The sequence below is a fragment of the Coregonus lavaretus genome (assembly GCF_964263955.1).
Source record: "Coregonus lavaretus genome assembly, chromosome: 14".
NCBI lineage: Eukaryota > Metazoa > Chordata > Actinopteri > Salmoniformes > Salmonidae > Coregonus > Coregonus lavaretus.
This window is the reverse complement of record NC_140001.1, coordinates 9659419-9730164: the sequence shown is the minus strand read 5'-3', so window position 1 is coordinate 9730164 and position 70746 is coordinate 9659419. Positions and strand designations below refer to the sequence as shown.

The following is a 70746-nucleotide window of genomic DNA, read 5'->3' as shown; positions in this document are numbered from 1 at the left end:
TTTCAACAAGCATTTTGCTACGGCTGGCCATGCTTTCCACCTGGATACCACTACCCTGGCCACCAGCTCTGCACCCTCCGCTGCAACTTGCCCATGCCACCAGCTCTGCACCCTCCGATGCAACTCAGCATTCTTTGTCCTCCAAACACGACAAGTTGAGTTTTTACCAAAAAGTTCTATTTTGGTTTCATCTGACCATATGACATTCTCCCAATCCTCTTCTGGATCATCCAAATGCACTCTAGCAAACTTCAGACGGGCCTAGACATGTACTGGCTTAAGCAGGGGGACACGTCTGGCACTGCAGGATTTGAGTCCCTGGCGGCGTAGTGTGTTACTGATGGTAGGCTTTGTTACTTTAGTCCCAGCTCTCTGCAGGTCATTCACTAGGTCCCCCCGTGTGGTTCTGGGATTTTTGCTCACCGTTCTTGTGATCATTTTGACCTCACGGGGTGAGATCTTGCGTGGAGCCCCAGATCGAGGGAGATTATCAGTGGTCTTGTATGTCTTCCATTTCCTAATAATTGCTCCCACAGTTGATTTCTTCAAACCAAGCTGCTTACCTATTGCAGATTCAGTCTTCCCAGCCTGGTGCAGGTCTACCATTTTGTTTCTGGTGTCCTTTGACAGCTCTTTGGTCTTGGCCATAGTGGAGTTTGGAGTGTGACTGTTTGAGGTTGTGGACAGGTGTCCTTTATACTGATAACAAGTTCAAACAGGTGCCATTAATACAGGTAACGAGTGGAGGACAGAGGAGCCTCTTAAAGAAGAAGTTACATGTCTGTGAGAGCCAGAAATCTTGCTTGTTTGTAGGTGACCAAATACTTATTTTCCACCATGATTTGCAAATAAATTCATAAAAATTCCTACAATGTGATTTTCTGGATTTTTTTTCCTCAATTTGTCTGTCATAGTTGACGTGTACCTATGATGAAAATTACAGGCCTCTCTCATCTTTTTAAGTGGGAGAACTTGCACAATTGGTGGCTGTATATCCATCCTGCCCTGCCTTTCGAAAGTATTTGAAAGCCAAGTTAACAAACAGATCACCGACCATTTCGAATCCCACCGTACCTTCTCCGCTATGAAATCGGGTTTCCGAACTGGTCATGGGTGCACCTCAGCCACGCTCAAGGTCCTAAACAATATTATAACCGCGATCGATAAAAGACAGTACTGCGCAGCCGTCTTCATCGACCTGGCCAAGGCTTTCGACTCTGTCAACCACCGCATTCTTTTTGGCAGACTAAATAGCCTTGGTTTCTCTAATGACTGCCTCACCTGGTTCACCAACTACTTCTCAGATAGAGTTCAATGTGTCAAATCGGAGGGCCTGTTGTCTGGACCTCTGGTCGTCTCTATGGGGGTGCCACAGGGTTCAATTCTCGGGCCGACTCTATTCTCTGTGTACATCAATGATGTTGCTCTTGCTGCTGGTGAAGCTCGGATCCACTTCTATGCGGACGACACCATTTTGTATACATCTGGCCCTACATTGGACACTGTGTTAACAAACCTCCAAACGAGCTTCAACGCCATACAACACTCCTTCCGTAGCCGCCAACTGCTCTTAAACACTAGTAAAACTAAATGCATGCTCTTCAACCGAACGCTGCTTGCACCCGCCCATCCGACTAGAATCACTACTCTCGGCGGGTCTGACCTAGAGTATGAGAATACCTAGAGAATACCTAGGTGTCTGTAGACTGTAAACTCTCCTTCCAGACTCACATTAAGCATCTCCAATCAAAAGTTAGATCTAGAATCGTCTTCCTATTTCTGTCCTGGCGTCGTGAGGGAGCTTGTTCCACCATTGGGGTGAGGCGGTTCTATCCAAGCATGTACAATAGGTCTACTTTCTCCTCAATTAAACCTCTGACTTTAACATCAAACCTTAAACAAGAAGGCACTAGTTGGTCTCCTCCCTATAATTAATTTTTTCTAGATGACCAAAACAGGTTTTATGTGACGGACGTGTTGCCATTACAACCAAGTGAATTCTGCTGAATCCAAAGGAACCACAGTAGGCGGAAAACAACTGCCCAAACAGCCTCTGGGTTTTACCACCTAATACAGTTTTTCTGAATTGCTAAAACACTAAACACCATTCCCTGAACCAAATACTCAGTGGCCTAAACCCATTTGTCGAATCAATCAGTCTTTTTGCAAAACTCTAAACACATTCTCACTCACTAAAACACATTTTGCACTGTGATGCACTTGTGTTACAAAATGGTAAACACAGGCAGCAAAAGTTAAACACAACTACAACACATTTGTTTACACACAACATTTTACATTTTAGTCATTTAGCAGACGCTTTTATCCAGAGCAACTTACAGTTAGTGAGTGCATAAATTTTCATACTGGCCCCCACACACGACTCCAAATTGTTCACACTTGTTTCTAATGATGTGATCAAACCAATTGTACAGAATATAAGCCAGTTCAGAGTGCACAGGTGGCACAGGTGCATTGAATGTTGATACCAACAATGGATGGAAACAATCTGAGAGGCAGAGGAGGAAGAGTACGTGTAAGAGGTGGTGGACGAGGAGGAAGAGTACGAGGACGAGGAAGAGCAAGACCAAGAACAGTAATTTCAGAAGAAATTCGAGCAACTGTGATAGACCATGTTGTTGTTCATGGAATGACAATGAGGGAAGCAGGACAAAGACGTGATGCTGAGGCAGAATGAATCTCTCATTGACTTTGATTTTCCCAGTTGCACAACATTTTTGAGTGTTCTGTAATGTGCTTTTCAGTTAGAGTTTTCTTTGTTCTTTGGGCTTTTGCAGTTGGACTACTGTATTTTTATGCAAGTGCTGAATATACAGACATTCAATACTGTATTACTTGCAGTACTTACAGTATACAATATATTTACTATACTAAGTTGTGATTACTATACTTTTTGTTTTAATTGCAAAATGCGTTTACTATATACAATAAAAAATAAAATCTGTAACTACATGCCCTAGATGTTTGTTGGGAGCTTTTGGGAAAGAGCACAGTTAGAAAGATATGGCATATAGATGTAAACCGGATGGACATCATGAAAATGATCGGAGAGGTTGATGGTAGAGGAAGTTCAGGAGTAAAAACAAACAAAATATAATTATTGTAAAATTGTCCATAAAATGTAGATAGTAAGTATAAGCTGGAAGTAGAGGCCTAAGCATTGTTGTTCACTAGTTTACCCCAAGTAGGGAAAGGATGGCGGGGTTGGAAAGTAATAAAGGGGAGTATATATATATAAAACATGGGGGATTGGAAGTGATGCAGACAATGACATTGATGGAAGTTACAATCTATCTGCAATATTAAGCTGATCTACCCCAAAAAATAAAATAAATAAAACATAAAAAATAAACGACATGCCCTGGACGCTGTGTTCTCCATTTTTTGATGTAGTGTCTAATGAACGCTCTGTAGTGTTTATATATTGACTGGCTGTGTGTATGATCTGAAAGCATTGTTTGATTTTGAGCACAGATTAAATAGTTTTGAGGCGATCGTTTAATTTTGCCAGAAGTGTCAGGGGTTTTGTGAATGTAGTTTGAAGATTTGGTTTTGTGTTTAAAGTTTTGAGAAAATGGGTGAAGGTTTCAAGAAATGTGTCTTAGCAATCGAGAAAAACTGTAATACTGATATGACTATAAAGTCAGAGGTATGCAGCCGAGTGAATGCTGGTAATTATAGAAAACACATGCCCACAACAGGCAGTCATGTAGCAGTCAGTTAGTGATAAGCCGGGTTTGGTGGATGTTGCCAGCCACTTGAAGCTGCTCCCAGGGGACACAACAAGAATGGATGAGAACAAATTAAAAATATGAGAGAGAGAGAGAGAGAGAGACTTCCTGAAGTGAACTACTCTACCATCCCCACAGCACTAAGAATGACCATCAATTAATGTGGGGATTTAATATTGAAACTGTTAGTGATCTTGTTAGAGAACAGCTACGAAAACAACTCATTTGTTACATGACTCAGTTCAAATGACAGACTTACAGTAGTGTGGGTGTGTGTGTTTGCTCTGCTCAAACAGCATTACTAGAGGAGTAAACAATTAGCAGGGGAGAAATCAAGTATGAACAGGACTTTGATTTCATTCTTGGACTTGTATTCTAATAATCAGGGAGACATTTCCATAAGGTAGGGGCGAGGGGGGTAAGTTGAGCCGCCCTTGTTTCTAGGAAACCATACACAAAATTAGTAATTTGACCTAATATTTAGGAAGAGGTCATCATTTCATTAAGTGTGTAGGAATAAACCACATGGAAAAATTGATAAGCAAGTTATGTCCCAAAAAATAATGAATTTATTGTGTTAGAGGTTTCATGTTAATTTTAAGATTGTTCTATACATCAGTTGGGGTCTCTATAAGCTTCAATATGAGGTCCTAAACCTAGACTAAATGACCATAAGTATGTGGACACCTGCTCGTCGAACATCTAATTCCAAAATCATGGGCATTAATATGGAGTTGGTCCCCATTTTGCTGCTATAACAGCCTCCACTCTTCTGGGAAGGCTTTCCACTAGATGTTGGAACATTGCTTGCTTCCATTTAGCCATAAGAGCATTAGTGAGGTCCGGCAGTGATGTTGGGCAATTAGGCCTGGCTCGCAGTCGGCGTTCCAATTCTTCCCAAAGGTGTTCGATGGGGTTGTGCAGGCTAGTCAAGTTTTTCCACACCGATCTCGACAAACCATTTCTGTATGGACCTCACTTTGTGCACAGGGGCATTGTCATGCTGAAACAGGAAAGGGCCTTCTTCAAACTTGCCACAAAGTTGAAAGCACAGAATCATCTAGAATACCATTGTATACTGTAGCGTTAAGATTTCCCTTCACTGGAACTAAGGCGCATAGCTCGAACCATGAAAAACCATTATTCCTCCTACACCAAACTTTACAGTTGGCATTATGCATTGGGGCAGGTTACGTTCTCCTGGCATCCGCCAAACCCAGATTCGTCCGTCGGACCACTCCAGAGTCCAATGGCAGCGAGCTTTACACCACTCCAGTCGACGCGTCGCATTGCAGAAGCTCCCGACAAACAGTTATTGTGCTGACGTTGCTTCCAGAGGCAGTTTGGAACTCCGTAGTGAGTGTTGCAACCAAGGACAGACAATTTTTACGAGCTACGCGCTTCAGCACTCGGCGGTCCCGTTCTGTGAGCTTGTGTGGCCTACCACTTTGCAGCTGAGCTGTGTGCTCTATTCTATACAAATTTCAGCAACAGATGTGGCTGAAATAGCCGAATCCACTAATTTGAATGGGTGTCCACATACTTCTGTATACATAGTGTAATGTCTTCCATCCTAGCCACATTTCCTCATCTGCTTGCATGCGTCTCCCCTATCAAGATGTTGTAGTACTTCCCTTATGAACTATGCTTCTCCGCACGCTAAGTATACCATAGGTCAATATAGTCTACCAATCTAAGAGGCCATTCTAATTGATGAACATTTAAGGAGATGCAGCGCAGCGACGTTTCAATTTACATTATATCCTTGTCTTACTTTTCGTTGTGGCAGGCAAAGTGACATTCTTGATCTGCAGCTCCAATTTTACCGTAAATATCAGTATCACAGTAGCCAGTAAGCTTGCAAACTAATCAACAATGCAACCAACCTTTCCTCTAAAGCGTATTAGCTATGTCACGCCCTGGCTCTGGGGACTCTTATATGTTGAGCCAGGGTGTGTAGGTTTCATTGTTTAGTTTTCTAGGTTTGTGTTCTAGTTCGTGTATATCTATGTTGGCCAGGGGGGTTCCCAATCAGAGGCAGCTGTAGCTTGTTGTATACTGTAGGATTTACTGTAGTGTTTTTGCGGACATTAGTAAACCGTAATATTTAATGTAGTGTTTTTGTGGACCTTACTGTAGTATTTACTATTACGTTTTTGTTTTATTATCTTTGACATTTTAAAGAGGAGGGAGGGGTTCGGTAGGGGATACAAACCCGGTTTGGGGTAAGGTTTAGGGGGTAGGATTGGGAATAGGATAAAAAACAGGTTTAGGGTAGCGGTTTGGGTTTGGTTGGGGGAGGGAGGGAGGGATTTAATATCTTTATTAGAAATAAAAAATAGGGGATGCTCTTTAGGATGCTGAGAGGGTGTGGTGCTTTGTGATTGTGAGTAGTTGGTTGAGTGGTTGTGGATGTTGTTGATGTTGATTGTGTTTCCATTGTTCAACAGGATTACACACAGGTCTTCTCCAGAGCAACAATACAGCGGGCACACTGCGGTTTGGATCTCAGGTCAGTATTTGGGTAAGTATTGGGTATAGGTATTCCTGTTAAAGGCTATTCTGGGTAAGTATGCATGTTTTAATATATTTTTATATATATATATAATAACAGGTCATTGCAGGTAGGTATGCATGTTTTAAACAATTATGTTTGAGAATCCACTCTGGGTCGGTATGCATGTATTAGAAGTTCACTCCAGATAATTACACTCTTAGAAAAAAGGGTTCCAAAAGGGTTCTTTGGCTGTCCCCATAGGATAACCCTTTTTGGTTCTAGGTAGAACCCTCTCTGTGGAAAAGGTTCTACATGGAACAGAAAGGGGTTCTACCTGGAATCAAAAGAGTTCTACCTGGAACCTGACAGCTCATGTGAGTATTGAGTATTTGTGTGTCTAGGGAGCCTAGGTTTCTCACTTATGGGTGGTACAAATTGGGATATGGGGGAGGGGAATGGGCAGGGTATATGCAAATTACTACGTAGTGTAATGAAACAGGCAGGGAGAGTGAGCTCGTCCGTGGTGGTTGGCGAACACTCAACCTTCTGGCCCGTAGCCCTGCTTGGCATGGACTGTATCACAAAACCATGCTGAAGAGGCAAAGTCGATATCCATGTTTATAAACACAGGAGCGCTACAGTTATAGTTATTTGTGATTGTAAATGTTTTTGTTGAGTTAATTCAATGAGGGTGTGCCCATCTTTTTTACAGTACAAGGGTGGGGGGTGCATGTGTGTGTGTGTGTGTGTGTGTGTGTGTGTGTGTGTGTGTGTGTGTGTGTGTGTGTGTGTGTGTGTGTGTGTGTGTGTGTGTGTGTGTGTGTGTGTGTGTGTGTGTGTGTGTGTGTGTGTGTGTGTGTGTGTGTGTGTGTGTGTGTGTGTGTGTGTGTGTGTGTGTGTGTGTGTGTGTGTGTGTGTGTGTGTGTGTGTGTGTGTGTAGAAGGAGAAGAGAACAGGACAAGACAAGAAACCTCATATCATGAACCATATTTACACAACCATAAAATAACTTTATTATAATGACAGTAAAAAAATACCAAAGGCCTTAGGGTGCAGGCATCAGAACCATAGCAAAGTGTTACTTACACAAGACACAGATGGCAGTGGTTTTATTGACAGGTTTAAATACTGCAAATATTTACAAGCAAGAAGTGTTGGCAATCAAACCCAATGAACTAAATTAATCAAATCAATGAATCTTCATTTTTTTCATATGGTGAGAAACCCAAGAGGTTTGGCAGATGAAGGAAAGGAACGCAGTAGTTGTCATCACTCCAATGAGAGGTCAGAGAGCTGTGTTGCCATGAAACAATCAAAGGATGCTGCTTGAACACTTCACAGCCAGCTAGTTGTTAACTCTCTGAACAATAAGATATACAGATCGGATTGTTTTCTGGTTGGGATTTTGTTACCTTGCCAGCAGAATGATAGGATACAGCCTGTATTGCACGTAAGGCAGGCACAATGATATAACAAGCATTAATCAAACTACTTATAGAGAGGTGTTCTCTTCCGTCTGACCAGGATAACATCTGGTTAAATTCAACCTACGTTCACTGTTTGAAGGTATTCGTTCAATTTCCGTAACAAGAAAAAGCAGGCATTTTCTTGTGTGAGGAATGTTGACATTGACATTTTAGAAATTCCAGTACACACTAAACATATTTCCCCTGGTCAGGGCACATCAGAGGAGGCTGGTGGGAGTATAAAACATAGATTAGATTTCAAACAGTAGCCCTAAAGATATTAGGATATAAACTTCTACTGCTTCCAAACGTTTTGAATTAATATAATTCTAAGTTTGAGTCATGACATTCACCCCTTTTACTTAAGGACACTATTAAGCTGCAATGTAAGACAAAGGAAGCCTAGCGATAGATATAGTGTAATGATGCTAATTCTATAGAAAAGACTACGGTCCATTGTGCATGTGTGTGTGTGCTGTATTACAGACACACAGCTGTCAGAGTCAAGTATGACGAGGGACCCACCGGCCCTCCAGGAGACCGTACCGCCCACTGGGGCTGGCTTTAGGGGTACAGGATGCTTGTAGGGGTGGGGTTGGTAGTAGTGGTGGTTAGGGTGGTGGTGGTGGGGGTGGTGATGGTGGTGGTGGTGGTAGTAGTGATGGTGGTGGTGGTGGTAGTAGTGATGGTGGTGGTGGGGGTGGTAGTAGTGATGGTGGTGGTGGTGGTGGTAGTAGTGATGGTAGTAGTAGTGATGGTTGTGGTGGTGGTGATGGGGAGTGAAGGCTGCTGGAGAGTGGTAGGTTATGAGATTCATACCATCTCATCCTTTAGGGCGTCCTTTGTGGTGACATTAGTGAGTCTGACTCTGTCCTCCTCTTTCTCCTCCTGCTCCCTCTTCTTCCTGTCGTGAGCCTCTCCCTCTTGATGGAAGCCCACCATCAGCTGGTAGACTATCGTCCCGAAGGTGGCACCTAGAAACGGGGCAAAGATGGGCACCAGGAACCAGCACTGACCGGCACTGTGAGGACCAGAGAGAGAGAGAGAGAGAGAGAGAATGAGTGAGAGATAGAGGGGCAAAGACATGGAGTGCACAAGAGAAAGATATATTCTTAATCTTTGCCTCCTCTGCTTTTATCTGTTTGATCCATCATTAACATCTCCCATTTTGTCTCATCTGCATATCAGTAACATACAAAGCTCTAACCAGGACATGGATAAAGAGGGGTACACGTATAGTGCTAGGATACATGTGAAGAGGTGTGAAGACAAGCAGAGAGATGAGGAGGGAACTAGAATAATGCAGAGAGGTGTAGGGGATTGGGGGAGGACTCACGTGAAGACCTCGGAGCCCCAGCCTGCCAGGGAAGTGAAGAGACGGGGCCCCAGGTCCCTGGCAGGGTTGACGGCATAGCCGGAGTTGAAGCCCATGGACAGGCCAATGACCAGCACCACAAAGCCCACTGTGAAGGCCTCCAGACCCTGGGGGATGGGGTTGTTGTAGGGGTCCACAATGGCCAGGACACACACGACCAACGCTGCCGTGCCAATCATCTGAGATAGAGACACATGGAGAATTCCCAATATACTAGTTATATTTCCTGATCTAACCAGTTTGGGGGTTGTATGCAGAAGGAAGATGCTTACCTGGTCGAAGAAGCCGTTGATTAGGGTGAGATGACCGCCAGGGTAGGTGGCGAAGATGCCAGCGGTGGCGTTGGGCCCAGTAACAATGAGCTTTCCAGCAAAGCCCCACAGAGCATCTGAGAGGAGATTACACACAGACAAACATCATGAGATAACATCAACTATAACAAGGTGTTACACTATACACTGATATGGCTAACTTAATAAGGCCTAATGAAGAGTTGTCTCCAATGGATGCTTCAATTCCATCCGAGGACTCACCATAGTACAGACCAAAGATGACCCCGGAGCCCAGGAAAGCGCCCAGTGTCTGGAAGGCAAAGTACACTGGGAACTTTCTCCAGCGTTCTCTCCCAAGCAGGCAGAGGGCGTAGGTCACTGCCGGGTTGAGATGGCCTCCTGGGAAACACACGTTGACAGATTATTAACATTAAAGCAGGATGCTTTCTCGCCAAAGGGACATACATACCTTTCCAACACTGCAACACATTTATCAGGCAGAGGAATACATGACTATTATAGGTTCAGCCTTAGAACAACTCATTGGAACAAATCTGCTCAAGAACCTCTACGCATTATCATATGATGTGCGTACCTGATACCTGGCCACAGACCAGGATCCCTAGGGTGGCAGCGAAGCCAAAAGCAAAGTTGACGGTGAGGAACATTCCATGAGATCCTCCACTAAGCACCAGCTGAGCCACCGCACCACAACCAAACATCTGTCAAGAGAGGGGAGAGACGAAAAGTATAACATGAGTACCAACATTGAGAGACAACATCGTCTGCAAAAAGAGGATTTTAATGAGTGCATATGAGGAGCACTAGGTGTGTAATGCCAGAGCACAGTCAAACATACACCTTGCAATGTTAACACACTACAAATTGAGTCACTCAAGCTTTGTGTAACAAAAGGCTTTGTAAGTATACACCCTGAAGATCAGTACAGGTCAGAAGGGGTGTGCAATCACTGTAAGTGAAACTGGACGCCTTAAAGATTGAAATGGGCTCCAGTCGCAAGGCCCCCTGGAGTGGATGCATTCCACTCAGACCATAGGGCACATATGTCGAGGAACCACACCTCTCGACAAAGGCCTTGGCATCTAGCGGAGGTTCAACATCACTGAGCCCAGTCTAAACTCCTGACGAGACCAGAGGGCCTCACTCTCTTCCGACTCTGTGGAAAAATACTTCAGAGGTACCATCTTTAGACATGTAGGCAAATGTCAGAGGCATCTGATAACATGTCAGTATGGCGCCAAAAAGCCGACTGAATTAGCCAGATCAAATTACGCCGAAAGGTTACTCTCAGAATCATTTAAGTTTCATGACGCAGTGAGCGATGACTTAAAAGACAGCATCTAACAGAATAATGACCTATATCACAGTTCTCTAAATGGCCTGGTGGTGATAGCGACAGCATGTCATGACAGCATTATGCCATGACATTACATGACATTACATGAAAAATGAATGCACTCACTAACTGTAAGTCGCTCTGGATAAGAGCGTCTGCTAAATGACTAAAATGTAAAAAATTACATGACTACATGACATTACCACATGACATTACATGACTACATGATATTACATGACATTACATGACTACATGACATTACCACATGACATTACATGACCACATGACATTACATGACATTACATGACTACATGACATTACATGACCAGATGACATTACATGACATTACATGACTACATGACATTACATGACCAGATGACATTACATGACATTACATGACCACATGATATTACATGACCACATGACATTACATGACTACATGACATTACATGACTACATGACATTACATGACTACATGACATTACATGACCAGATGACATTACATGACATTACATGACCACATGACATTACATGACATTACATGACATGACCACATGATATTACATGACCACATGACATTACATGACTACATGACATTACATGACTACATAACATTACTACATTACGCAATCACTCACCAGACTGTCAGACAGTTTATGCTGTGTCCTCATTCTAAGTGCACAGCAACATTATGTTTAGAGATAGACCTGGTCACCCAGGCATCCCTTTTAGCCAACAGTAATGGAAGGAGGTAGGTAGGGAGGTAGAGTCAAAGACAGAAAACCTCAGATAGCTAGTCTTTTCCAACATCCCCATACATGAAAACTGTTTATTGGACAAAAGGACAGGTGGAGTGTGAAGAAGTCACCATACTCTTTCCATCACAGAGCCACTCCTACATAGCTGCAGGAAGCAGGGGTGCTGAGGGTGCTGCAGCACGCACTGAAAAATAAAAATATATATGATTTTGTTTTTTATATTTTTAATTTTTTGTGTGTTTTTTTTTTCTCACAAAAGTAGTGCACTGGGCCTTTACTGGTATTAGCGGATCAAAATAGACCTCTGTAGCAAAAAATATTATCAGCATCTCTGCTTTGACAAAAAAGTTGTTGTATAATTAAGAACAGTATCTTGCAGGATTCAATAATTGGAATTGTAAGAGTTGTTGCCCTGTCTGTCCCTTTCTGTGCGATTGTCATTCTAATTGAATCAAGAAAGAACAAAACCCTGTCCTCAAACATTTACATCAAAAGGTGCAAAGTTATGGGTAAAGACGCAAAACATCCACATCAAATTTAATATTTTTCTTGATCAAATAACATGGAAAACAACCACTTTTTGTGCAGTATTAATCTACCATCCTTACAAACCACTTAATGTAAATGTACCTTAAGGTATTGTACATTGGCTGGTCATCTAGGTTTGTACCTGTAGACTTTCCATCACCATGAAGAAAAACACAATACATTAATTGAGTACATTGAGACATCAAGTGGTATGTGATGATGTGGCTCAGTTGGTAGAGCATGGTGCTTGCAATGCTAGAGTTGTGGGTTTGATTCCCACGGGGGGACCAGTACGAAAATGTATGGACTCACTACTGTAAGTTGCTCTGGATAAGAACGTCTGCTAAAAAGGAATGAATAGACCATTTAAGTTTTCACATAGAAAGTTGCATTTGCAACGTATTTCAAGAAACTGGAAAACATACAGTACCAGTCAAAAGTTTGGACACACCTACTCATTGCAGAGTTTCTTTATTTTTACTATTTTCTACATTGTATAATAATAGTGAAGACATCAAAACTATGAAATAGCACATGGAATCATGTAGAAACCAAAAAAGTGATCCAATAATAGTTGGATCTATTTGATTCCATATGTGTTATTTCATAGTTTTGATGTCTTCACTATTATTCTACAACGTAGAAAATAGTTTTTAAAAAATAAAGAAAAACCCTTGAATGAGTAGGTGTGTCCAAACTTTTGACTGATACTGTATATCAAGCAAGTATTTCTATATTCCACAAGTATTATCAGATTAACTGTTTTGTACAGATAATTATCAGACTCAAGTTATAAATGTTTGGTAAACACTCAAATACATTTAGTCATTTATTTATTTTTTCACCAAAGTAGTGCACTGGGCCTTTACTAGTCCTGTATTAGCGGACTGATACAGACGTCTTAAAACACTGCACCCCCACCCCCAAACTACTTCCCGCGGCGATGCACTCCTATGAACATTGTTTGAAGATAGTGATTTGGGGGTGGTCAGCCGTGGTTCTGTGTGGCAGTATGTGGTCTCCCGCCCCTTGGATTTAAGCAAAGCAGAGCACACAAAGACTGTTTCACAGATGGAGCTGAAAATATAAGGAGAACGCTTATTGCTGTTTTTCCCCCTAACTCCTGGGTTTATGTAAGGACTGCATTGTTTCCTGGGTGGTGCACATGCACACCACCTCTGGGGCCTGAAGGACGTGTTCTGTATGTCCAACCACCTGTCACACACAGGTGGCCCTGTAAGAGCTCAGGAAAGACCTGTCTGCTGATAGAGTCACTGTCACCCGCTGACCTTCAGAGACAAAGAGTGCCTGTTGGCTCCTCACTGACCCCCTTCACTCCAGAGACACCACAATCATTCAGTGGTCTAATTGACGACTTTAGTTTAGTTTCGATCTTTCCTATTCCTTCAGTGTAAACTGGAGTCAGATATACCATTGTAAAGAATGCAGAGATCTGTTCTCCATATTTGGCATGAGCTGTGCGCATGCCAAATCTAATGCACACACACACACTGAAAAACACACATACACACACACATAAACAAACCCTGCCCTTCCTTCCTCCACCTCCCTACCTGAGTATCATCAGAGCGCCTACGTGTTCACTCAGACATCACATTACTTAGTCATTAGCACAACTTGAAGACAGATGACATCTACCTATGTCCAGGAGAACACTTGGCGTGTTCACATTTCACCCATTGTGTTGTTGCTGTCACTCCCAATACTGCCACCCATAACATACATTAAGAAACTTTGTTTAAAACGGATGTGAAAGAGCCTGTGATGAAAATGTATATACTCACTACTGTAAGTTAATCTGGATAAGAGTGTCTGCTAAAATGGAAAAGGAATGAATAGACCATTTCAGTTTTCACATAGAAATAAGTTGCATTTGCAAAGTATTTCAAGAAACTGGAAAACATATATCAAGCAAGTATTTTTATATTCCACTAGTATTATCAGATTAACTGTTTTGTACAGATAATTATCAGACTCAAGTTACAAATGATGGTAAATACTAAAATACATTTAGTTAAAAAGGTAAGAATGAATCATCCCTCCAACAACTCTCTGAGCCAAACAGCGAAAGTTAACTGCCTAGAAACCTTTAGGTTGTATACTGGCTAGACTGTCCGGTAGGTGCTTAGTGGCCATTGACTGCTAGAGCCAGATAACAATACAAATAGCAGGGGATGTTTAGTTTGTTTATTTAACATGGCCAAGGGTCTGGATTAATTTATGTCAATGACTGAGGGAAGATTTAATCTGTCAGTTTCATTAAAGCTGGATGTGTCCTTCTAGAAAAAGGCCACTCTAAGAGGGCAACAATCAACAGCGGTCAAAAGTGCAAGCAAGAAGCAACCATCCCTAATATTATTTTTAAAAACAAATTCTTACAATATTATAGTTTGTGCTAAAGTGAAGCTCTCAAATGTTCTACTGCTTGAGGTTCTGCACCTCCTATAGAATATTAGCTCCAAAGTATTGTGGAGTGGCGCAGTGGTCTAAAGCACTGCTGCTAACTGTGCCACTAGAGATCCTGGTTCGAATCCAGGCTCTGTCGTAGCCGGCCGCGACCGGGAGACATGGGGCGGCGCACAATTGGCCCAGCGTCGTCCAAGGTAGGGGAGGGTTTGGCCGGCAGGGATGGCGTTTGCAATGCCAGGGTTGTGGGTTCGATTCCCATGGGGGGCCAGTATGAAAAAAAATTATGTATGCACTCACTAACTGTAAGTTGCTCTGGATAAGAGTGTCTGCTAAATGACTAAAATGTAAATGTAATGTAAATGAGTTCCTACATCTGAATATAAACAGTACCGGCACCCAAAATGAGTACCGGCACATATTTCAGTCCAAGTCAAGCACTGCTTAATCTCCTCAGGGGACATACATTTTACACACAACGTACAGTGTGTTGAATTCTAGACTACCATTATCTCTGTGTTCAATATCAACAAGGCTTGTGGCATGTCACCAAGATGAAGAATAAGGATCAAATATGACAGACACAATATGTGTCAAGTACACAGAGATTTACAAACACACGTGTGTGTGAATGTGTGTTTATGGATATGATTCAAAAACACATATATACAAACATGCAAGTGCACACACACACACACACACACACACACACAAACACAGCAGAAGGGCATGAAGTTGTAGGGTGAGCCTGGGATCCTGGATCGTTATGCTGGGTAAGTATCATGTGTCCATGTTCTTGCCAACAAGAGCAAGCATATTCTAGTACAGACTCAAAGACTGTAATGTACAGCTGCCTATATGAGTCTCACATTCCCGACCCCTATAACTCTGAAGTCAAGGCTAGCACAACCTGTAAACACATGCTGAACTTTTCCACCATTATCCATCGCTCTCACATCTTGGCATTACAACAATGGTCCATACTCAAGTTATTGTTAATTCAGAATTAATACAGCCAAGAATATGAATAGATGAAGGACAGGAATAATGTAACCTGCAATGTCGTATTTCAAGGAGATATACAGGTATGAATACGCTCAAACTAATGTTTATTGTGGCAAAGAATCATGATAGTAAAACATGCAGTCTACTCTTCGAAGGAAAGCTTGATTGAGGATAACCTGACCATAGATGTGGAAAATGAGTGAGGTTAACCTGACCATAGATGTGGAAAATTAGTGAGGATAACCTGACCATAGATGTGGAAAATGAGTGAGGATAACCTGACCATAGATGTGGAAAATGAGTGAGGATAACCTGACCATACATATGATGGATGAGAATGTGAGTAAGGAGGTGACGGATAGAGGGGTCTCTTACCACCAGGATGAGGGTACCCAGACACTCTGCCAGAGCCTGGCGCAGCAGCAGGTTACGGATCTGGAAGTTCTGTGCCAGCTTTTTCAACCATGTCTTCTGTTTTCCCATGGTTCAGTGCTGCTCGGCTAGCCTCCTGAACTGTGACTGGTGGCAGTAGGTAGGTAGGTAGGTAGGTCCTCCTGAGTGTGTTAATGGCTGATGCCCTGGCCTCCTGTACTGTGACTGGTGACGGTAGGTAGGTAGGTCCTCCTGAGTGTGTGTGATGGCTGATGCCCTGGCCTCCTTCTCTTATAGGACCTGGACTTCCTGTGGCCCCTGCCAAAATCTGCCTCCTCGAACACTCCCTTCTCTCTCCCTGACTCAGTCTCTCTCTCCCTCCCTTCTCTCTCCCTCCCTTCTCCCTTCTCCCTCCCTTCCTTCTCCCTCCCTTCTCCCTCCCTTCCTTCTTCCTCCCTCCCTTCTCTCTCCCTCCCTTCTCCCTCCCTCCCTTCCTTCTCCCTCCCTCAGTCTCTCTCTCTCTCTCTCTCTCTCTCTCTCTCTCTCTCTCTCTCTCTCTCTCTCTCTCTCTCTCTCTCTCTCTCTCTCTCTCTTTCTCTCTCTCTCTCTCTCTCTCTCTTCTGAATCTCTCTCTCTTTTCCTTTTTGTCTGTCTGGTTTCTCTGTTGTGTTATTCCTGCTTTGTCTGGTCTGAATAGAGGTGTGAGTCACTCAAAAGCAGTTATAGGGATAGACCTTACACATGCTTTATGAGCTTACCATACTGTCATCTGGTAATACATCAACAGATCTCAGAACTGTCTGACAGCCCTTTGCTTGACATGAGACAGCCTGCCTCAGGTCCCTGCATGGTGTCTGTAATGAAGCTGGCAGTTTGTTGAACCAATTTTTGGACTGACTTCACTCAGATCTACCTGACACAACATGAAATCCACTATACTGAAAATGTTTAAAGTATGTTAGTTCTTTGTGGGAAGAAAGGGTCTGCCATAGTTTACTGTATGTGAGTGTTAGCCTGAGTATCTCTACTCATGCTAGTGTGAGATATGTTTTGAAGTGAAGTAGACTACTTGTACTCTGTAATTTGTGCTTTCCTACTTCACAATGTACTGTGTAATCTTGGTGTAAGAATCATACATTTTGAGCAGTTATAGAGATATAATGACAGGCACCTCTATTCAGACAAGACAAAGCAGGAACAGTACATTGTGATAAAGTTTCAGGTAGAGAACAAAGAAACAGGACGGACGAAAGGACAAGAGAGAGTGTGAGAATCAGAAGAGTTAACTTCAGAAGAGGAAGAGTTAACTTCAGAAGAGGAAGAGTTAACTTCAGAAGAGGAAGAGCTAACTTCAGAAGAGGAAGAGTTAACTTCAGAAGAGGAAGAGCTAACTTCAGAAGAGGAAGAGTTAACTTCTTATTATTCTATATTGCCATTGGGCAGAGGAACATCTGCACTTTTATAACTCATCTCATGCTATTCTACACATTTTGCAAAGAGGCTGAGAGAATGTTGCATTTTTTAAGCTAATTTCCAGCAATTCTAAACATATTGCCATGGGGCAGAAAGAAAATTGTGCAGTTTAATAGCTAATTTTATGCTATTCTACACATTTTGCAATGAGGCTGAGATGAGATTGTCTTTTTTCAATCGTTTTTCCACCATTCATTTTTCCCGTAGGGGATTGCAGAAACACTTAAAGGGCTGTGTTTCAAATCAAATCAAATCAAATGTTATTTGCCATATGCGACGAATACAACAGGTGTAGACATTACCGTCAAATGCTTACTTACAGCCCTCAACCAACAATGCATTTATTTTTTTATAAAAAAGTAAAATAAAACAACAACAACAAAAAAGTGTTGAGAAAAAAAGAGCAGAAGTAAAATAAAATAACAGTAGGGAGGCTATATACAGGGGGGGTACCGGTGCTGAGTCAATGTGCGGGGGCACCGGCTAGTTGAGGTAATATGTACATGTGGTAGAGTTAAAGTAACTATGCATAAGTAATTAGCAGAGTAGCAGCAGCATAAAAAGATGGGGTGGGGGTGGGGGGGCAGTGCAAATAGTCCGGGTAGCCATGATTAGCTGTTCAGGAGTCTTATGGCTTGGGGGTAGAAGATGTTGAGAAGCCTTTTGGACCTAGACTTGGCGCTCCGGTACCGCTTGCTGTGCGGTAGCAGAGAGAACAGTCTATGACTAGGGTGGCTGGAGTCTTTGATAGTTTTGAGGGCCTTCCTCTGACACCGCCTGGTATAGAGGTCCTGGATGGCAGGAAGCTTGGCCCCAGTGATGTACTGGGCCGTACGCATTACTTCTATAGTGCCTTGCAGTCGGAGGCCGAGCAGTTGCCATACCAGGCAATGATGCAACCAGTCAGGATGCTCTCGATGGTGCAGCTGTATAACTTTTTGAGGATCTGAGGACCCATGCCAAATCTTTTCAGTCTCCTGAGGGGGAATAGGCTTCACGACTGTCTTGGTGTGTTTGGACCATGATAATTCATTGGTGATGTGGACACCAAGGAACTTGAAGCTCTCAACCTGTTCCACTACAGCCCCGTCGATGAGAATGGGGGCGTGCTCAGTAATCTTTTTTTTCCTGTAGTCCACAATCATCTCCTTTGTCTTGATCACGTTGAGGGAGAGGTTGTTATCCTGGCACCACACGGCCAGGTCTCTGACCTCCTACCTATAGGCTGTCTCATCGTTGTCGGTGATCAGGCCTACCACTGTTGTGTTGTCTGCAAACTTAATGATGGTGTTGGAGTCGTGCCTGGCCATGCAGTCATGGGTGAACAGGGAGTACAGGAGGGGACTGAGCACGCACCCCTGAGGGGCCCCCGTGTTGAGGATCAGCGTGGCAGATGTGTTGTTACCTACCCTTACCACCTGGAGGCGGCCCGTCAGGAAGTCCAAGATCCAGTTGCAGAGGGAGGTGTTTTGTCCCAGGATCCTTAGATTAGTGATGAGCTTAGAGGGCACTATGGTGTTGAACGCTGAGCTGTAGTCAATGAATAGCATTCTCACGTAGGTGTTCCTCTTGTCCAGGTGAGAAAGGGCAGTGTGGAGTGCAATAGAGATTGCATCATCTGTGAATCTGTTGGGGCGGTGTGCAAATTGGAGTGGGTCTAGGGTTTCTGGAATAGTGGTGTTGATGTGAGCCATGACCAGCCTTTCAAAGCACTTCATGGCTACAGACGTCAGTGCTACGGGTCGGTAGTCATTTAGGCAGGTTATCTTAGTGTCCTTGGGCACGGGGACTATGGTGGTCTGCTTGAAACATGTTCGTATTACAGACTCAGTCAGGGACATGTTGAAAATGTCAGTGAAGACACTTGCCAGTTGGTCAGCACATGCTCGTGTAGGCTTACCCTGGCGTGATGTTTGGATAACCATGTAAATCTCTCTCGGACAAGGTAACTTTTATAAATATATATTCGGCTCTATTTACTCAGATTCGAACATGCTAATTAGCATCAAAGTAGACATCATGCAAAACTACAAATCTCTGCAAGCTCCTGCACGTCATGTCTAGCTGACACCTTTGCTAACTTTTACTGTGTCAATTTAAAACTTGCACAAGACAGTTCACAAAATTGCCAATTTAAAGCAATGTAGCCAATTTATTCACTACTACATTTAGCTAACAGATAGCTAATCCAGAGATTTTTACCTTTGCCTTGATTCGGCAGTCTCGTCCAGATCATCATGGCATTTGTAGTTCTTTATGGTAGCCACATGAGCAGCTAATTAGCGTTTCATTTTTTGGGGGGTAAATACAGGCAAATATATTGATAAATGTCACCTTGTCCTAGAGAGATTTACATACTTATCAAAACGCCATGCCAGGGTAATCCTACACGAAACACAGCCCTAATTTTAAGTGTTTCTAAAATCCCCTATGTGAAAAATGAATGGTAGAAAAATGATTGGAACCATTTCCCAGTTTGACAGCTAGGTTTTATGGGTATTCTGACTCATACTGTGGTACTCTATTACCATCAGTGCTTGACTTGGGCCAGAGCTCTCTGGAGTGAATTGCTACCAGCTCCCCTATAAAACAAAGTAGCCTATGACTGGCCCAGAGGGAAAAAAGGTTGATCAACGCAGAATGGTGGTGGTATCTTCATTGAATAGCAATGGAGAGTGGCCATTCATTTCCTGATTCTGCTTTGTTCAAGTTCATTTGCCACTAGTCTGTGAATCTATGCATGACGTACAGTGAGGGAAAAACGTATTTGATCCCCTGCTGATTTTGTACGTTTGCCACTGACAAAGACATGATCAGTCTATAATTTTAATGGTAGGTTTATTTGAACAGTGAGAGACAGAATAACAACAACAAAAAATCAGAAAAACGCATGTCAAAAATGTTATAAATTGATTTGCATTTTAATGAGGGAAATAAGTATTTGACCCCTCTGCAAAACATGACTGGCAAAACCCTTGTTGGCAATCACAGAGGTCAGACGTTTCTTGTAGTTGGCCACCAGGTTTTCAAACATCTCAGGAGGGATTTTGTTCCACTCCTTTTTGCAGATCTTCTCCAAGTCATTAAGGTTTCGAGGCTGACGTTTGGCAACTCGAACCTTCAGCTCCCTCCACAGATTTTCTATGGGATTAAGGTCTGGAGACTGGCTAGGCCACTCCAGGACCTTAATGTGCTTCTTCTTGAGCCACTCCATTGTTGCCATGGCCGTGTGTTTTGGGTCATTGTCATGCTGGAATACCCATCCACGACCCATTTTCAATGCCCTGGCTGAGGGAAGGAGGTTCTCACCCAAGATTTGACGGTACATGGCCCCGTCCATCGTCCCTTTGATGCGGTGAAGTTGTCCTGTGCCCTTAGCAGAAAAACACCCCCAAAGCATAATGTTTCCACCTCCATGTTTGACGGTGGGGATGGTGTTCTTGGGGTCATAGGCAGCATTCCTCCTCCTCCAAACACGGCGAGTTGATGCCAAAGAGCTCGATTTTGGTCTCATCAGACCACAACACTTTCACCCAGTTCTCCTCTGAATCATTCAGATGTTCATTGGCAAACAACAGACGGCCCTGTATATGTGCTTTCTTGAGCAGGGGGACCTTGCGGGCGCTGCAGGATTTCAGTCCTTCACGGCGTAGTGTGTTACCAATTGTTTTCTTAGTGACTATGGTCCCAGCTGCCTTGAGATCATTGACAATATCCTCCCATGTAGGTCTGGGCTGATTCCTCACCATTCTCATGATCATTGCAACTCCACGAGGTGAGATCTTGCATGGAGGCCCAGGCCGAGGGAGATTGACAGTTATTTTGTGTTTCTTCCATTTGCGAATAATCGCACCAACTGTTGTCACCTTCTCACCAAGCTGCTTGGTGATGGTCTTGTAGCCCATTCCAGCCTTGTGTAGGTCTACAATCTTTTCCCTGACATCCTTGGAGAGCTCTTTGGTCTTGACCATGGTGGAGAGTTTGGAATCTGATTGATTGATTGATTGCTTCTGTGGACACGTGTCTTTTATACAGGTAACAAAGTGAGATTAGGAGCACTCCCTTTAAGAGTGTGCTCCTAATCTCAGCTCGTTACCTGTATAAAAGACACCTGGGAGCCAGAAATCGTTCTGATTGAGAGGGGGTTAAATAGTTATTTCCCTCATTAAAATTCAAATCAATTTATAACATTTTTGACGTGCGTTTTGCTGGATTTTTTTGTTGTTATTCTGTCTCTCACTGTTCAAATAAACCTACCATTAAAATTATAGACGGATCATTTCTTTGTCAGTGGGCAAACGTACAAAATCAGCAGGGGATCAAATACTTTTTCCCTCTCTGTATGCTGTAAGTGTTTGAGATTGTGCATATTGAAAATAGGTAAGAGGTTCATAAAAAAAAGGCAAACACTTGTGTTATTTATCCTTTATTTCCATTCACTATGATGGTCCTCTGTAGCTCAGCTGGTAGAGCACGGCGCTTGTAACGCCAAGGTAGTGGGTTCGATCCCCGGGACCACCCATACACAAAAAACAAAACAAAAAAATGTATGCACGCATGACTGTAAGTCGCTTTGGATAAAAGCGTCTGCTAAATGGCATATTATTATTATTATGTGTAACTAAGTTATGCAAAGTGTTAGCTTTTTCTTTTGTTTTGCAATTGTATTTTATTTTTTCTTACCCATTTCAAGTTCTCAAAAATGTACCGCAGAGGCGATACTTGTCAGCTGTGATTACGAAACCAGTGAGAACCTGCTTTTACAGGATTTGGATGGTTATCGTTACACCCAAACAGCCAGAGTAATGACACTTCATGTTACTCATGTGTCCCCAGGTTTCTTCCCAGAAGCAGGCGAGGATGTAGCCTAGTCTGTCATGCTCAGGCATGCCTCTCAAATGTTTGTAACAATGCGGAGGCCTCCATATAGACATGATTAGTTGACGGAAGATGAGGGCAGGAGGTCCTGTATAAACACAAACTCACTTCCTTCACAACAGCTCTGCGAAGCACAATACGTATGAATGCCCTGACTTCTGCAGAGGCCTTATCACCGTAAATGCTGCACGGCCAATGCAGACGCAGATTGCCCATGCAGCACCTTTAAGTTTATGGCATGCTTTCATGGACAGGGTGAACCGCCCCCTGTTGGTCAGGATACATCATCTCAACTAGACTGCTTTTACACCAAGGGGAATACTGTAGAAACAGTTCACTGCTACCGCATCACAATGTCTGTATTTACCCTCCCAGATGAAAACAGTAACACAGACACCTACGCGGTTGAGAATAATAGTTTATGAGACAGGGTAAAGGACCAGCAAAAACAAAGACATGGGTTTAGTTTCTTACAACATTTCTCCTACCCAGTAAATCTCCATGACTTGTGTTTATCACATAATTAGATATACAATGAATATAAGTGTTCAAGCTGGACTCAGGGGTAAACATAACATAGTAAAAGTAAATTGACTCCCGCCATTTAGTATGATGTTACATTTCGTATGGTATGCATTTATTTGTTGATGTCCATCATCCATTTCGTATGATATGTTATGAATTGCAATTTGTACAATATGTTACAAATTTGCAATACATATATGTTACAATTTCCAAATTGTTGTGGCTAACGTTAGCTAGGTTGCTAATGTTAGGAGTTAGGTTAAAGGGTTAAGGTTAGCTAACATGCTAAGTAATCTCAGCAAAAAAAGAAACGTCCCTTTTTCAGGACCCTGTCTTTCAAAGATAATTCGTAAAAATCCAAATAACTTCACCGATCTTCATTGTAAAGGGTTTAAACACCGTTTCCCATGCTTGTTCAATGAACCATAAACAATTAATTAATTAAATGAACCTGTGGAACGGTCGTTAAGACACTAACAGCTTACAGACGGTAGGCAATTAAGGTCACAGTTATGAAAACTTAGGACACTAAAGAGGCATTCCTACTGACTCTGGAAAACACCAAAAGAAAGATTGCCAGGCTCCCTGCTCATCTGCGTGAACATGCCTTAGGCATGCTGCAAGGAGGCATGAGGACTGCAGATGTGGCCAGGGCAATAAATTGCAATGTCCGTACTGTGAGATGCCTAAGACAGCGCTACAGGGAGACAGGACGGAGAGCTGATCGTCCTCGCAGTGGCAGACCACGTGTAACAACACCTGCACAGGATCGGTACATCCAAACATCACACCTGCGGGACAGGTACAAGATGGCAACATCAACTGCCCAAGTTACACCAGGAACGCACAATCCCTCCATCAGTGCTCAGACTGTCCGCAATAGGCTGAGAGAGGCTGGACTGAGGGCTTGTAGGCCTGTTGTAAGGCAGGTCCTCACCAGACATCACCGGCAACAACGTCGCCTATGGGCACAAACCCACCGTCGCTGGACTAGACAGGACTGGCAAAAAGTGCTCTTCACTGACGAGTCGCGGTTTTGTCTCACCAGGGGTGATGGTCGGATTCGCGTTTATCGTCGAAGGAATGAGCGTTACAACGTGGCCTGTACTCTGGAGCGGGATCGATTTGGAGGTGGAGGGTCCGTCATGGTCTGGGGCGGTGTGTCACAGCATCATCGGACTGAGCTTGTTATCATTGCAGGCAATCTCAACGCTGTGCGTTACAGGGAAGACATCATGTGGTACCCTTCCTGCAGGCTCATCCTGACATGACCCTCCAGCATGACAATGCCACCAGCCATACTGCTCGTTCTGTGCGTGATTTCCTGCAAGACAGGAATGTCAGTGTTCTGCCATGGCCAGCGAAGAGCCCGGATCTCAATCCCATTGAGCACGTCTGGGACCAGTTGGATCGGAGGGTGAGGGCTAGGGCCATTTCCCCCAGAAATGTCCGGGAACTTGCAGGTGCCTTGGTGGAAGAGTGGGGTAACATTTCACAGCAAGGACTGGCAAATCTGGTGCAGTCCATGAGGAGGAGATGCACTGCAGTACTTAATGCAGCTGGTGGCCACACCAGATACTGTTACTTTTGACCTCCCCCCTTTGTTCAGACACATTATTCAATTTCTGTTAGTCACATGTCTGTGGAACTTGTTCAGTTTATGTCTCAGTTGTTGAATCTTATGTTCATACAAATATTTACACGTTAAGTTTGCTGAAAATAAACGCAGTTGACAGTGAGAGGACGTTTCTTTTTTGCTGAGTTTAGTTGCAAAGTAGCTAAAAAAGTAGTAAGTAGTTGCAAAGTTGCTAGTTAGCTAAAATGTTAAAGTTGTCCGTAATGAGATTTGAACATGCAACCTTCGCACTACAAAAGGTTGCTGGCTATGGGGAATCCATTTAAAATCGAACGTGATTGTGTAGTTAGAATATGATCATGGTACGTGTGTGTGGGGGTGTGTGACCTCAGTCTACACTACACCACCCATCTCTCCGTCCTTGGCTCCACCGACTTCACCAGGCCCTGGCCCATGACCCTGAAGTCCTCCAGGATGGCCTCCACGTTGGGGACAGTGTGAACCTCCTCCCCATTCACCTCCACACGACGAGCCACCATCTGGGAGGTCTGTTCCAGAGGGACACACACATGACCAGGGGGGAAAATAAATGAATAAGCAAATAGAGGGAAAGAAAGACGTGTTCTGTGATTTCCGGTCTTTACCTTGAACGGCAGTGGGCTGAAGGCTTTGGGTTTCCATAGCACCGCGATCACAGTGCCGCCGTAGGGGTCATAGAAGAACAGAGCCAGGTCTCTAAATGCATCCTGTGAAATATGGGCAGACACAGGTTTAAAACAGAAAGCCATTTACCCACTTGAGTCAAGTACCAAAATGACAAGAACTACATGGTCTGAAACCTACATACACAAGGCAATAGACCTGGCTGCACGAGGCCACTAGAAATAAATGGCAAACTGCACGTCAAAAAAAAAAACCACAGACATTGTATTTTTGCTTCTATAGAAAAGCAGCAAGCCAGAGTCCATTGAGCACCTGAGCACCACACAAGTACTTACTCTGATCTCTGCCAGGTAGTGGGTGACGGGGTTGAAGTCGATGACGGGTAGCGCCCCTCCAGTGTTGGCTACGCTGCCAGCCAGGATGCCCCTGCTGAAGGTAGCATGAGGCGGGTCCACTGCCTGGCCCAGTAAGGGGACCTGCTTGGGGCTTAGGTGGATCAGGACATCATAGGCATCCAATGGAGGCCGCATGGCCACCTGTGTGTGTGTACACAAAGGAGAGAACAGAGGAAAATGAGGAGAAGGAGTGATAATGATGGAATGGTGTATTACAAAAAAAGTAGGTTTGACAATGCAATAATTTTGGGGAAATTAAGAAAAACATACAATTATGCATGTAGTAGTTTTAAGTGTGTGTGTGTGTGTGTGAGTGAGAGAGAGTGACTGACCCTGACGTCCTGTATCTGGCTGGTGTCCATCAGCTGAGGTTCCAGGATCTTCAGGCTCTCTGCAGCCACCATCACCACACGCTGCAGCATCTGAGCACACAGGGAGACGCACACCCCCCTCAATAACACACATTTATACCCCACACCTACATACGGCCCAGCATAGTGAGCGTGAACCTACCAAACCCTTGTTTGTTGTGTCCGTAAAGACATATATGTTTAGGGCCTCACGAGTGGCGCAAGGCACTGCATCGCAGTGCTTGAGGCGTCACTACAGACCCGGGTTCGATCCCAGGCTGTGTCATAACCGGTCGTGACCAGGAGTCACATAGGGCGGCGCACAATTGGCTCAGCGTCCGGGTTAGGGGAGGGTTTGGCCGTCGGGGCTTTACTTGGCTCATTGCGCTCTAGCGACTCCATGTGGCGGGCCGGGCGCCTGCAGGCTGACTTCGGTCGTCAGTTGAATAGTGTTTCCTCCGACACGTTGGTGCGGCTGGCTTCCGGGTTAAGCGGGCGGGTGTTAAGAAGCACGGTTAGGCGGGTCATGTTTCGGAGGACGCATGACTCAAACTTTGCCTCTCCCGAGCCCATTGGGGAGTTGCAGCGCTGAGACAAGATCGCAATTGGGGAGAAAAAGGGGGTAAAATACAACAACAAATACATTACAAACATTAATAAATAGAAGGAAATACGCTGCTCAAAAAAATAAAGGGAACACTTAAACAACACATCCTAGATCTGAATGAATGAAATAATCTTATTAAATACTTTTTTATTTACATAGTTGAATGTGCTTAGAACAAAATCACACAAAAATTATCAATGGAAATCAAATTTATCAACCCATGGAGGTCTGGATTTGGAGTCACCCTCAAAATTAAAGTGGAAAACCACACTACAGGCTGATCCAACTTTGATGTAATGTCCTTAAAACAAGTCAAAATGAGGCTCAGTAGTGTGTGTGGCCTCCACGTGCATGTATGACCTACAACACCTGGGCATGCTCCTGATGAGGTGGCGGATGGTCTCCTGAGGGATCTCCTCCCAGACCTGGACTAAAGCATCCACCAACTCCTGGACAGTCTGTGGTGCAACGTGGCGTTGGTGGATGGAGCGAGACATGATGTCCCAGATGTGCTCAATTGGATTCAGGTCTGGGGAACGGGCGGTCCATAGCATCAATGCCTTCCTCTTGCAGGAACTGCTGACACACTCCAGCCACATGAGGTCTAGCATTGTCTTGCATTAGGAGGAAGCATATGGTCTCACAAGGGGTCTTAGGATCTCATCTCGGTACCTAATGGCAGTCAGGCTACCTCTGGCGAGCACATGGAGGGCTGTGCGGCCCCCCAAAGAAATGCCACCCCACACCATGACTGACCCACCGCCAAACCGGTCATGCTGGAGGATGTTGCAGGCAGCAGAACATTCTCCACGGCGTCTCCAGACTCTGTCACATGTGCCCAGTGTGAACCTGCTTTCATCTGTGAAGAGCACAGGGCGCCAGTGGCGAATTTGCCAATCTTGGTGTTCTCTGGCAAATGCCAAAGGTGGGGGCTGTAAGCACAACCCCCACCTGTGTACGTCAGGCCCTCATACCACCCTCATGGAGTCTGTTTGAGCAGACACATGCACATTTGTGGCCTGCTGGAGGTCATTTTGCAGGGCTCTGGCAGTGCTCCTCCTGCTCCTCCTTGCACAAAGGCGGAGGTAGCGGTCCTGCTGCTGGGTTGTTGCCCTCCTACGGCCTCCTCCACGTCTCCTGATGTACTGGCCTGTCTCCTGGTAGCGCCTCCATGCTCTGGACACTACGCTGACAGACACAGCAAACCTTCTTGCCACAGCTCGCATTGATGTGCCATCCTGGATGAGCTGCACTACCTGAGCCACTTGTGTGGGTTGTAGACTCCGTCTCATGCTACCACGAGTGAAAGCACCGCCAGCATTCAAAAGTGACCAAAACATCAGCCAGGAAGCATAGGAACTGAGAAGTGGTCTGTGGTCACCACCTACAGAACCACTTCTTTATTGGGGGTGTCTTGCTAATTGCCTATAATTTCCACCTGTTGTCTATTCCATTTGCACAACAGAATGTGACATTTATTGTCAATCAGTGTTGCTTCCTAAGTGGACAGTTTGATTTCACAGAAGTGTGATTGACTTGGAGTTACATTTTGTGTTGTTTAAGTGTTCCCTTTATTTTTTTGAGCAGTGTATATTTTTTACCTCCTCATTCGGAACTATCCTCACCTGTCGTTTAACAGCCGCAATAGCGGCAATATTGTGAATGAGTCAACTAAGGACAGTTTCTGAGTTCTATTGAATCGCTATGTCTACTCTCTCTGTTGGCTTAACACCAGACTTCATCAGAAAGATCTGGTACATTTTCAAGGACGGGAATCTTGGGGAGAACATTGGGCTGTAAAAACATGTGCGCTGAGCACAATTATAAGCTGTTCTATCAAAATGTGCTCAGCTCAGCCTCTTGATTAATAATTTGATTGGCAAGTGAAAAGTGCAGTGTCCTTGGACATAGAATCATTCTACCAGCTACCCCGCAGCCTTCGTGCTTCAAATCTTTGTTTTGGTCCCATTCACAGCTGGAACACTGCAGTGATTCAAAATGAACTGCACCTTTGCCAACAATGTGAAAGTGACGTGACAGATGCCGCAAACGCACACGATTTTCTCAGTCACATGACATTTTAGTTATTCTGCACGTCACGCATTAGGCCTAATGAATTCAAAGTTCTTTGAGAGACACATAAAAACCTGTCAGGTCTAGAGAGCAGCTAGTTGGAGCTGTAATCCAGTGGTTTAAGTGGAAGGGGAAGCGACATGAGAAGATTGCAAATCTGCCGGCTCTACCTCCTCCCCATTTTACTGTGTGCTGCCGTATTTCTCAACACACTCTGTCAAACAGCGGACATGAAAACAAGATCTTCAACTGATTTCCTTCCAGAAGTGGACAGGGATAAAAAATAAAAATAAACTGGTGAGCGTTACATTCACTTTTTGATCATATTATTCCTGATAATATTTAAGCCATATCCATTGTATTTGTCTATAACACCATAAATGAAAAAGAAAGCAGTCAGGCAAAATGTTCTTATGGCCATTTTGAATTAATGTAATATAATTATTGTATTGTTGTCATAACATGACAAACTGAATGTGTATGGCATTACAGATGAGTGATTTACAAGAGGTGCTTGAAAGGTTAAAAAGCAACAGCGGTCCGTATCAAGGAAATAAACACAGTCAGCTGCCTATGGTGAGTGCAATACGACACCAGTCATTTCTACAGGCATTTAGACTTTTACCATTTAAAAAAACATTTTACTAAGCAGTAATATTGATAACGGTATGAGTGGATCTTTCAACAATGTGATGCAGGAGAGCTGTGTGCTTTGAGGAAGGGTCCAAGGATCGGAAACTGTGTGACTGCCGAATACCAAGAACGTGCAATTCATTTCTGCTCCGCTGTTTATGATGGCACCTCTGCTATTATATTCACTATGCTGTTTAATATACAGATACTGGCAAGAACATGGCCTGTCCTAGACAGTGTGAGAGTCATTTGAAAAGTTTGAATTCTAACCATTTTTTTTTTTTCAAACTCTGTTTCTGTTTGTGCCTCTTATGTTCCTATGCTGTGTACAATGTGCTGCACAAATAAAATGATATTGGATGTGACATACTGGTGAATGTACTGTGTGTGTGTTCTGACCTGCACAGAGGGAGCCTGCTTGGTCCAAATGGACAGTTTCTTGTCGTTGGGCGTGGCCATGAACATAACAGGCAGAGACTCTCTGGAGGCTATGAAGTCATTCTTGATCTCAGTGTAGTCAGCAGCTACAGAAGATGATGACAGGACAGACGGGAGGAGAGAGGGAAAGAGAGAGATTAGACAGGACAGAGGGAAGGAGAGGACAGCACAGAGGGAGGGAGAGAGAGAGAGAGAGGGGTAGGAGAGAGAGTGGACAGGACAGAGGGAAGGAGAATGGACAGCACAGAGGGAGGGATAGAGAGAGGGGGGCAGGAGAGAGAGTGGACAGGACAGAGGGAAGGAGAATGGACAGCACAGAGGGAGGGAGAGAGAGAGAGGGGTAGGAGAGAGAGTGGACAGGACAGAGGGAAGGAGAGCAGGAGGGGAAGGAGAGAGGGAGAGAAAGAGAGCAGACAGGACAGAGGGAAGGAGAGAGAGAGACGTTATGGGGTCTTTATATACTGCTGCATGAGTATGATAAGATGAACATAGTTGTGTATGATACAATATACAGTTGAAGTCGGAAGATTATATACACCTTAACCAAATACATTTAAACTCAGTTTTTCACAATTCCTGACATTTAATCTTAGTAAATATTCCCTGTCTTATGTCAGTTAGGATCACCACTTTATTTTAATGTGAAAAGTCAGAATAATAGTACAGAGAATTATTTATTTCAGCTTTTATTTCTTTCATCACATTCCCAGTGGGTCAGAAGTTTACATACACAATTAGTATTTGGTAGCATTGCCTTTAAATTGTTTAACTTGGGTTAAACGTTTTGGGTAGCCTTCCACAAGCTTCCCACAATAAGTTGGGTGAATTTTGGCCCATTCCTCCTGACAGAGCTGGTGTAACTGAGTCAGGTTTGTAGGCCTCCTTGCTCGCACACGCTTCTTCAGTTCTGCCCACAAATCTTCTATAGGATTGAGGTCAGGGCTTTGTGATGGCACTCCAATACTTTGACTTTGTTGTCCTTAAGCCATTTTGCCACAACTTTGGAAGTATGCTTGGGGTCATTGTCCATTTGGAAGACCCATTTGCGACCAAGCTTTAACTTCCTGACTGATGTCTTGAGATGTTGCTTCAATATATCCACATAATTTTCCTTCCTCATGATGCCATCTATTTTGTGAAGTGCACCAGTCCCTCCTGCAGAAAAGCACCCCCCACAGCATGATGCTGCCACCCCTGTCCTTCACGGTTGGGATGGTGTTCTTTGGCTTGCAAGCTACCGCCTTTTTCCTCCAAACATAACGATGGTCATTATGGCCAAACAGTTCTATTTTTGTTTCATCAGACCAGAGGACATTTCTCCAAAAAGTATGATCTTTGTCCCCATGTGCAGTTGCAAACCGTAGTCTGGCTTTTTTATGGCGGTTTTGGAGCAGTGGCTTCTTCCTTGCTGAGCGGCCGTTCAGGTTATGTCGATATAGGACTTGTTTTACTGTGGATATAGATACTTTTGTACCTGTTTCCTCTAGCATCTTCACAAGGTCCCTTGCTGTTGTTCTGGGATTTATTTGCACTTTTCGCACCAAAGTATGTTCATCTCTAGGAGACAGAATGGGTCTCCTTCCTGAGCGGTATGGCGGATGCGTGGTCCCATGGTGTTTATACTTGCATACTATTGTTTGTACAGATGAACGTGGTACATTCAGGTGATTGGTAATTGCTCCCAAGGATGAAACAGACTTGTGGAGGTTGTAACAATTGTTTTCTGAGGTCTTGGCTGATTTCTTTTGATTTTTCCATGATGTCAAGCAAAGAGGCACTGAGTTTGAAAGTAGGCCTTGAAATACATCCACAGGTACACCTCCAATTGACTCAAATGATGTCAATTAGCCTATCAGAAGTTTCTAAAGCCATGACATCATTTTCTGGAATTTTCCAAGCTGTTTAAAAAGTACAGTCAACTTAATGTATTTAAACTTCTGACCCACTGGAATTGTGATACAGTGAATTATAAGTGAAATAATCTGTCTGTAAACCATTGTTGGAAAAATTACTTGTGTCATGCACAGAGTAATGTCAAAACTTTAGTTTGTTAACAAGAAATTTGTGGAGTGGTTGAAAAACAAGTTAATGACTCCAACCTAAGTGTATGTAAACCTCCTACTTCAACTGTACATCCACATTGTGTGTGTGCTCACCGGTGAGCTGGCTGTTGAGGTTGACCACCAGGGGGTTGTTTCTCCAATCGAAGGAGGAGAGCAGGTGGAGGAAGCGAAGGAAACCTACCTGAGGAGACCTGAGAGAGGAGAGAGAAAGTGAGAGAGGAAGAGAGAAAAAAGTGAGAGCAAAAGAGAGAGGAGAGAAAGTGAGCGAGAGAGAGCAAGAGAGAGGAGAGACAGGAAGAGAGAGAGACAGAGGAGAGAGCGAGCGCAAGAAACAGAGAGATGGATAAACCACTTCTCCAATCTTTTTATCAAAGGACAAACATGACCAATAACAAATCTTAGAATAAGCTATTAAAAGCCCTATTCGCATGGGAATAGAATTACTAGAGAACGTTGGTTATGTATTTATTACCCCAGAATGTCCGCTATTCCAGAGGACGATTCAGACAGGATTAGATTAGTCCCCTGTAATTATTATTATTTTTCAATAAATTGACGGAAACCTGGAGGTTTTTTTTTCTAGGCATGAAGATATTTCAATAAGTCCAGGCGGCAACAGGCTACACTGATAAATCGAGCTTGGTTGCCAAGTTTCTAAACCATACCAAACCATCTTTGGTATAGTGTCGATGTAATACTTGAAATGAGGAAGCGTGATCATAAATCATTAGGATATTTTAGTGATCCGCATTAGAAGACATCCTAAATGACCCCCAGCCTTCAAATGGGAGCTAAACAGCGCACTTGTACCTGATATGCATTTTTAGGATATGAATGAGAAAGTGAACTTGTCATTTCCAAACATTCAGCTCAGTTGTATGCTGCTTGTGATATTTATTTTAAAAAAAGTTGTTTTTCGTTTGTCATTATGGGGTATTGTGTGTAGAACAATTATAAACAATTTAATCAATTTTAGAATAAGGCTGTAATGTAACAACATTTGGAAAAAGTCAAGGGGTCACTGGCCCACAGCATGATGCTGCCACCACCATGCTTGACCGTAGGGATGGTGCCAGGTTTCCTCCAGACGTGACGTTTGGCATTCAGGCCAAAGAGTTCAATCTTGGTTTCATCGGCCCAGAGAATCTTGTTTCTCATGGTCTGAGAGTCCTTTAGGTGCCTTTTGGCAAACTCCAAGCGGACTGTCATGTGCCTTTTACTGAGGAGTGGCTTCCGTCTGGCCACACTACCATAAATGCCTGATTGGTGGAGTGCTGCAGAGATAGTTGTCCTTCTGGAAGGTTCTCCCATCTCCAAAGAGGAACTCTGGAGCTCTGTCAGAGAGACCATTGGGTTCTTGGTTACCTCCCTGACCAAGGCCCTTCTCCCCCGATTGCTCAGTTTGGCCGGGTGGCCAGCTCTAGGAAGAGTCTTCGTGGTTCCAAACTTCTTCCATTTAAGAATGATGGAGGCCACTGTGTTCTTGGGGAACCTCAAAGCTGCAGAAATGTTTTGGTACCCTTCCCCAGATCTGTGCCTCGACACAATCCTGTCTCGGAACTCTACGGACAATTCCTTCGACCTCATTGCTTGGTTTTTGCTCTGACATGCACAGTCAACTGAGGGACCTTATATAGACAGGTGTGTGCCTTTCCAAATCATGTCCAATCAATTGAATTTACCACAGGTGGACTCCAATCAAGTTGTAGAAACATCAAGGATGATCAATGGAAACAGGATGCACCTGAGCTCAATTTTGAGTCTCATAGCAAAGGGTCTGAATACTTATATAAATAAGGTATTTCTGTTTTCTATTTGTAATACATTTGCAAACATTTCTAAAAACCTGTTTTCGCTTTGTGATTATGGGATAGTGTGTGTAGATTGATGAGGGCAAAAAATATTTGATCCATTTTAGAATAACGTAACAAAATGTGGTCCTCTGTAGCTCAACTGGTAGAGCATGGCGCTTGTAACGCCGATTTGATTTGATTTGATTTAACGCCAGGTTAGTGGGTTCGATCCCCAGGACCACCCATACGTAAAAATGTATGCACGCATGACTAAGTCGCTTTGGATAAAAGCGTCTGCTAAATGGCATATTAAAAATTTGTAAAACGTCAAAGGGTCTGAATACATTCTGAATGCACTGTATTTGATGGTGAGTGGAAATGCCAACTGGATATTTCCGATTTATACAGTTCCAGTAAAAAGTTTGGACACCTACTAATTCCAGGGTTTTTATTTTATTTTGACTATTTTCTACATTGTAGAATAATAGTTTAGACATCAAAACTATGAAATAACACATATGGAATCATGTAGTAACCAAAGAAGTGTTAAACAAATATATTTTATATTTGATATTCTTCAAAGTATCCACCCTTTGCCTTGATGACAGCTTTGCACACTCTTGGCATTCTCTCAACCAGCTTCATGAGGTAGTCACCTGGAATGCATTTCAATTAACAGGTGTGCCTTGTTAAAAGTTAATTTGTGGAATTTCTTTCCTTCTTAATGCGTTTGAGCCAAATCAGTTGTGTTGTGACAAGGTTGGGGTGGTATACAGAAGATAGCCCTATTTGGTAAAAAAACAATTCCGCATTATGGCAAGAACAGTTCAAATCATCAAAGAGTAATGACAGTCCATCATTACTTTAAGACATGAAGGTCAGTCAATACGGAACATTTCAAGAACTTTGAAAGTTTCTTCAAGTGCAGTCGCAAAAACCATCAAACGCTATGATGAAACTGGCTCTCATGAGGACCGCCACAGAAAAGGAAGACCCAGAGTTACCTCTGCTGCAGAGGATAAGTTCATTAGAGTTACCAGCCTCAGAAATTGCAGCTCAAATAAATGCTTCACAGAGTTCAAGTAACAGACATCTCAACATCAACTGTTCAGAGGAGACTGTGTGAATCAGGCCTTCATGGTCGAATTGCTGCAAAGAAACCACTACTAAAGGACACCAATAAAAAGAGACTTGCTTGGGCCAAGAAACACGAGCAATTGACATTAGACCAGTGGAAATCCGTCCTTTGGTCTTTGGTCTCAAATTTAAGATTCTTGGTTCCAATCGCCGTGTCTTTGTGAGAAGCAGAGTAGGTGAACAGATGATCTCCGCATGCGTCTTTCCCACTATGAAGCATGGAGGAGGTGGTGTTATGGTGCTTTGCTGGTGACACTGTCAGTGATTTATTTAGAATTCAAGGCACACTTAATCAGCATGGCTACCACAGCATTCTGCAGAGATACGCCATACCATCTGGTTTGGGCTCAGTGGGACTATCATTTGTCAACAGGACACCTCCAGGCTGTGTAAGGGCTATTTGACCAAGAAGGAGAGTGATGGAGTGCTGCATGACCTGGCCTCCACAATCACCCGACCACAACCCAATTGAGATGGTTTGGGATGAGTTGGACCGCAGAGTGAAGGAAAAGCAGCCAACAAGTGCTCAGCATATGTGGGAACTCCTTCAAGACTGTTGGAAAAGCATTCCTCATGAAGCTGGTTGAGAGAATGCCAATAGTGTGCAAAGCTGTCACCAAGGCAAAGGGTGGCTACTTTGAAGAATCTAAAATATATTTTGATTTGTTTAACACTTTTTTGGTTACTACATGATTCCATATGTGTTATTTCATAGTTTTGATGTCTTCACTATTATTCTACAATGTAGAAAATAGTAAAAATAAAGAAAAACCCTTGAATGAGTAGGTGTGTCCAAACTTTTGACTGGTACTGTACATCCGGTGAAACATCTGGCTCATTGTTCTCTGTATTTTTGCTCTCAAAAATCACACTTTTATAATAGCAAAAACAACCAAATTTGATCTTTTAAACCACATCAGGACATTTTTGAGGTCTGGGAAAATATGAAAAATGTAGATTTTTGGGTGAAGTTACCCTTTAATTCAAGTGCGCACCAAGCAAGAAACTGGTGTTTAGCTGTGTTTTTGTAGGGCACATGTGATGGTAGAGTTTGTTAAACAAATACCCACTGGATTGATTAAAATAATCATGCTATTCTACCAGGTAAGCATATGCTACTTTGTAGTTAACATTTAATTGAGAAGGTTTTTGGGAAAGATACCAGAAGACGTTTTCACTAGCATCATCGCCAAAGGCTACAGTGCTACACAAAGTGTTAGACAAGTGCACTGCACACACACACATTCTCCTTGCCTCTTCAGAAAGTTGCAGGAAATACAAATCACTGATGCATTCTGTTCATGTCTTATGATAAACTTGGGCAAATTAATGAATTTTCAATACATTTAGTCGATTCCCTACTATGGTATTTTTTTTATATATTGTTGAATTCCATTTTAATACCTGGATTCCGTGAGGACGCTAATCATCATATTTGGACCAGAATGAGGCTCTCCACTACCTATTGTTCCTGCAGTGACCACCATCTTAATTTGAAAAAATATATAATTTATCTGCAGATAAAGCCTAGGCCTACCAGTAGCCTATGCAAATTAGGTAGCCAAATTAACAGCGCTCTCACCGATGCGATTCGGTAGGCTACACTGACTGACGAGACCAGAGTCACTCACTTTAGCGTCACTGTCTGGCAAGCCCCGACATCCTAGGATAGGAAACCTTGGAAATGTGTCCCGATACCATGGACATACAGTATAACCACGCTGCATGATTTATTAATGGTAAAGGGATATATATATATATTTTTTTTTTTAATCTTTATTTTAACAGGGTAAAAGAGACCTGGATCTCTTTTACGGCTGTGCCCTGTGTAAACATGTTGACATGTACAGTTTTAGACATACAGACAAGAACATTTCAAACATACAAAACAAAAACACAATTCAACAGAAACAATCACAGACAACGTCATATTGATCCTCCATAACATTTTTAAAATGGGCAAGGGACACCAGAGTGTCTAACTTAAGTTGGATCTGCAGTTTGTTCCATAAATAAGGTGCAAAGGAACTGAAGGCAGTCCTACCCAACTCTGTGGAGACCACATAAGTCTCTAATGTAATCCACATCTGTGATCTGGTTTTAAAATTAGTATATCTAGTGGAAATTAATGATGATATATATGGAGGTAGTTTTAAAATAAGTGCTTTATAAATAAACAAGAGAGCATGTTGCTCTCGCCTCACAGATAGAGAGGCCCAACCCACATGTTGATATAGGATACAGTGATGAGTTTTGTAACTATCACCTGTGATAAACCTGAGTGCACAATGGTAAATAGCATCTAGTGGTTTTAATGTGTTTGCCGATGCATGCATATAGATAATATCACCATAATCTAAAACGGACATAAAAGTAGCCTGCACAATTTGTTTTCTATTTACGGAGGACAGACAAGCCCTGTTTCTGTAAAGGAACCCGATCTTGAATTTGAGCTTTTTTCCCAATTCAGTAACATGTTTTTTAAAAGAAAGCCTATCATCTAACCATACCCCTAAGTATTTATATACAGAGACCTGTTTGATTTGAGTACCATCCAAGCTAGTGATTACAAAAGTGTTTCTAATTGAGAGTTTAGACCTAGAAAAAAACATGACATTTGTTTTCTTAGCGTTTAAAACAAGTTTAAGCTGTAAAAGAGACCCCTGTAGTATCCTAAAATCAGTCTCCAACTGCATTAAAGCTTGGTCCGCTGTTGGAGCAATAGAGTACATCACTGTGTCATCTGCATATAAATGGAATTTACAATATCTGACATCATCACCAATGTTGTTTATATAAAGTGAGAACAATAGTGGGCCAATTATTGAACCCTGAGGGACCCCTTTAAGTAACTGTAAGGGGTCAGACTTGACCCCGTCGACTATGACGGCCTGAGTTCTATCTTTAAAAGTCATAAAACCATCGACAGGCATCAGTGCCCAGTCCTATAGATGACAGCTTACTCAAAAGGATAGCATGGTCTACAGTGTCAAAAGCTTTTGACAAATCTACAAACAACGCAGCACAGTGCTTTCTATCATCTAAGGCATTTGCAATATCATTTACAACAAGCATAGTGGCCGATGTGGTACTGTGTTTAGATCTAAAACCAGATTGATTGGGGCTAAAAATACTGTTAACAGAAAGAAAAGATTGTAACTGTTTGTTGACTATAGATTCTAGGATCTTTGCATATAGGAGATCGAATTTATTCAGTCAGTTTGACACCTTTTATTAACTAGTCAACACTTGCTGTTCAGTTGTCAATCAAAGCACAGTAAATAGCGTGGCTGGCTATAGGAAAGATGTGAAAGAAAATAAATGACTGTGCCAGAAAACAATTAATTTGGCTAACTCAATGTTACCACTTACATTACATGGGACGTGCAAATTCACAAGCATCATGCTCTCTCCCTCCTCCGTGTAAAGATATTAAACTTCAACCAACCACAGCGCGCGCACACATTGTACCAGGAGGCGGGACAGACCGCCTGCGTTTCCCTGTCATCGCTCGCTTTGTGACCGACAGGCGCCTGTCCTATCAATAGATCGCTAGAAGATGCATATCATATCGTGGTCCTATGTAGCTCAACTGGTAGAGCACGGCGCTTGTAACGCCAAGGTAGTGGGTTCGATCCCCGGGACCACCCATACACAAAAATGTATGCACGCATGACTAAGTCGCTTTGGATAAAAGCGTCTGCTAAATGGCATATTATTATTATTATTATTATTATATTGAAACTTCTAAATGAACAGTAGCCTAGTTAATATGAAGTGGAATAAGTAGCCGGCTGAAAATGAGTCTGTATCCGGATGATTAGCCGACGGCCGGACAACACTAATGGAAAACACTGTATGATCTGGCAAAAAATACTTGAATCAGTTATAAAACCCATTGCCCTTTATGGTTGTGAGGTCTGGGGTCCGCTCACCAACCAAGAATTCACAAAATAGGACAAACACCAAATTGAGAATCTGCATGCAGAATTCTGCAAAAATGTCCTCCGTGTACAAGAACACCAAATAATGCATGCAGGGCAGAATTAGGCCGATACACGCTAATTAACCAAATCCAGAAAAGAGCAGTTCAATTCTACAACCACCTAAAAGGAAGCGATTCTCAAACCTTCCATCACAAAGCCATCACCTACAGAGAGATTAACCTGGAGAAGAGTCCCCTAAGCAAGCTGGTCCTGGGGCTCTGTTCAAACACAAACAGACCCCACAGAGCCACAGAACAGCAACACAATTAGACCCAACCAAATCATGAGAAAACAAAAAGATATTTACTTGACACATTGGAAAGAATTAACCTATTTGGCCCTAAACCGAGAGCACACTGTGGCAGAATACCTGAGCACTGTGACTGACCCAAAATTAAGGAAAGCTATGGTAAAGACTCAGTGAGCATAGCCTTGCTATTGAGAGAGGCCGCCGTAGACAGACCTGGCTCTCAAGAGAAGACAGGCTACGTTCCCACTGCCCACAAAATTGTGCTGCACTTCCTAACCTCCTTCCAAATGTATGAGCATATTAGAGACACATATTTCCCTCAGATTACACAAACCCACAAAGAATTTGAGAGGGAGGGGTTGTGTCAGTCATGTGGTACAGGAAGGTGAGAATAGAATGAGTGAGAGAGAGAGGGATATGAGCAGTAGGTAGCTAGTTACCCTGGAGGAGTGAAGGGGGCCGGCTGCAGGAAGAGGGACGCCACCAGCAGGTCAGCAGTGTCCTCTGTGATGTCATCGCTAAAGAGCTGCGCTCCCAGCCAGCGCTTGGCCAGGCGACACACCGCCCCGAAACATGGGTGGAGCTGCTGGAGCCTAGAACACACAACCACAGAGACATTAGGATATGTGTGTCTGTTTGAGAGAGAATGTGTAAAGCTATAGTGTTAGCTGAAAGAGAGAGAGCTCCAGTGTAAAAGGTAATGTTAGCTGAAAAAGAGAGAGCTCCAGTGTAAAGGTCATGTTAGCTGAAAGAGAGAGAGCTCCAGTGTAAAGTTCATGTTAGGTGAAAGAGAGAGAGCTCCAGTGTAAAGGTCATGTTAGCTGAAAGAGAGAGAGCTCCAGTGTAAAAGGTAATGTTAGCTGAAAGAGAGGGAGCTCCAGTGTAAAAGGTCATGTTAGCTGAAAGAGAGGGAGCTCCAGTGTAAAAGGTCATGTTAGCTGAAAGAGAGAGAGCTCCAGTGTAAAGGTAATGTTAGCTGAAAGAGAGAGAGCTCCAGTGTAAAGGTAGTTAGCTGAAAGAGAGAGAGCTCCAGTGTAAAGGTCATGTTAGCTGAAAGAGAGGGAGCTCCAGTGTAAAAGGTCATGTTAGCTGAAAGAGAGAGAGCTCCAGTGTAAAGGTCATGTTAGCTGAAAGAGAGGGAGCTCCAGTGTAAAAGGTCATGTTAGCTGAAAGAGAGAGAGCTCCAGTGTAAAAGGTCATGTTAGCTGAAAGAGAGGGAGCTCCAGTGTAAAAGGTCATGTTAGCTGAAAGAGAGAGAGCTCCAGTGTAAAAGGTCATGTTAGCTGAAAGAGAGAGAGCTCCAGTGTAAAGTTAATGTTAGCTGAAAGAGAGAGAGCTCCAGTGTAAAGGTAATGTTAGCTGAAAGAGAGAGAGCTCCAGTGTAAAGGTAATGTTAGCTGAAAGAGAGAGAGCTCCAGTGTAAAGGTAATGTTAGCTGAAAGAGAGAGAGCTCCAGTGTAAAGGTAATGTTAGCTGAAAGAGAGAGAGCTCCAGTGTAAAGGTAATGTTAGCTGAAAGAGAGAGAGCTCCAGTGTAAAGGTAATGTTAGCTGAAAGAGAGAGAGCTCCAGTGTAAAGGTAATGTTAGCTGAAAGAGAGAGAGCTCCAGTGTAAAGGTAATGTTAGCTGAAAGAGAGAGCTCCAGTGTAAAGGTAATGTTAGCTGAAAGAGAGAGAGCTCCAGTGTAAAGGTAATGTTAGCTGAAAGAGAGAGAGCTCCAGTGTAAAGGTAATGTTAGCTGAAAGAGAGAGCGCTCCAGTGTAAAGGTCATGTTATCTGATAGGAGAGCCCCAGTGTAAAGGTAATGTTAGCTGAAAGAGAGAGAGCTCCAGTGTAAAGGTAATGTTATCTGATAGAAGGAGAGCTCCAGTGTAAAGCTAGTGTCTGACCCGTGCAGGGTGCTGGTGAGTAGGGGCCGATGCATGGTGGCCATCTCCAGGGCCTGAGCCTCCTCGTTGTCCCTGACGATGAGCAGCCCCTCTGGACTAACACTCTCCCTCAGGACCTGAGGCTCCCGGTGGTACGCTACCTGGATCCTAAACGCCAAGCCATCCTGCACACACACACACACACTGTTAGTCAAGATGTCTGATAACAGTGCTTCCCTATACCAGTCAAATTCAATTAAATCTATTTTATATAGCCCATTTGACATCTGCAGTAGTCACAAAGTGTGTGTCATGAATAAACATAATCTACCATCCCACCCACCCACCCACAGAGAGAGCAGGGCCTCTACCTTCCACACGTCCAGGTGTGTGGGACTGGGCTGGCATGGGTAGCGGTGGTGTTGGGTTAACAGTTCTCCCAGGCTGATGTGGAAGGCTGCTTTAATGTGGCGGATGGCCACTCTGTCATGAGGCCACTTCCCACTGCCCTCCATGTGGCAGATCACTACAACAGGAGGAGGCAAGAGAGAAGGGCTCATAGTAGAAAACACACACTACCAAAAAATAGCATACCTTCTCTGGATCCACAACAAAACATTTCTATTAGGTCTGTATGGTACCCACTAGGTTTGGGCAGTATACAGGGATATTTGACGGTACCATTGGTCTGGTTTTTCAAAAAAAAGAATTGCCGCTGTTTGCTAAATCACATCACAACAATGTGTGAGGGGATCAAATTACACATCTCTTGACATGGAGTGGGAGGGGTCATACAGCATACTAACTTTTGGGGTCACGTGACCTCTTCTACCTTTAGTTAGATAAGAGAGAGGGAGAAGAAGAGGAGTGAAAATGGCAGATGATCTGGTGTCAGACAAAAAATGCCACTGTCCCTTTTTGGATACATTTCAGCTTTAGAACCAACGAGAAAAGGAACCCAAGGATTTAACAGAGGTAATCTGCTAGATTTGACCGGAGGCAATAACAGCAAAAGGCGGCAATACATAAAATCTGCGCTCCTACCTCAGGGTACACCAGCCTCTGAACTATGCACGCCTCGAGGCCAAAAGCACTGGGGCCAACCCCATCTATATCACAGCTGACAATTATATATTTTTTTTTTTTTTAACTAGCTAAATACAAAAAGCACAGCACCCGGTGGAAGAAGTGAACAGACGCTTTTACCAAATACATAGCGAAATAAATGGTTTCCTTCCACACGGTGGAAAAGAAGGCCTTCAAAGATATTGGCCATATACCACACCTCCTTATTGCTGTATTGAATTGTTTAGTTATATTTTTTGCTTGTGTGTTATTGGCTACACTCTTTGCCCTTTTTAACTGTCCTATTTTGGTATAGCATGCAGCAACTGCAAGTACTGTAAATCCACAAGGCCTGAAGGTTCTCTCTCTCAATGTTGTTTTTGTTATTCAATATTTATCATCTTATTGCACTCAGGAAGTAATTTGTTTGTATTTAAAGAAATGCAATGCTATGCTCTTTGTTCATTTGTCGACATGCGGAGTTAACGCCTTGAGTCCCATGCCATCATAGAGTTTTAGTGCTTCCAAAATAAACGTTTTATAAGAAGGTTGAGATTGTTTTATTGCCTGCTTACTGTGTGCGTTCATTGAAGCATGTTGAGCATTAACCTGCATATTGAGTTGGATTATAATCCTAAATGGTAGGCTGCAAGCAACAGGCATGGTTGTGGTTGATGGGAAAGTCAACCATAACGGAATCATTTATATTCTATCCATATCGCAAATACAATGCCGCCTCACTGTGGCACATTGTGTTGACGAGAATGTATGAACCCTAATTTCAGTAACAACTAGGCCTAGAAAAGGCCAATCTCGCCACATTGTGGCACGTACATAAGGCAGGTAGCATCGTAAGTGCAACACATGAACGCAAGGCACTGATGCGTGCACACCCACTGGTGCACGCACGCACTCCCACTGGTGGGGCAGACAAGAAATGGTGAGCGGTACCTTTGACAGGGGTGATGTACACAGGGCAAGGTTTGACCTCCTGGGGCACCAGTGACCGGGACAACTGCTCTCTGTCAAAGAACGAGAAGTCCAGCTTCAGGGGCACTGGGGGGAACACCTGTGTGGTGGAAGAAGAAAGCACAAATCAAACATTGAAATTATGGACCATCTCCAACTCGCTACTTAACGTCTGATGCATGGAGCTGGAGGAAGTGACCTACCTGAAACAAACAACAATTGGTAAGAATGTTGCTACGTTTTTTTTTGGGGGGGGGGTCTAGGTAGGGTCCAGTAGCTAGGGGGGTTACCTGGGTGTAGCGCAGGGCTGGGTGGGCACCCTGCACTGAGGTGATGGATAGGGGCAGCCCCTTCAGCCTCCACAGCTTCCTGCTTAGGTCATCATATGACTGAACCACCTTCAGACTCTCCTCCTCACCCGTACTGCACACCTGGGGAACACACACACACACAGAGTTTTAACAGATTTCAGATGTCAAAGTTTGGATGGAGGGTGTCGTCAACCCACACAGCAGCACTCTGCTGGTAAAATGCACTACTACAAAAAAAATCTCAGAACTACCTCGCGTCCCACTTTGATGACATCATCCAGCATCCCTCCAATGTATCTCACACAGGATTCTGGTATATCTGCATGACTGAGGAGAAGAGAAAGGAGCCTCTCAGACCTGCTTCTAACAGAACTTCCCATACAACTAACAGTACATCATACAAGGCAAAGATGGTGGAAAGTTCTCAGAGGCTTTGCGTGGAAGCAGGCATTTTGATGAACAGCTCAATTGTATTTCCACAACATACAGCCTACTCCTTCCCTCCAGTGTAGGAGAGGGTAGTGGTCCCTAACCACTGATTCAGGGTCAGATCTTTCTTCATCCCACAAATGGTTATGGTTAAGATTGGAGGTAGGCTGATCTGATCCTAAATCTGTGCTTAGGAGTGGTGAGGTACGTACAGCTGCAGCAGGTGTGTGATGAGCTGGCGTGGGACCAGTCTCTTCTGACAGGTAGTCTCTCCCTCCCACACCACAGCCTCCGTGATGGCCCCGTCCTGGAACCGACGCAGCTCAGAGCGAGACCCCCACAGCTGCCTGAACTCCTCAGCCTGCACAAACACACACACAGCAGTGAGAATGACACACACACACAACTGGATGACACATTTGAAAACATGGTATTGAGAGTTACCACAAACACAGAGAGGGAGAGAGAAAGAGACAGACACACACAGACCTTGGGGCTATCGGCTGGGGGTCCTCTCTCCAGTACAGAGGCCGCCTGTTCTGGGTTGAGCAGCAGGCCAAAGGACAGGGGTGGCTGGGCCTTGTGCTTCGGAGCTTCACTCTCCACCGGCCACTGCCATAGCAAACATACACCGTTACACACACCAACCAGACTACCCACTATGAATCTTACAAAGTAAACAGTTCTCTTTAAATGTACTGGATCAGTCCGTCCCAGTCAATAGACCTGCATTACACACACACACACACACACACACACAACCCGTCTCAACCACACACACACACATTTTACACAGTTAAACAAAGGAACACAAACCATTCAGTATTATTTAACATATGGAGACCAAAGAAGGCAGGAGAATGCTCACCTCAGGGTCAGGGGTCAGTGAGTGGGTGAGGAGGCGGACCCTTTGGCCCAGGCCTCGTTGCAGGAGGGAGAGGATAAACGGGAGCGCGGTGAGGACGTAGTTTCCACTGTGGTCCATGAGTTCACTGAGGAGGTTGAGCTTCTTACAGCAGGACTGCAGCTTCACCAGCTCACACAGCCTGATGACAGACAGACACACAGAAGAAGAGAGAGAAGGAAAGAGGGAGGAAAAATAATGGGGGGGGGGTCAAAGTTAATACAAGAGGAGAGGATAATAAATGTGTGTGCGCTAGAGTGCGTGTCCGAACAAGGCCTTACTGGAAGACGTGGTCACTGGTCCTGATCATGGGTTTGGGGGTCATGAGTAAGGCATGGAATCCATCCACGGTGGGGTCGTCCCAAAACTGCAGCGACAGAGAAGCCTCGTGCTGCACCTGAGAGCCAAACAAGGTACAGTCAACCAATCAGAGGGCATGTTACTGCCATCCAGACAAATCTCAAGCCACCTTGGCACAGGGCGCTCACCTGTTTGTAGGTGCAGGCTGTCATGTCAGCACACATGTTGAGGTGTCCAGAGGGGTCAACAAAAACAACCTGGAAAGCAGTGTGGAACTCGGCGAGAGAGGGCTGAGGGAGGGAACGAAAGAAAACAAGGGGGAGAAGGAAGAACACGTGAAAAATAGAAAAGCACTCTTTCCCCATTAAAAGATTCCCCCAAAAACTAGCTTCTGGTATTTGTTGCATTAGTCCATTGTTGATAAAATCCCAAAATGTTTTGCATGTCAGCAATCGAGTTTAAGATATAAAATGCAAAATACAGAAATATAGCCGGTATGACGCATTTTGCATCATATGATGTCATTTGGACTAGTCCTGCCTCACCGCTGTTGAATCTGGGCCTTTGGCTAGGGTAATTCCATTCTCCGTCAGGTCGGTTAAAGCTGAGTTTGAGAAGAAAGGGATGACAATGAGACCGGCTCAAAACAGAGTAGTGATGACATTACCTATATAATGCCTCACACTTTTCAATAACACCAGGTACGGTATTTATGGTACATGCGATGTTACTCCAACAGTAGGAGTAGACAGACAGGTAGGAGATGAGACCTCATGCGTCTTACCCAGGAAGTGCAGGCTGTTGCGGAGCAGCTGGTAGGCTGTCATGGTGTTGCTGACTCTGTGGGAGGAGAGGAGGTAGGCCAGAAGCATGGAGCCCAGGAAACCACTGAAACACCCTGCGCCCTGTGGGAGGAGAGAGAGTAGTTTAAGCACTGGGTTCATTCAGCCTGGTAAAACTCATGATAGAGAGGGAGCGGGTGGTGGTACAGGGGCCCATACCTGGTCCAGCTCCCTCTGTCTGAGCCACACTTTGAGCAGGGCCACTCCCTCTGCAAAGGCGGTGCACTGGGAGCTCACAGCGGTCAGGAACTGCAGGTGGGCCCTGGGGAGCATGTCCCCAAGAACAGAGCTGTTGTAGTGGGGAGTGGGCGGCTCACTCGTCTCTACACAAACATACAGACAGAAAAGGAATGGATGAGAACATAGACTTCAGTCTGATTTAAATGTGAAGTATCTCTCCAGTGCACAGCTGTAATTCAGGTTAGTGTACTATCTCCCCCAACAAGGAACCTTCATCCCTTTTAACAATCGGTTTTTCATTAATATTCTAAAATCAGAAGGGACCTGTATTTTAGGAAACAATATATCGAAGCTGCTTGGCTTGGAGTTGAGGCCCTCACCTGGCTGAGAGCTCCCCAGGCCAGTGTACCAGTCGGTGCGGATGTTGTTCCTCTGGGGGTGGAAGCGGCTGGGCTTGAAGAAACCCGGTGGAGGGCAGGCGTGGAGTCGCAAGGTGAAGCTGGAGGAGTCTTTGCCTGGAAAAGGGGCCATTTCATTGAATCATCATTGACACACACAAAACAATATGTTGTGAATAGGTGCTGGATAGGTGCTTGCCGACAACCATATGGGTTGCATGCTAAATCCAACCATGCTAGGCTTTGAGTTAAGGAAAACTGTGAAATGAAAGGTTTAAGCCCTACAACAATTGGCCCTAGAATGAACCAACCGTTGCTGTCCCAACCTTCTGTAACAGATGCTAGGTACCTGGAGGGGAGAGCAACAGGAGGGGGCGGAGGCGGTTGCCATGGAGACATGAGTACCGCATGGCCCCGATGGCGGGAGAGGCGGCAAGATGTTGTGCCAGTCCTGCCAGGTAAAGCGCCCTCTTCCGTGGGTACTTCTGGTTTAGGGCATCTTTAGGGTGCAGGACATCCTGGAAAAAAAACATGAATAGACGCATGTTGTTATTACTGTTGTACGACCAAATTATTACTCTTATTGTTCAGAGTGAATAGTTTGGCGTTACGTACAGCAGGAATAGCGACTGCCAGATCAACTGAGATGCCTGGTTTGGTGCAGGTGCCCAGTGGGTAGCTGCCCATGATGGTAACAGATATGGGCGGTGCCATGTGAAACTTGCCCTTGGCTGCCTTTGGCACCAAGACAAAGGGGACCTTCACGCCTCCTGACAACCATGACAAGTCACTTAGCTGGGGAAAGGGCGAAAGAGAGATCAATAACATTGAAAAACATTTTGGAGATCATTGAGGCCAGACCAAATACAACAAGTTGACATTATTTCTAATCCCCTGGACCCACAGTATCACTGACATACCTCCACTTCAGGAGTCTGTGGTACAGTCTGGAGCTGCTCAGTGACATTCTGGATGAAAGAGTCAATCAGCTGCTTCCTGTGCTCACTCAAGGCAACCTCCTTCAGCAGCTCCTCCATCTGTTGGCAATGGCAAGGAGACCGAGGGAGATTAACAAATGTATATGCATGCATAGGTCCATTGAGACAGCTGTCATGTTGCAAAGTGACCGTGTGGTCCCCCCTTCATCAGAAATACTGGAATGTAGGCGTGTATGTACACACACACAATGTCAATGTTCTTGAAAGCCATTGATTTGTGAATTAACCACCGAACCCCACCCATACATAACCCCCGTCTCACCTGCATCTTGAGCAGGCTGCAGTGGAACAGGCTCTCGGCCTCCTTGAGCTGGTTCAGTTCATCTGCGGTGGGAGGTTTGTAGAGCTCACCGCGCGACAGCTTCACCGGACGGAGGAACCCGTCCTGGACCACCTCGGGCTTACCCCTTTTGGCCCTGGTCGGGCCCTCATCTTCCTCATCGTGAAAAGACTCTGATTGCTCTATCTTTGAAACGTGAGAAACATGTGTAACGTTAACACACATATGATTGATTATGTTGTGGTGCGAGATCTAGCTAGCAAGGTAACTAGCGATTAGCATCAAATTAGCTAGATGGTGGATATAAAAGGCAAGGGCTAGTTATAGTTAGCTAAATAAGTTGGACTAGCTACAGATACTCGTCATAACTCAAATTCCAACAACCTTTCAAATACTATAGCTCGCTAAATACTATATGTAATACTAAGCAAATAGCCTACGCTAGCTAGCTAATGTTACCATTAGCCACACATTAAGTGTTTACAGTACACATGTAATGCGATGCTAACGTTAGTTAGCTGGCAGCTAGTTACTAGTACTAGCTGTCATTGCCTCATGATAAAAATAAAAAGTAATCACTATATATTGTAAGTTACCTGCTCCTCAGCTGTTGCTTTCATCTTTTATTTCTTAACTGGTTGTTCAATAAGCAATAGTTTCAATGCCATGCATATGACAACTTCTAGTTGTCGGCACAATTCTCACGTGGGGACAGGATCAGTTAAACCCTAGCGCATACGACACACAAAAGTGTCTTATGATTGGCTAATTTCCGTGTAACTCCGCCCATTTAACTCAAGATGCGTTGCATGAGCATATACGGGTTGATGCAGAGAGAGGCCCAACTGAGCGGAAAACCTATCTCCCTCCAGCAGGTGGCCTTTTTTCGCCAAGCAAGTATGGAGGTCGATGAGGGTCAAATTTGGTCAACAAAAAATGTATGGTTTATTTGCTACGTGAGGTTTATTTGATCGAATAGAAGTTTCGTAATGCTTAAGTTATGAGTGTACTGATATAAGTAGGACACTTGACATCCCTGCAACTTTGAGAAAAAACACTATAATCAGAGTTGTCTCGAGATGGCGATGTATATTCATGTCATGAGGCTAGTAACATAGCATTTCTCTCCATTGAACACAGGCGGTTGACGTCAACAACCCTCATCGAATATTCTAAAAGGGATTACAATAATAAAATTTATCCAATCCAAAGAAAGGATAGGCGGGAGCTATTATTAGGGCAGAGAAACGTATCTTGTCAGTATTTCCATAATCTTTGGTCGATACTACTATTTACAGGAGCTTTAGTGCTGGGCTGGAACAAAAGCCAACAACTCTCCAGGACCAGAAGTGTATATAATACAGGACAATAAACTCTACCAGAGATACAATCTATTACTTATTGTGTGTTTTATTGTTACATACACCAGATAGGTGAAGTGAAATGTGTTGTTTTACAGGGACATCCATAGTAGTACAGCGCCACTGGAGCAAATTAGGGTTAAGTGTCTTGCTTAAGGGCACATCGACAGATTTGACACCTCGGGTATTCAAACCAGCGACCTTTCGGTTCCTAACCCAACACTCTAACCGTTAGGCTACCTGCCGCCCACAATCTTACCAGAGTAAATAAACAATAAAGAAACAAGTGAATTATAATTATGCATTGACTATGGGGTGCGTTCTCTCACATTTCGACCAGAATTATCTGTCCAGTTTGCAGCACTGTTGTGGATCGTGCAGCTACTGGTAGTCATGTTTGGCATGACATCTTTATTTAGGTGCTTTTCTAGTATAGCAGGCCAGTTAAAACACTGATAATTTGAGCTTTTCAGAAGAGAACCCAGATATCATGAGCCACTCATCGATGGCTTTCTCATTGTTGTCCACATCCTCTTGCCAGTCCAGATGCCACCGCAGGTTTGCGATGACTTGGGTATAATTATCACCAAGGCTCTTGCGCCATGCAGCAAACTGTTGCTTATTGTAGAGACGGACTGCCTTAGAGACTTGAGGGTAGTCTACTGTGCTGCGCAGCAGCTTGTCCAGGTGACGACACACATCAGGGAATTTGGACGCCACATTGTGAAGCTCCTCTTTGTCCACTGTTAGGTCTGTCAGGGGAGAGATATTAAAAGTGTTAAAAGAGGAAAGGCTGGTTGCAGAGATTTGATCTACATAGACCCTGCGGCTGAGGTAGGGCTGCACCTGAGGGAAAATTTGGACAAAGGTTACCAAGTACCCACAGTAGTGGTACTGTCCCAAATCATCTTTATCCACTAAATAAAATGATTAGATATTGGACCGTGTGTGTCATTTACATACTGTGATGTTGAGGGATAAAAAACAAACCCTAAACCCTCTTTCCTCCAGTAGTAATCTTTCAGTGGGGGGTGGAAGGGACTCACCGAATAGCTGCGGGGGGACACTCAGACCATCTGCATAGGTAATGTACTTCCACCGGCCCTCCCTCAACATATAGGTGGAGGCATTGGCATTGCAGCCGTGGTATTCACTCAATACCCAGTCTGGGCGAGTCCGGGCGGGCCGGGCTGCAGATTGGGACAGCAAAGGCAGGAGAGAATGACCACTAGTGCCACCTGGCACCGCTAAGCCTGCCATCTCTGCAAAAATATATGTGGAATGGAATCAGTTTACTGACCAGGACGTGTAACAACCCGTTGAATCCCTCCATCATCCAGCCCCGTGCTTCTGACCCTGAGATACTCCTGCACTTACCCAGCACAGTGGGATAGATGTCCACCAAAGACACTGGCTGACTCAGCTGCAGGCCAGACTTCACCCCAGGCCCCATGGTGAGCAGGGGGATATGGGAGCTGCCCTCAAACATGGACATCTTGTAGAACTGTCGGTGCTCCATGGCCAGGTCACCGTGGTCAGATGTGAAGAGCAGCACTGTGGTGTCCAGCAAGCCTGTGTCCCGCAGAGCTGAGATCACCTGGCCTAGAAGGACCACAGAGAGCAGCACAGCCACAGAATGGTTAGTGCTATCTGGGATCCTTGGGACGTCCCTACCCTGAACCCTAACCATAACCCTTACTTAACTTTAACAATTTTAAATTTAAACTTCAATGGAGTAGGGACGTCCCAAGGATTCCAGATAGCACGGACCGCCACAGAATGAGTGTCTGTTGGGATTATTTTCAAGGGGTAGTAGAAGTGTGTAACGTAAGAGACTACTTATTCAACTTCCAAACTACATTTGTACACAAGGTTTTTTGCAAGAATGTTGTAGACCTAATCAATGTATGAAAACTGATTTGAGTTGCACAAGGTTGCAGAACATCCTATGGTTGGTGGCTGCTTGGCTGGCACGTGGCTAGATGTTTTACTACCACCAGCAATAAATCTGCAATAAACCAGTATAACACCAGTAGCTGCTAAACTGTCCATTGCTGAACACCACATTCTGCAACACTGTAAAACATTGTAAGGATGTTCACATTTGGCCAACCACGAAATTTCAGACACACAAACAATTAAGTCACCACTAACCCAGCATGGCATCTGTTTCAGCACACATAGCATAGTAGAAGGCCCGTATCTTTCTGACCTCCTGCTCTGTGAAGTTCCCACTGCAGTTCTTGGTGAAGGTGGAGTAGTAGTCCACAGGGTGCATGTCGGACAACGGCAGCCATTTTGGAACAGAGATTAATTCAGGCATCACCTGTGTGGACAGCAGCTCCTTATTACACATGCTGTGAAATGGAACACAAGCGCACACTGCAAATGGGAATCAATCAACAGGGTTTGACAATCTAGAGTAAAGTTGAATGCTTCTGAAGATGTATCGAAATTTGGTTAGCACAGTTAAAACAAAGCTAGACTGCTAACATGACACAAGACTCCTTTAAAATTGTAAATAGGAACTAGCAGTAATACTTCTGGAATGGCCTGAAGAGAACGTGCCTTTTCGAGCCAGTAAGGAGAGGTGCGGAAGGTGGACCCCCCAGCGTTGGGCCCCAAGGAGTCTGTGACGTAGGGGTGTGGCAGGTTCAGGCCCAGGTAGAGGGCGAAAGGCTGGGAGAGAGGCGCAGCTTTGTGGCGGATCCACTGGGTGGCAATGTCTGTGGTTCTCCAGTCCTTGGTCATGACTCTCGTTGTGGACGCATCCCCAACCAGGTCTGTTACTGGCCGGCCCTCTTGCCGCAGAAGGAAAGGCACATCTCGCGTCCATGCCTCCACACGATTACTGGAGTGGAAATACACACATCATAGAAACGTGACGTCGCCAAACGAGACACATGAGGAAAAAACATAGGCCAAAATAAAAGACATGAGTCAGAAATCAAGTGACAGTTCACATTAGGGGAAAATGAGACTGAATAGAACACTTCCATGCACTAGCCTATCTATCTACTGTAAAGTCTCTGCATCTCTTAGCATTACAAGACTGGCTACAAGTGAGCCCCCCGTTCCCTGTAAAATGGTGCCGTCAGTTCTGTTATAAATTCATGACTCACTGCAGTGCCCACCCACCTGACAGAGTGACTTCCTGAAGTGTAGTCCAGCTTCCCAACACTCAATGTGTTATAGCCATTCTGTTGGAGCAGGTCCATCCACGTTGTGGCATTGGGGTCCAGGCACTTATAATTATTCCAGGACTCAGTTAAATGGACAAAGCGACCACTCCACATAGCTGAGAAAAATAATCAACATACAACAGACTGTGAAATGTTTCAATCCATGGACCTATGGTGGTCATTGGATTGAAATACAGTTGCAGTATTGTTTGAGTTTGAATACAATTTGAGCTGGCTACATTCTATTAATTGCATTCCTTTGTACTGAACAGGTCTGTTACAAACTATTGGAATCGGAGTCATCCACCAGCATTATGCAATTCAACTTCTTGTTATGTATGTTGTCAATGGTTCGTAACATGGCCCACATTATTGACCAATGATCTGCTGTTACCTTGAGGTCTTCCATACAAATGCACACTGTGAATGGTTAGAATCATAAAATCTAACATCTTACCTGCTCTTGAGGGACAACAGATTGGAGAATTGGTGTAGGCATTGAGGAAGACAGTGCCTAGCTCCCGGAGGTAGTTTAAGTATGGTAACTGGACCACCCTACTCCCAGGGTCAAAGGTCAGCCGCCCATCCTTCAGCAAAAGGGAAATAATCCTTTATCCCTTCCTTGAGGTAGTAACAGAGCATCTACTATCTCTCTAGTAATAATCACTGATCCATGACTGATTAGATAGATAACTGAAAACATCCCACCCTCCAACCTTATCAGAGCAGTGATAAGTTAACTAGGTATATTCAAACTCACTGGTGGCAACAATTTATCATCACTCATCAGCAAAGTTTAATTTAAATCTAATCCACACAATGTCATGAAAATGTTCTGTAAAACGAATCAAAAACGTTTACAAAATGTAAAAGTGGCAGTACTTACAAATGCATCAGACATCACCATCACAATGTTGGGTCTGAAGTTTGTGCTACGATTTTGGCACATACATTGTCCATGAGTTTGGGAAAGTATAAGGAGAACTAACCATGTTCCATACATCGCATACATCAGTTTAAAAATTATAATTATTACGACCTTAACTGCTGCTTGACGAGGGGCATTTCTTCAGGGAAGTGACTGTGTCGTCCAGTCACAAGACATCTACTCATCAGCCATAATTTCGACCAGGGCTTCTTAACTGCAGCAAATCAATTTTCACGTTTGTTATTGTTCCGCAATAGTCACGTGGTGTTTCCATTGCAGTACTAGGTTTCTAGCAGCAGATGGTGACATCTGGTTTCATTCAGTCATACCATTGAAAAAATGGCCTTTCTGCCTCAGTCTGAAAGCCCACATAGGGCCTACTGCACCACCATGGAGCATCAAATATCTGATTAGTTGGGAAAAGTGAAGTTAGCTCTAATAAATAGTTAATTTATACAAGTTTATAACAAATGTCTACTTTCATTGTATGTAGAAATCACAGGGAAATGACACATTTTAAAAGAAATCGAAAAATTAAAACGTAATTTAATCTCAACAATTTGTATATTTCTTTCATTCTTAAAGTAATTTCCATTCTTTTGTCTTCAGTAATTGACCTTCCAGTAATTGACCTTCCCAAAGTTCTTGAGTTATGGCCCAGTTGGTTCAAAGCAGTGGGTTGACCTGAGGGTCTGGTCCGGCCGTCAGCTACTCCAGGGGAAACAGTGGCACAAGCAGATTGTTCCGTATGGGCTTCAGCTCTGCACTGTGCTCTGGCTGGGCTGGGCATCCTTTGAGGGGGCTGAAACGGGTCCCCTGGGGGCCTTTGAGAGTGACCCCTGAGGCCAGCTCCATGCTGTCCAGCATCAGAGTGCCAGAGAAGGGTACAATCCCCTCACTGTTGCCCCCATGTGGAATACTCCTTCTAATTGCCAGACAGACTGTCCCAGTCAGGGCACTTCTCCTCTGGGCCCTGGATGGGCCTTTGTAGTTGGTCAAGGGTTTCATTGCCTTTGTCTGTGTGGTGTGTTGTTTCTCACGATTCTGCCCTGCTGCCAGTGGACCTCCGGTTCTCCATGGATGGCGCTTTGAGGGACTGGCATCCAGCACCTCATATTGGGGCCAGACACAATGGCGTGGAAGAGAGGCAAGATCCAGTCTCGGGATAGCTGGGAAGCCTCCAAGCTGAGGACGGAGCTTAGCACTTTGGACAGAGCTGTTTGGGAATGTCTCTACATACTCTTCTTCCTCAGTCACTGAGCTGTTCAGAGAATGACTTGGAGACTGCAGGTAGTCCTCTGTAGGAGTGGTGGGTGATGAGTGATGCTGCCTCCTCGTTCCTCCCTCAGTTATGGGTGGGGGGACAGGGGATAGTTTGAAACCCCTAAAACCTGGTGGCTCTCTGGCTTTTCTGTCTTCTCTGGAATGCTTGAGTGAGGAACTAAGCTGGCTCACTGTGTGAGTCCTGTGATTGGCCCTATGACCTGTCCGTCCAGCCGCCTCACCAACTGGAGTGTACCTCTGGAGGAAAACACCAGAGATGTGTTAGATTACATTATTATGATCAAATTATTAGCTTTACAGTATTAGCTTTACACCGGCCACTCACCAGTAAGCAAGCCACTCACCAGTAAGCAAGCAACTAGCTTCAAATAATATATTTCATGGAATTTTCTTATTTTACTATTTCTACTTCCTTTACTACTACATATTTACTGCTAGATATATCCTTGACATTTTGGGTTATTTCCAGGTAGAATTGTCAGAGCGGAAACACAATGCATCTTGATGGAGTATTGTTCAGAGCTACCTGTAGGGGAGAAGGGTATTTTGTTGGCTTGGCTTGCAGAACAAGCACACAGCCTTGTGCCCAGGAGTCTGTAGTTGACGGCAGGGGCTCTGAATCTTCTGCCCAGGAGGGGGCACTGTCTGGTCCCTCCCCCTCATCCTGGACCAGGAACTGCCACTCCAGAATCTGCACCAAAGAATCTCGGGCCCAGGACGCTGTGAATGGCTCTGGCTAGAGAAAATACATTTCATTGACAGTCCCGCAAAGAATTATCAGCATTATTGGTGAGAGGATAGAAAAGTGAAATTGGTTGCCAGCCAGATTGAATCAGGGCATTTGATCCTCTGAGCAAAGGAAGGCACTTATTGTAAAGTGAATTGATTAAATCAATAGTATATATACTACCCACCTTAGACTGATAAGCACATAAACTGAAGGATTCTTAATTGGCTACAGTACATTTATTAATACTTGTTTGAAACCTAATTAGAATGTCATCTCTGCACAGTGATTGTATCAGACTACTGTCTGACACAGGTAGTCTCCACCTGTGAACGTAAGGCCTCACCTGTCTCTGGAGGTACACAGTGTAACACTTCTCCATGACATGGTTCATGAATTCATACAGGACCTCCACCACCACCTCCTCTCCTTCCTCCTGCCCTAGCATGGACACCCAGTTGGACTCTGTCAGGCGGCCCGGGACAATGTCCACCACATCTGGACTCTGGGAAGGAGGAGGGGGGGGTGCAGGGGCAGAGTTGGTGCGCCCCTTCTCAGCACGGGACTTTGATGCAGCGCGGGACATCTTTGTCGGGAGCCTGAGTTAACACATAGGCTAAATAGAGAATTATAAAAATATGAATTAGGGCTGTACTAGATTAGAATTGCGTGAGTGCAGCAACTGAACAAAGAGATAGGCTATTATTGATTTTGCAGCCATTCAAAGCAAGTGACAGTTTAGCCATCACTTTTAGTTATAGTTCGGGTTCAGTATCTTGTCCTTTTCAACTCTCACTCCCTCTAAAAGTACTAGATTAATTTGTAAATTTCTGTTTCATGGATGGAGTTACAATATGCCTTCTTGGTGGGTTTTTTACTTGGGGAGAGTTGTCACTTTCTTGAGACACACCAGACTGTCTGCAGAGGGCAACAACAACACAGCCACAACACCTTGTATTGGACAAGAAGTGAAACATCTTTGAAGCTGCCTGCAGTGATTGAACAACCTAGCCAAGTGAAGCAATGCATCAACAAACATAAAAGGTTGCTTGCTAATCTAGATAACAATACTTAGGTACCTTAAACAAAGAGCAGGCTGAAAATCTTTGTCTTCAATGTGATGGAAGAAAAACAAGAAGACACGTCGCTCCCCTACTTTCTTTGCACCCAAAAGGACAGGATTGCTTAGCAACTGAAAACGCCACTACTTTTCTTGTGTACACAGAACGTATGACGTTTCACGCAAAGGTGGAGCTGTCACTATGGCTGCAAAGGACGCGCAATGGTAATCTCCACCTTGCTAAATGAAATGCAATCTAGCTAGGACTTGTTGATGAATGAATAACATAACAAAGAATACTGCTAACCGTATTTATCTAGTGAATAGCAGAATCTACGATAGAAGCTAATGTTAGTTCACAATACGGTATTCTGATCGACAATACTTACCTTAGGCTTGCTAGCAGCAACTAGCTAACGTTACAGTAGCTAGCTAGCGTTAGAAAGCTGAATAGACTTAAAGGCAACTTTAGCTGACTATTTGCATGTTTGCTGAATTGCATTGAGCTAACTAGTTCCTCATTAATGTAACGTATCTGTTAGTTAACATAGCCGACAATGGACTGGCCGTTAGTTAGATAGCTTCTAACGTCTTCCAAATTCATATGAGTGTAGAACTGATTAGCTATACAGCTAGCTTGATTCAAGTGCCCAGTGTGGTAGTGGTCAAAAATCCCATTTGGATGACTAACGTTAGCTGGCTAGTAGGTCAGCATGTTCGCTGAACTTGTTCATAGTGAGAATGAGAGTCTTCACGTTGGGCAACATTATGTTGCTGCTATTGTGTTCTTGTGAATGACAATAGGGCGGCAGGTAGCTTAGTGGTTAAGAGCTTTGTGCCAGTAACCGAAAGGTCGCTGGTTCTAATCCCCGAGCCGACTAGGTGAAAAATCTGTCGATGTGCCCTTAAGCAAGGCACTTAACCCTAATTGCTCCTGTAAGTCGCTCTGGATAAGAGCGTCTGCTAAATGTAATATATTTTACCCTACCTCTTTTCCCACATCTCATTCACTCACCCAACTCACAGACACAGCGACACACACACACTGCGAACTAACTGCAATATTAACCAACTTTATTTCTCATTGTTTCCCCAGAATTGTCATCATTAAGGACACTATTTGCACCACCCTCCCTATTTACCCAATTCAACTGATAAGATTGAAAGATGTACCACAAAGAGAAGAGCATCCAGATCAAAAGCAGTGCATCTGCGCTGTACAACAACCTGAGTGTGCTGCGCATAGCCCCACGGAGCTTGACCTATTTCACAGTGGTACACGCCAACATGGTCAACATGGTCAGTGCTTCTTGGGATGGACTCAACTACTCCCATCGCCAGCTGCAGTCCAAAGAGGCCAACGTCACTACCAGCTCCTCCCTCATCATGCAGGTAGAGTGTTATTAGTGCTGGCCAAGAGGGTGTCAGTGGATCATGAATGATATGGGTCTACTTTCTTCTTTCATGTCCATGTTAGATAGACATGAGTTGGTACAGTATGTAATCTTTTGTTGAAGGGGAAATTTGCTGTCTCTCCTTTCAGGCAGCCTGGTGTGTCCTCCCATCACGTGACATCCTAGTGCTCACTTCTCAGAAAGGCATCCAGGTGAGTGGATTGTGTGTGTGTGTGCGTGTGTCACAGGAGGTTGTTGGCACCTTAATTGGGGAGGACAGGCTTGTGGTAATGGCTGGAGTGGAATAGGTGGAATGGTATCAAATACATCAAAGACATGGTTTCCGTGTGTTTGATGCCATTCCATTCACTCCTTTCCAGACATTATTATGAGCTGTCTTCCCCTCAGCAGCATCCTGTGGCGTTTGTGTGGCAGTGGCCTTATACAATGGTGTCCGCTGTGTCTGCCTGTTGCTCAGGTATTGACAGCTGTGTCTGTGTTCCAGATGTATGAGTCGGATGGATCCATAATGGTGTACTGGCACGCACTGGAAACGCCTGAGACCCCAACAGGTAAATTCCGCACCATATACAAATACTCAGTCTCCTCTAACCCTTACCAGTGCACACAAACCCAAGAGAGATTCTTCCTTTGGATATGAATGAGTTGCCCCTTTCTCTCTACCCAGTAACAGCTACAGAAGCTCTGCTTCAAGAGTCCTATTTCTCTGTCTCTGCTGTCTGATTGTCTGGTGGCCATCTTTACCATGGAGAGGTGTCTTTACCATGGAGAGGTGTCTTTACCATGGAGAGGTGTCTTTACCATGGAAAGGTGTCTTTACCATGGAGAGGTGTCTTTACCATGGAAAGGTGTCTTTACCAGGGAGAGGTGTCTTTACCATGGAAAGGTGTATTTACCATGGAGAGGTGTCTTTACCATGGAGAGGTGTCTTTACCATGGAGTGGTGTCTTTACCATGGAGAGGTATCTTTACCATGGAGAGGTGTCTTTACCATGGAGAGATGTCTTTACCATGGAGAGGTGTCTTTACCATGGAGAGGTGTCTTTACCATGGAGAGGTGTCTTTACCATGGAAAGGTGTCTTTACCAGGGAGAGGTGTCTTTACCATGGAAAGGTGTATTTACCATGGAGAGGTGTCTTTACCAGGGAGAGGTGTATTTACCATGAAGAGGTGTATTTACCATGGAGAGGTGTCTTTACCATGGAGAGGTGTCTTTACCATGGAGAGGTGTCTTTACCATGGAGAGGTGTCTTTACCATGGAGAGGTGTCTTTACCATGGAGAGGTGTCTTTACCATGGGAAGGTGTCTTTACCATGGAGAGGTGTCTTTACCATGGAGAGGTGTCTTTACCATGGAGAGGTGTCTTTACCATGGAGAGGTGTCTTTACCATGGAAAGGTGTCTTTACCATGGAGAGGTGTCTTTACCATGGAGAGGTGTCTTTACCATGGAGAGGTGTCTTTACCATGGAGAGGTGTCTTTACCATGGAGAGGTGTCTTTACCATGGAGAGGTGTCGTTACCATGGAGAGGTGTCTACCATGGAGAGGAGTTTGTTGGTATACTGTATGTTGAGTGTGTGAGCTCAGAGGACTGTGATGATGATATATCCTGATCTCTACCCACAGCTCAGGCAGTGTTTGCTCGAGGGATTGCAGCAGTGCGGGAAAAATACATCTGTGTGGGTAAGTACAGAATGAGCACGGCAAGCCAGGCCTCTCTCTCAGGACAACCTGCAATCACTTCACACCTGACAGGATGTTGAAAAACCCCCCAGCCAATTTCATATCTTTCTCTCTCTCTCTCTCTCTCTCTCTCTCTCTCTCTCTCTCTCTCTCTGTTTCTCCTCTCTCTCTCTCTCTCTCTCTCTCTCTCTCTCTCTCTCTCTCTCTCTCTCTCTCTCTCTCTGTTTCTCCTCTCTCTCTCTCTCTCTCTCTCTCTCTCTCTCTCTGTCCTCTCTCTCTCTCTCTCTCTCTCTCTCTCTCTCTCTCGCTCTCTCTCTCTCTCTCTCTCTCTCTCTCTCTCTCTCTCTCTCTCTCTCTCTCTCTCGCTCTCTCTCTCGCTCTCTCTCTCGCTCTCTCTCTCGCTCTCTCTCTCGCTCTCTCTCTCGCTCTCTCTCTCTCTCTCTCTCTCTCTCTCTCTCTCTCTCTCTCTCTCTCTCTCTCTCTCTCTCTCTCTATCTGCAGGCATCTCGTCTGGCTCTATGCTGGTGTTTGACGTCCCAAGTAAAGGCAGTAACATCACCCTCTCAGAGGTGCTGGAGGAGCACAAGGAGTCCATCACGGATATGGCCTCAGAATGCTCCGGAAGCCTGGTACTATGCACGCACACACACTATGTCTGTTGTTAATCTAGGAAAAGCATTATCCATTTGGGGTCAAGTGTTATGTTTGATAATATCCGTAACCATGTAGAACCGACAGACAGATGAATGTGTAGTTGTCTGTCAATATGCATCGATCACAGCTTTAGATATTGACCCTGTTGTTGATGCTCTTCCTCCCCCAGGAGTGCATAGCAGACATGGTGAGTGCTGACGACTCTGGCAACCTCTGTGTGTGGAAGTCAGGAGAGGACTTCCAGCTGCTCAACAAGATCCCTGGTTTTGAGTGAGTGAGTTACTGACTGTAGGATCCTTTAACCACAGTTGAACTCCCTTCTTCAGATAGGTCCGTAGAGGCCTTGTAGTTATGGGTTCCTCTTGCCATTGGCCTGATATGTGTGGAAATGCTACCACTGACCTCAATGCCTCTGCCCTCTTCTTGTCCCAGTATGAGCTGCTCCTCAGTGAAGCTGTGGAAGGGCACCGTGGTGGCAGGCTATGGCACAGGGCAGATCCGTCTCTATGAGGCCGTGACGGGGATCGTCCACGCAGAGGTCAACGCCCACGCACGCTGGATCTACTCCTTGGACATCGCCCCCTTCTCTGGCCTGGTGAGGTCAACACCAGATGCAGTCAGGATGGGGCAATGAGAGGGATTGGCAATTTCCATATGACTATCTATCCAGACAAAGCACTGTGTTTATCACCAGTTGTATTGAAGATGATTTAAAGCAAGCTACTAGAGATCCATGTAGAAAGGCGAAACATCTGATTGTAAGGGGGTGAATACTGATGCTAATGGATTTGTTTCCCTGTCTGTCTGTCTGTCTGTCTGTGTGTGTTTGTGCTCCAAGCTTCTGTCTGCTGCTGAGGACTCTCTGGTGAGAGTGTGGCATCTGACGATGACCCCAGAGACTAACAGTGTGGAGGTAACCTCTCAAACAACACCAGGGAGGGACCCCACTACACCACGCACACACAGACGGACAGACATTGATTCCCTCCCTCTCTCTCCCTCCAGATCGTGCACATGTATAACGAGTGTGTGACAGACACCCAGATTTGCGGGGCTAAGTTCTGCGATGGGGACGGCTACGCCTTCGCTGTGACGGGCTATGACCTGAGTGAGATCATCCGCTACACACAGGCCTAAGAGCACTAGCACGCACCATGGGAGATATGCATGTATATGTGTGTGTGTGTGTGTGTGTGTGAGGTTGACATGTGAACGGAGTGTGTCAGCTCAGCAGTATCTCTGTGGGGCCAGTGAGTGGGTGACAAAAGGAAAGCCTAGAGCAGGAAACGTCTGCCTGATAGACCATGCAGACTCTAATTCCACCAGATCAATGGTCTTCAGAGAGACGGAAAGCCTATGAAGGAGCAGGAAACATCTGCCTGATATACCATGCAGACTCTAATTCCACCAGATCAATGGTCTACAGAGAGATGGAAAGCCTATGAAGGTTAACTCAGAAACAAACTAGGGCTATGACCCATCTCCATCTACTATGACCTAACTAGAGGACATGATACAGTATGTATGTCCAGAGCATCTCTCACATGGATATGAACTTTGGTCCAGAGGTAAGATCGAAGAATATTGTCTCAATCAAGTAGTTTCCTACATATCACATCTGCACTTTGTAGACAACGACACGCTAAAGAAAAAGTGAGACATCTTACGATATATGAGGAGAAAGATGATTTGTATATTTTGACTGATCACATGCTGGCTTATGCTGACACATTCCCTCGGTGTTGAGTAGTGCTGTGTGTGTGTGTGTGTGTGTGTGTGTGTGTGTGTGGTGTGTGCATGCGAGCAAGTGTGTAATGGACCAGTAACGGACCATGAAACTACAGATTAGTGTGTATAAATCTGTTTTACAGATTTTTTTTAAAAGGGAGTAGGCTATGCTGCAAACACTTAGTGTTGTTGAAAGCAGCACAATGACTCTGGTGTCTCAGTATAGCATTGTTGCAAGTATTTACAATGTGTATGTTAATGTAGGTCGTTCAGCATTCAGTTTGGAAATGTAACATTCCTTTGACTTAGTCTTAAATATTATTATACAGCATCACTGTATAAATGTACTGTAACTATGAATCAACTTTACAAAATAAATGTTTATTGTAGATAACTGTCTTTTCTCTTTAATATGTTTGTGCTTTGTGTTTCTTAATTGTAGTATGCTTGCAGCAAACTGATCTTGCAGCAAATAGTAGCGAATGGCGGGTCAGGGAAGAGAACCTGGGTCGCTGGCACAATGGCAAACACTCTACACATCACGCCAATAGGGTTAACCCACTTGGTTAGAATTCTAACGTGGGTCGCTCCTATAGCGAGGATCGCTATACTGCCCTCTCTGAACTGCAAGGCACGTCCCCGTGCTTCAATCTAACGCTGCCCGTCACACTTCCGGCCGTGCATTCCGATGGCAGCCATCCCACTTCTGACACCAGTGTAGCGAAAGGCGGAGCAGGCAAGTGAACACGTCAAACCAATCAAATGCCTTGCTTGGGTGGAACCACTATGTTAGTGTTGTAGGTGCAACAGTACGTGAAGATGGCTGAGAAATCGTCGATTTAAAACCCCATCAAAATATATTATGTATGTCGATGTTGTGTATAGAGCACACTTCTGGCAAAACACAATTCAGTTTATCCTCCACGGTTTCTTCCATGTTGCAAACTAGCATATGGAACAACTCTCTGGAAAATGTGTCATTCCCGGTCTGAAAACAGTGATGAACATAACATGTAGCACCAACGGGCATGTGTGGGGGAGGGTTCTTGAAATGTAACATCCAATCAAAATCCCAGAAAAAGGTTATATCTATAACTACATTTTGACAAAAATGCAGATAGAACCTTATAGTGCCAAGCTCTCGAAATTGTAAAGTTGTAACAGTGATATAAAATGTTTAGTTATGGTACAACACACTACACTAGGCTACTTCATGAAATGTAGAATAAAAAAACTGCTCTGTTTCCTCATACATGAGATGTTCATGTAATGAGTGGAATGTAGCAGAGTGTGTTCCAGGTGCAGCAGAATACAATCGGACCTGAGATCTAACTATGGCTGTGTGTGTGTGTCGACTGACCTGAACTTGTCCAATAAGAAACATCCGTTTTCATTGCAAAAAGTTTTCTGTGTACTACTGTTTGCTACGGTGTACACTAATGAATGCACCCCTGTTGTCAATGATGGCCTCATCTGTAGATGCACTGGAGCATCTGAACTCAAAGCCTCTAAAGAAGTTTAAGTGGTTCCTGAAGCTGCCGGATGGCTTCCCTCCTATCCCAAAGAGCCAGCTGGGGAATGTTGACAGACAGGACAAAGTGGATCAGATGGTGGAGACCTACAGGGAAGATGGTGCTGTGAAGGTCACACTGAAGATCCTGCGGCAGATTGACCAAAACAACCTAGCTCATAAGTTAATGAAAGAGTGCAAAATAGGTCATTCTAGTTCAGATATCAAATAATATTTATATATATTATATATATTTTGAAATTGGTTTTAAGAGGCACATGCATCTACTATTTTAAGTGTCCAGAATGTTGATCGTAAAAATATATTCCTCTGTTTATTGTTAATTAGTCAAATCTTGACAACTTAATGTGACTGGAGAAGTCTTTAAACAGTTCAATTTATGATGGTAGAAATATCCTGATCTTAGAGTTCCCTTTCCTCTTTCTCCTGGGAGAGGATGTTGAGGAAAGAGCTACTTCTTGTGTTCCAGCTCAGAAGGGTCCTCCTGTCCATCGGTCCAACAGCACTGAGACTAGAGACCATGTTGTTGCCCCTACACTCCCTGCTGGAGACTCTACAGAAGATGGTGAATAGGTAGCAGAACATTTCATACACAGAGAGAACTCGGGCACAAATACACGTTGAATAATTGCAATGCTTTAGATAAATATGCATCCTTAAGAAAAGGCAGTGTTTTTTAAATGAAGATTGTTTTCATGTATTGTTTGGAGAGTAGTGCAGTCAGACATGGGTGAGGCAGAGCACATAATCAAAAAAATTAAGAGAGACCACATTTACATTGTGTTGCAGCAACTCGACAGCAATCCAAATTGTAGTAATACAATCACTCTGTTCCTCAACTGTTTAACTGATTTAGTCAGTCTTGATCCAATAGACTGTCTGTGAAGAAGAGGGTCCAATCAGTGTCTTCTCAGAAACTATGGGCGGGCTTAGCCCGAATACCCACGTGGCCAAATGCCGCGTTCACATGCTAGTCGGAACTTGGAAATGTCTGACTTTATAACTAATTGAACGCAGCACGTGTATAACTCCAACCAGTTAGCAAGTCAGACATTTTTTAGTTTCCTCATTCCGACTAGCACGTGAACTGGTTGATGGTGAACCAATCACTGCAAATATGTTTTGAATAACACCCCTCATTACAGACGCAGTCACAAATACAGTGGGGAAAAAAAGTATTTAGTCAGCCACCAATTGTGCAAGTTCTCCCACTTAAAAATATGACAGACAAAATTAGGAAAACAAATCCAGAAAATCACATTGTAGGATTTTTTATGAATTTATTTGCAAATTATGGTGGAAAATAAGTATTTGGTCAATAACAAAAGTTTCTCAATACTTTGTTATATACCCTTTGTTGGCAATGACACAGGTCAAACGTTTTCTGTAAGTCTTCACAAGGTTTTCACACACTGTTGCTGGTATTTTGGCCCATTCCTCCATGCAGATCTCTAGAGCAGTGATGTTTTGGGGCTGTCGCTGGGCAACACAGACTTTCAACTCCCTCCAAATATTTTCTATGGGGTTGAGATCTGGAGACTGGCTAGGCCACTCCAGGACCTTGAAATGCTTCTTACGAAGCCACTCCTTCGTTGCCCGGGCGGTGTGTTTGGGATCATTGTCATGCTGAAAGACCCAGCCACGTTTCATCTTCAATGCCCTTGCTGATGGAAGGAGGTTTTCACTCAAAATCTCACCATACATGGCCCCATTCATTCTTTCCTTTACGCGGATCAGTCGTCCTGGTCCCTTTGCAGAAAAACAGCCCCAAAGCATGATGTTTCCACCCCCATGCTTCACAGTAGGTATGTTGTTATTTGGATGCAACTCAGCATTCTTTGTCCTCCAAACACGACGAGTTGAGTTTTTACCAAAAAGTTATATTTAGGTTTCATCTGACCATATGACATTCTCCCAATCCTCTTCTGGATCATCCAAATGCACTCTAGCAAACTTCAGACGGGCCTGGACATGTACTGGCTTAAGCAGGGGGACATGTCTGGCACTGCAGGATTTGAGTCCCTGGCGGCGTAGTGTGTTACTGATGGTAGGCTTTGTTACTTTGGTCCCAGCTCTCTGCAGATCATTCACTAGGTCCCCCCGTGTGGTTCTGGGATTTTTGCTCACCGTTCTTGTGATCATTTTGACCCCACGGGGTGAGATCTTGCGTGGAGCCCCAGATCGAGGGAGATTATCAGTGGTCTTGTATGTCTTCCATTTCCTAATAATTGCTCCCACAGTTGATTTCTTCAAACCAAGCTGCTTACCTATTGCAGATTCAGTCTTCCCAGCCTGGTGCAGGTCTACAATTTTGTTTCTGGTGTCATTTGACAGCTCTTTGGTCTTGGCCATAGTGGAGTTTGGAGTGTGACTGTTTGAGGTTGTGGACAGGTGTCTTTTATACCGATAACAAGTTCAAATAGGTGCCATTAATACAGGTAACGAGTGGAGGCAGAGGAGCCTCTTAAAGAAGAAGTTACAGGTTTGTGAGAGCCAGAAATCTTGCTTGTTTGTAGGTGACCAAATACTTATTTTCCACCATAATTTGCAAATAAATTCATTAAAAATCCTACAATGTGATTTTCTGAATTTTTTTCTTCTCAATTTGTCTGTCATAGTTGACATGTACCTATGATGAAAGTTACAGGCCTCTCTCATCTTTTTAAGTGGGGGAACTTGCACAATTGGTGGCTGACTAAATACTTTTTTTCCCCACTGTAGTTTCTATGAAGACAGGTCCAGACTGAATCAGTTAAGTGAAACAGTAGTGAAACAGAGAGATTATCAGTTGGAATTCCAGGCTATGCCACAACACCTCTGGACAGGAAATCTTATGGAAAGCACAGTTCTTTAATTTGAATCACAACCAATTTGGATAACCATTTGTTATCCATGTTACATAGGGGCTTTCAGATTAAGAGGTTGTGTTGTACAAACCCAAACTCTTATCCAGAATAAGTTTCAGCATGTATTTGAAGCAGGGCCATAAACTCTTCAATAAGATCTACAGTCATGGTCACAAGTTTTGAGAATGACACAAATACTAATTTTCACAAAGTCTGCTGCCTCAGTTTTGATGATGGCAATTTGCATATACTCCAGAATGTCATGAAGAGTGATCAGATGAATTGCAATTAATTGCAAAGTCCCTCTTTGCCATGAAAATTAACTTAATCCCCCCAAAAAATGTACACTGCATTTCAGCCCTGCCACAAAAGGACCAGCTGACATCATGTCAGTGATTCTCTCGTTAACACAGGTGAGAGTGTTGACGAGGACAAGGCTGGAGATCACTCTGTCATGCTGATTGAGTTAGAATAACAGACTGGAAGCTTTAAAAGGAGGGTGGTGCTTGAAATCATTGTTCTTCCTCTGTTAACCATGGTTACCTGCAAGGAAACACATGCCGTCATCATTACTTTGCACAAAAAGGGCTTCACAGGCAAGGATATTGCTGCTAGTAAGATTGCACCTAAATCAACCATTTATCGGATCATCAAGAACTTCAAGAAGAGAGGTTCAGTTGTTGTGAAGAAGGCGTCAGGGCGCCCAAGAAAGTCCAGCAAGCACCAGGACCGTCTCCTAAAGTTGATTCAGCTGCGGGATCGGGGCACCACCAGTGCAGAGCTTGCTCAGGAATGGCAGCAGGCAGTTGTGAGTGCATCTGCACGCACAGTGAGGCAAATACTTTTGGAGGATGGCCTGGTGTCAAGAAGGGCAGCAAAGAAGCCACTTCTCTCCTGGAAAAACATCAGGGACAGACTGATTTTCTGCAAAAGGTACAGGGATTGGACTGCTGAGGACTGGGGTAAAGTCATTTTCTCTGATGAATCCCCTTTCCGATTGTTTGGGGCATCCGGAAAACACCTTGTCCGGAGAAGACAAGGTGAGCGCTACCATCAGTCCTGTGTCATGCCAACAGTAAAGCATCCTGAGACCATTCATGTGTGGGGTTGCTTCTCAGCCAAGGTAGTGGACTCACTCACAATTTTGCCTAAGAACACATCCATGAATAAAGAATTGTACCAACACATCCTCCGAGAGCAACTTCTCCCAACCATCCAAGAACAGTTTGCTGATGACCAATGCCTTTTCCAGCATGATGGAGCACCTTGCCATAAGGCAAAAGTGATAACTAGTGGCTCGGGGAACAAAACATCGATATTTTGGGTCTGTGGCCAGGAAACTACCCAGATCTTAATCCCATTGAGAACGTGGTCGATCCTCAAGAGGCGGGTGGACAAACAAAAACCCACAAATTCTGACAAACTCCAAGCATTGATTATGCAAGAATGGGCTGTCATCATTCAGGATGTGGCCCAGAAGTTAATTGACAGCATGCCAGGGCGGATTACAGAGGTCTTGAAAAAGAAGGGTCAACAATGCAAATATTGACTCTTTGCATAAACTTAATGTAATTGTCAATAAAAGCCTTTGACACTTATGGAATGCTTGTAATTATACTTCAGTATACCATAGTAACATCTGACAAAAATATCTCATAACACTGAAGCAGCGAACTTTGTGAAGACCAATACTTGTGTCATTCTCAAAACTTTTGACCACGACTGTACACAGAGTTCTACATCACAGAGGGTGGAAGTGGAGAGGTCAATAATGAACATGAGGTGAGACAGCATCCAGGAGACCAACAACACAAGAGACACCAAACATGAAATACATTTTTAAACCATTACCTGGACAAGACCAAGCTATCAGAACTGTGCTGACAAAGGACGTCGCTGGCATTGGAAAAACAGTTTCTGTGCGGAAGTTCATTCTGGACTGGGCTGAAGGAAAAGCCAATCAGGCTGTACAATTCATATTTCTTCTTCCTTTTAGGGAGTTGAATGTGGTGAGGGAGGAACAGCACAGTTTGGTGGATCTTCTTCTTAGATGCATCAGAGAGACTAAAGGAATAAATAGGGAATTTCTCTGCCATGTTTTCAAAAATTTCAGTAGACTCAAACTACAATGAGAGCAAGTACAAAGTTCTGCTTGTCCTGGATAAGTGGCAACAACCCCTAAACTACAAGAGATGTAAGAGCTGGGATGATGTCACAGAGCCAACCTCAGTGGACGTGCTGCTGACAAACCTCATCAAGGGGAATCTGCTTACATTTTACATTTTAGTCATTTAGCAGACGCAATTAGGGTTAAGTGCCTTGCTCAAGGGCACATCGACAGATTTTTCACCTAGTCAGGTCGGGGATTAGAACCAGCGACATTTCGGTTACTGGCACAACACTCTTAACCACTAAGCTACCTACTTCCTCCTGCTCGCCTCTGGATAATCTCCCGACCAGCAGCATCCAATCAAATCCCTCCAGAGCGTTGCTGCACAGCTATTGTTCGATCGGGTTCAAGTTCGGGCTCTGGCTGGGCCACTCAAGGACATTCAGAGACTTGTCCCAAAGCCACTCCTGCGTTGTCTTGGCTGTGTGCTTAGGGTCGTTGTCCTGTTAGAAGGTGAACCTTCGCCCCAGTCAGAAGTCCTGAGCACTCTGGAGTAGGTTTTCATCAAGGATCTTGCTGTACTTTGCTCCGTTCATCTTTCCCTCGATCCTGACTAGTCTCCCAGTCCCTGCTGCTGAAAGACATCCCCACAGCATGATGCTGCCACCACCATGCTTGACCGTAGGGATGAGCCAGGTTTCCTCCAGACGTGACGCTTGGCATTCAGGCCAAAGAGTTCAATCTTGGTTTCATCGGCCCAGAGAATCTTGTTTCTCATGGTCTGAGAGGTGTCTTTTGGCAAACTCCAAGCGGACTGTCATGTGCCTTTTACTGAGGAGTGGCTTCCGTCTGGCCACTCTACCATAAAGGCCTGATTGGTGGAGTGCTGCAGAGATGGTTGTCCTTCTGGAAGATTCTCCCATCTCCACAGAGGAACTGGAGCTCTGTCAGAGTGACCAACAAGGTTCTTGGTCACCTCCCTGACCATGGCCCTTCTTCCCCGATTGCTCAGTTTGGCCGGGTGGCCAGCTCTAGGAAGAGTCTTGGTGGTTCCAAACTTCTTCCATTTAAGAATGATGGAGGCCACTGTGTTCTTGGGGACCTTCAATGCTGTAGACAGTTTTTGGTACCCTTCCTCAGATCTGTTCCTCGACACAATCCTGTCTCGGCGCTCTATGGACAATTCCTTCAACCTCATGGCTTGGCTTTTGCTCTGACATGCACTGCACTGTCAACTGTGCACCTTATATGGACAGGTGTGTTCCTTTCCAAATCATGTCCAATTAATTTAATTAAACACAGGTGGACTCTAAGTTGTAGAAACATCTCAAGGATGATCAATGGAAACAGGATGCACCTGAGCTCAATTTCAAGTCTCATACAAGGGGTCTGAATACTTATGTCAATAAGGTATTTCAGTTTTTTATTTTTAATACATTTGCAAACATTTCTAAAAACCTATTTTCGCTTTGTCATTATGGGGTATTGTGTGTAGAATTATAAGGAAAAAATGTAATTTAATCAATTTTACTATGACTGTAACGTAACAAAATGTGGAAAAAGGGAAGGGGTCTGAATACTTTCCGAATGTACTGTATATCAAGGAGCCTCTACATCATGTGCCACATACCAGTCTTCTGTTGGATCTCTGCTACAGTTCTTGAGCACATGTTGAATACAGATAGCAGAGGAGAGACGCCCAAGAGTCTGACTGAGATGTATACATAATTCCTGGTTGTCACGGATGCCGCCGAGGCTGCTCCTCCTCCTTGCTCGGGCAGGCTTCGGCGTTCGTCGTCCCCGGAGTACTAGCTACTACCGCTTGATGTTTTCGATGGTTGTTTTGTTATGTCTAGTTGTTGCACCTGTTTCGTATTCTGTATTGATTATGTCACCTATAAGTTCCCCTGTGTTATGTTTGCATGTTGTGTGTTATTGTCCGCTTGTCGTATGCGTACTGGTTCAGAACCTTGGCATCTATTGTTGGTTTTACGCACCCCGCGTATTTTGTTCGCCTCCAGTGTTTCGAGGCCGTTTATTTTTGTATATTATTGAGTTGTTCAGTAAAGTCGTCTTGACTTATCCTCTGTGTCCTGCGATTGACTTCACCACCGCATCCACATCAGCATACCTGACACTGGTATTTCAGGCCAAATAGAAGAATGTGAAGTACGATGGGAAAGCTGAGACTGATCCACACTGGAATAGAGAGAGCATCACGTCATTGGGAAAACTGGCTTTTGAACAGCTGGAGAATGGAAATCTGATATTTTATGAGGAAGATCTGAGAGACTGTGGTATAGATGTCAGAGAAGCATCAGTGTACTCAGGGGTGTGCACACAGATCTTCAGAGAGGACTATGGGCTGTTCCAGGAGAAGGTGTACTGCTTTGTTCATCTGAGCATTCAGGAGTTTCTGGCTGCTTTATATGTATTTCCCACATTCATCAACAGCAATGTGAATATTATGGCTGAACCGCAATCAACCTTCAGAAAGCTTCTGAGGTGGTTCAGTGGCAAACATTCAAGCTTCTACCAGAGTGCAGTGGATAAGGCCTTACAGAGTAAAAATGAACACCTGGACCTGTTCCTCCGCTTCCTTCTGGGCCTCTCACTGGAGTCCAATCAGACTCACTTACGAGGCCTACTGACACAGATAGGAAGCAGCTCACTGCTTGTGGAAACAGTCAAGTTCATCAAGAAGAAGCTATGGGAGAATCCCTCTCCAGAGAGGTGCAGCAATCTATTCCATTGTCTGAATGAGCTGAATGACCATTCTCTAGTGGAGGAGATCCAAAGCTACCTGAGCTCAGGGAACCTCACTAGAGAACTCTCACCTGCACAGTGGTCAGCTCTGGTCTTTGTGTTGCTGACTTCAGAAGATGAGCTGGATCTGTTTGACCTTCCAGTGGTCAAAGCCTCCAGATCAGCTCTGTAAGTACATACAAAAATATATATTTTTAGACTGTACAGAAACCGAGGGGGAGATGCAAGTGGGAGAAACAGTGGAAAGGGTGGACATAGGGATTGAACCCTGGTTTCC

General features: G+C 44.2%; 4 protein-coding genes across 6 annotated transcripts; 1 reads left to right on the top strand and 3 right to left on the bottom strand.

Moving 5' to 3' along the window:
* Positions 1-7225: 7225 nt before the first annotated feature.
* On the bottom strand, positions 7226-16073 carry LOC311141353 (aquaporin-3-like). The gene is made up of 7 exons (XM_084176650.1): positions 15813-16073; positions 9958-10084; positions 9624-9761; positions 9363-9478; positions 9052-9269; positions 8535-8736; positions 7226-7943 (listed from the first exon to the last, which is right to left on the bottom strand). The coding sequence occupies exons 1-7, from the start codon at positions 15918-15920 to the stop codon at positions 7905-7907; spliced, it is 948 nt and encodes a 315-aa protein (XP_084032776.1). The 5' UTR covers positions 15921-16073; the 3' UTR covers positions 7226-7904.
* A 6488-nt stretch (positions 16074-22561) lies between these two features.
* On the bottom strand, positions 22562-47903 carry nol6 (nucleolar protein 6 (RNA-associated)). Of its 2 annotated transcripts, none has more exons than XM_084177175.1 (26): positions 47789-47903; positions 47175-47378; positions 46835-46951; positions 46530-46709; positions 46264-46432; positions 45897-46031; positions 45496-45659; positions 45279-45399; positions 45040-45098; positions 44683-44784; positions 44476-44591; positions 44159-44336; positions 43780-43902; positions 43503-43651; positions 43113-43188; positions 42841-42981; positions 42533-42650; positions 40888-41042; positions 40538-40701; positions 39090-39242; positions 31577-31674; positions 29382-29506; positions 25652-25741; positions 25260-25460; positions 24906-25007; positions 22562-24809 (listed from the first exon to the last, which is right to left on the bottom strand). In XM_084177175.1, exons 1-26 carry the CDS (start codon positions 47810-47812, stop codon positions 24660-24662), a joined length of 3414 nt encoding a protein of 1137 aa, XP_084033301.1. In that variant the 5' UTR covers positions 47813-47903; the 3' UTR covers positions 22562-24659. The 2 variants fall into 2 exon arrangements, with proteins under 2 accessions (XP_084033301.1, XP_084033300.1); XM_084177174.1 differs by having other exon boundaries at positions 40864-41042; positions 47789-47879.
* Positions 47904-48577: 674 nt separating this feature from the next.
* arsk (arylsulfatase family, member K) lies at positions 48578-52924 on the bottom strand. Of its 2 annotated transcripts, none has more exons than XM_084176484.1 (8): positions 52622-52924; positions 52193-52322; positions 51692-51851; positions 51122-51404; positions 50708-50879; positions 49931-50155; positions 49600-49743; positions 48578-49305 (listed from the first exon to the last, which is right to left on the bottom strand). In XM_084176484.1, exons 1-8 carry the CDS (start codon positions 52745-52747, stop codon positions 48998-49000), a joined length of 1548 nt encoding a protein of 515 aa, XP_084032610.1. In that variant the 5' UTR covers positions 52748-52924; the 3' UTR covers positions 48578-48997. The 2 variants fall into 2 exon arrangements, with proteins under 2 accessions (XP_084032610.1, XP_084032609.1); XM_084176483.1 differs by having other exon boundaries at positions 49600-49815; positions 52622-52912.
* Positions 52925-55947: 3023 nt separating this feature from the next.
* wdr54 (WD repeat domain 54) lies at positions 55948-61608 on the top strand. The gene is made up of 10 exons (XM_084176337.1): positions 55948-55959; positions 56831-57126; positions 57278-57340; positions 57634-57700; positions 58778-58834; positions 59336-59463; positions 59658-59758; positions 59921-60083; positions 60327-60401; positions 60494-61608. Exons 2-10 carry the CDS (start codon positions 56902-56904, stop codon positions 60623-60625), a joined length of 1011 nt encoding a protein of 336 aa, XP_084032463.1. The 5' UTR covers positions 55948-55959; positions 56831-56901; the 3' UTR covers positions 60626-61608.
* The last annotated feature ends 9138 nt before the right edge of the window (positions 61609-70746 follow it).

Bases quoted from the DNA above. Each gene is read 5' to 3' on its own strand.
- LOC311141353 (XM_084176650.1), bottom strand. From the start codon at position 15,920: ATGGGAAAACAGAAGACATGGTTGAAAAAGCTGGCACAGAACTTCCAG. The intron at 9,479-9,623 runs GTGAGTCCTCGG...ATCTCCTCTCAG, and splicing joins CATCTTTGGTCTGTACTATG to ATGCTCTGTGGGGCTTTGCT. The intron at 7,944-8,534 runs GTATGAATCTCA...TACTCCCACCAG, and splicing joins ACGCCCTAAAGGATGAGATG to CCTCCTCTGATGTGCCCTGA.
- nol6 (XM_084177174.1), bottom strand. From the start codon at position 47,812: ATGAAAGCAACAGCTGAGGAGCAG. The intron at 43,903-44,158 runs GTGAGCATTCTC...TTGCTATGGCAG, and splicing joins CACTGACCCCTGACCCTGAG to TGGCCGGTGGAGAGTGAAGC. The intron at 24,810-24,905 runs GTAAAGACCGGA...CCTCTGGAACAG, and splicing joins TCAGCCCACTGCCGTTCAAG to ACCTCCCAGATGGTGGCTCG.
- arsk (XM_084176483.1), bottom strand. From the start codon at position 52,747: ATGTATGCGATGTATGGAACATGGTTAGTTCTCCTTATACTTTCCCAA. The intron at 50,880-51,121 runs GCACGTTCTCTT...CTGTCCACACAG, and splicing joins CTCCTTACTGGCTCGAAAAG to GTGATGCCTGAATTAATCTC. The intron at 49,816-49,930 runs GTAAGTGCAGGA...ATATTTTTGCAG, and splicing joins CATCTATCCCACTGTGCTGG to AGATGGCAGGCTTAGCGGTG.
- wdr54 (XM_084176337.1), top strand. From the start codon at position 56,902: ATGTACCACAAAGAGAAGAGCATCCAGATCAAAAGCAGTGCATCTGCG. The intron at 58,835-59,335 runs GTAAGTACAGAA...CTCTATCTGCAG, and splicing joins GGAAAAATACATCTGTGTGG to GCATCTCGTCTGGCTCTATG. The intron at 59,759-59,920 runs GTGAGTGAGTTA...TTCTTGTCCCAG, and splicing joins AACAAGATCCCTGGTTTTGA to TATGAGCTGCTCCTCAGTGA.